This window comes from Vicia villosa, unplaced genomic scaffold (assembly GCF_029867415.1).
Source record: "Vicia villosa cultivar HV-30 ecotype Madison, WI unplaced genomic scaffold, Vvil1.0 ctg.002327F_1_1, whole genome shotgun sequence".
Taxonomy (NCBI): domain Eukaryota; kingdom Viridiplantae; phylum Streptophyta; class Magnoliopsida; order Fabales; family Fabaceae; genus Vicia; species Vicia villosa.
Window position 1 is genome coordinate 244,703 of NW_026705897.1, and position 72,089 is coordinate 316,791.

General features: G+C 37.5%; 5 protein-coding genes across 5 annotated transcripts; 2 read left to right on the forward strand and 3 right to left on the reverse strand.

The window, feature by feature from the left end:
* The first annotated feature begins 13,903 nt into the window (after positions 1-13,903).
* Positions 13,904-15,830, forward strand: LOC131638563 (uncharacterized). The gene is made up of 3 exons (XM_058909127.1): positions 13,904-13,973; positions 14,029-15,388; positions 15,782-15,830. The coding sequence occupies exons 1-3, from the start codon at positions 13,904-13,906 to the stop codon at positions 15,828-15,830; spliced, it is 1,479 nt and encodes a 492-aa protein (XP_058765110.1).
* Positions 15,831-35,308: 19,478 nt separating this feature from the next.
* Positions 35,309-40,554, reverse strand: LOC131638540 (photosystem II stability/assembly factor HCF136, chloroplastic-like). Its single transcript, XM_058909100.1, has 9 exons — positions 40,142-40,554; positions 38,649-38,884; positions 38,386-38,516; positions 37,880-38,012; positions 37,056-37,178; positions 36,785-36,859; positions 36,453-36,568; positions 35,817-35,904; positions 35,309-35,611 (listed from the first exon to the last, which is right to left on the reverse strand). The coding sequence occupies exons 1-8, from the start codon at positions 40,437-40,439 to the stop codon at positions 35,838-35,840; spliced, it is 1,179 nt and encodes a 392-aa protein (XP_058765083.1). The 5' UTR covers positions 40,440-40,554; the 3' UTR covers positions 35,309-35,611; positions 35,817-35,837.
* Positions 40,555-48,727: 8,173 nt separating this feature from the next.
* LOC131638564 (probable E3 ubiquitin-protein ligase ARI8) lies at positions 48,728-50,191 on the forward strand. The gene has a single exon (XM_058909128.1). The coding sequence runs from the start codon at positions 48,728-48,730 to the stop codon at positions 50,189-50,191; it is 1,464 nt and encodes a 487-aa protein (XP_058765111.1).
* Positions 50,192-50,671: 480 nt separating this feature from the next.
* On the reverse strand, positions 50,672-52,278 carry LOC131638542 (lignin-forming anionic peroxidase-like). The gene is made up of 3 exons (XM_058909102.1): positions 51,784-52,278; positions 51,541-51,706; positions 50,672-51,443 (listed from the first exon to the last, which is right to left on the reverse strand). The coding sequence occupies exons 1-3, from the start codon at positions 52,192-52,194 to the stop codon at positions 51,046-51,048; spliced, it is 975 nt and encodes a 324-aa protein (XP_058765085.1). The 5' UTR covers positions 52,195-52,278; the 3' UTR covers positions 50,672-51,045.
* Positions 52,279-61,481: 9,203 nt separating this feature from the next.
* LOC131638545 (lignin-forming anionic peroxidase-like) lies at positions 61,482-62,753 on the reverse strand. The gene is made up of 3 exons (XM_058909105.1): positions 62,333-62,753; positions 62,093-62,258; positions 61,482-62,006 (listed from the first exon to the last, which is right to left on the reverse strand). Exons 1-3 carry the CDS (start codon positions 62,735-62,737, stop codon positions 61,609-61,611), a joined length of 969 nt encoding a protein of 322 aa, XP_058765088.1. The 5' UTR covers positions 62,738-62,753; the 3' UTR covers positions 61,482-61,608.
* Positions 62,754-72,089: the final 9,336 nt, after the last annotated feature.

Here is a 72,089-nt window from a genome sequence, read left to right on the forward strand (position 1 = left end):
CACACACACACACACACACACACACACACACACACACACACACACACACACACACACACACACACACACACACACACACACACACACACACACACACACACACACACACACACACACACACACACACACACACACACACACACACACACACACACACACACACACACACACACACACACACACACACACACACACACACACACACACACACACACACACACACACACACACACACACACACACACACACACACACACACACACACACACACACACACACACACACACACACACACACACACACACACACACACACACACACACACACACACACACACACACACACACACACACACACACACATATAGCCTATCTTTTTTCTAAAAAATATGCTATTTATATGACTGCTTAATAGAGTACTATTAACATTTGAGATTTGATATCAAATTACACTTTAACACCTTAGTGTCATTTAATCATATATAAATAAAACATGGGTTTGTTATATTCATTTGGTTATAAGCATTATCTATGAGTTAAAGTTAACAGTTATACATCATTATTTTATATAAATAAAAAACAAAATATCATATAATAAAATAGGAAGAACAATAATTGTGTGCGAATTTAGCCATTGAAATAATTAACAAAAAATATGAAGAAATTTTGCATAAAAAATAAAAGATTTCTTTTTATAAAAAGAGTCCAAGTAAAAATGAAAAACTTTATCGAACTCATGGCCTCTGATTAAGTTATAAGAGACCCTCATTATCTCATCCAAGTGCTCTTGAGTAAAAATGAAAAACTTTATCGTATAATATATATATATATATATATATATATATATAGAAAGAGAGAGAGAGAGAGAGAGAGAGAGAGAGAGAGAGAGAGAGAGAGAGAGAGAGAGAGAGAGAGAGAGAGATGACGTATCTGATGAGAATGACATTTTGTGTGAGAACATGAGAATAAATCTGAACCATTAGATTTTAAAATAAATTGTAGAGATTACGTGTCATTCTTTTTTTCTCTCTCTCCTCCATCATTTATTTTAATAATGCAAGAGAGAGAAAAAAGAATGAGACATAATCTCCCCCATTAATAATCTAACGGTTCAGATTCATTTCCATGTTCTCACACAAAAATGTCATTCTCATATGATACGTCACACACACACACACCAAGATACGCCGGTTAATACCAAATTACCCTTCTATTTATCCAACACCTATACAAATTGTTGGTTTTGTTGTCTTTATACACTTGTACTATCATTTTATTAGGCTTAAATAATTTTTTGGTCTCTGTAAGTTAGCAAGTTTTTGTTTTCCGTCTCTATATCTTTATTTCTTGGATAAAGTCCTTAAATGTTGAATTTCATTTGGTTTTAGTCCCTTAAATTAAAATCTGCAGGAAAATCTGCAATTTTCATGCAAATTCTAATTGGACGAAAACCAAAAACACGCCGATTTGCAGGGACCAAAAGACAATTAAATTTACTATTAAAATAGTACAATTCCAAATTAATATATAACTCCATATTCTACACCTTCTCATTTATCACTTTTGTTTCTCTCTTTTCACTACCTCTCTTCTACGTTTTAGTTTTTCTCTGTCTTTTCGCTTTCCCCACTTCCTGATTCATCTTCTTCCATACAAAAATGCAACCATTAATCTCTTCATTCCATTTCATTATTATTTATTTGCTGATTATTTGCATATATGGACTATAATGAAATGGAACAAAAACTTCCAAACTTGAAATAAGACCATGCAAAATCGAAACCTCAACCTTTATGGTTTTTGTTCAATCAAAACTATGTTAGAAGAAAACCTTTAAGCTTTTTGTTCCATTTCATTAATATTTATTTTCCGACTTTACAAGTTATTTTTTTTGTGATCTAAAACGACTTTCGGCGAATTTGAAATCAAAACCATCATATTTGAAATCAAAAGCATCAGATTTAAAATCGAAACCCCCAGATCTGAAATCAACACTCATATTCTTCATACTTACAAGGTTATGCTTTCTATTCTTCATTTTTTGTGTTCACGGTCAAATCGTGAGCAATAAGTTGTGTTGCAATGTTGAAACTTTGATGTTGTGGTTTTTTGATTGTCGCACGCTCGCGAAAAATGAACAACAGAGTCGCCACTAACATATCTATCCTAAAAGGAAAGGAACGTCAACAAACCTAAAATGAATAAGAACAAGGTCTTACGACCAGAGAACTAGGTATGGGAGTCGGTTACGCAAGGGGAAGGTACTAGCACCCCTCACGTCCATCGTACTCGATGGTATCCACCCGTGTTTGTTTCTATCTAAAAGGTGTGTGCTATTACTACTTACTAATGCAATGCATGATTAATCCTAAGGTGTTTTAATAATTATTGTGCTCGCTAGAGTTGCCTCTATGCCTACGTATCCTCTTATGAAGAATCAGAGCACCGTAGTTCTGCTCAAGATTTTCTATGTTTTTTATTGTTTGTTGTGTGTTTTTTAGTTTGGAGGAGTTAACTTTCGCGCTCTTGCATAAGGGGACGACCTACGATGCGATCGAGCGGAAATAACAATGTCCTTAATAATGCCTACAAGGCAAAAGAAAAGAGAGAAGTTTGTCGAGCGTTTCGAGTTAATCCCTTAAACAAGTGAGGTTCGAGCGACTCTTGGTTTGTGTTTTTTATGGTTGGGAACTTCCACTCAAGTGATCCCCTTAAACAAGAGGGACGAGAGCTTCCATTCCCTTCTTATTGTTTTTAACCTTTATTAATGTTTTTGGTATTTTGTTTGATTTTGTAGTTATTATGCAAATGGGGAATTAATCGATCATTAGTCAAATGTGTTAAAAGTTGTAAAGAACAAGAATATATAATACCCTAATCTAATCATATATTGATCTATAAGTCCTAAAATCTAAGGGAACATGCAAATTGAAAGCATTATAGGTCTAAAAGTAGTCTAAAAACAAGTAAAGCAATCATACAAAAACTACACAAAATGTCATAAGAATGAAATAAAAAGAATGAGAAACTACCTAAAAGAACTAATATATTTTTATGTGTTTTTTAATGAAGGAGAATTCAATTAAACGTCAAAATTAAACTAACCTAAAACCTAATTAAGAAGCTAATATTTTTTATAGCATTTTTTAAGTCAACTATTACCTAAAATTCCAACAAGATTTTAATGGTTTTATTGTTTTTTAGCCTAAAAAAGTAATGGAAAAAACAAAGTGAAAACTATTAAATCTAGAAGTCAAAAATAGTAGGACAGGGGGTGCTGAATTGAAATGGTGGTGGTCCAAGAAACTCAGGCGCAGGGCCCAAAGGGATTGGCCCAATCAGAGTTTTTTTTGTGTTTTTCAGCGAAAATAAAAAGTGTAACATGGGCCAAGGGGGTGTGCTAACATCAATTTCGTGCTAGGGCCCAAGGAATTCAACATTCAGATTATTTGTTAATTAATCACAAATTTAATTAATAAATAAAAATAAAAAAAACAAAAGGAAATAGGAATTAGGGTTGCAATGTTGTGACCTTTGGGATTCTCATGTTGAATCATCATGAGGAGCATCCACATTGGGTAAAGAGAAACAAGCAAGTGAAAGAGACACCATATATTTACCTAAAACTTTAAGTGATAGGTGTATGAATCCTCTCACTTATAAAGTGTTCAACCTCCATTTTTCAAGAAATATGAGACTAATAACTCACTCGTGCACAAAAATGTCCCCCTCAAATGTGAGCCATCCAATATGCTTCCCTCAAGCGAAAACTCTTTCACCCAAATACACTTGTACCACAGTTGTGGGCACTACATCGAGACACGCCGCCTGACAACTACCATGTCAGAAAGACTTTTGATATAAGGAGCCGGTCCTTTAATTGAACCATCGACTCTTATACCACTATTGGGTCATCATGGAGAACATCCACATTTGATCAAGAGCAACACATAAGTGAAAGAGACACCACATATTCATCTAAAACTTTAAGGTGATAGATGTATGTGTCATCTCACTTTCAAAGTGTTCAACCTCAATTTTTTTAAACAATATAGAACTAACAACTCACATTTATGCACAACATCTCCCTCGTATTTTTCTTGTATACAATATGTATTTTGTGGAAAAAAAACTACTTTTTTTCTTCATTATTTCACTTTGAGTAAATTTTGTAACTTGCTCATATATCAATATAATATTATTTTATATTCTAGTTTTTTTATCCTAACTCCACAAATTTTAACTCTTTCATTATAAAATTTTGTTGTAAATTGATCAATTTAACTCTGATGATATATTTTAGAATTTAACAGTGTAATATTACATGTACATTCAATTAAAATCTTTAAATTTATTAAATTATGTCAGTATTTTAAAAATAAAAACGCAATTTAATAGGATAGATATTGATTGATAATGTAAAAATTACACTGACAATATATATTCAAAATACACATCAGTATAAAAATTACAATGTCGGTCCATATTCCATTTTCTCTTATATAGGGAAGCTTTTGTTTTTTATTACCTTTATTTTTTTAAATGTAGAATCATAGTCTCTCACCAAATATTTTAACGCCTATCGACTATTTTAATCTATGCATCATAATTTTTCACCTATAATTCTAAAGTTAGTTTAACATGTGTCATTGATTCCCACGTGTCTAGTTAGAGAGAGAAGCTCCTCCTTCTCTCTAGAATTTTGACTTATCGTGTTCCCTCTCTTTTACTCTTTTAGGGTTAAAAGCGCCGCTTTGGCCACCATCCCCAGTTTTCTGGTCTCATCTCCAAACAAGTTTTGGTTTTTACTTTCTCTTCTCGCTTTGAGAAGCTGTTTTCTTTTTGTCTCCTAATCCGTTTTCTCTGTTGTGTGTGGATTGGTCTGTTGTTCTTGAAAGATGGAGAAATGGAGGGATTTTGAGCTGTCGAAGGAGGAGGAGGGCATTACGGCGGAGGTTGAAGAGGCGTGTGAAGATGAGGTTTTCCACAGAACCCTAGCTGCCAGGTTATGGACTGACAGCCCTTTCAACTCTCGGGCTTTCACAAGCATAATGCTTGGAGCGTGGAAACTTAAGAACCCAGTGGAAGTACAGGAACTCAACAAAAATTTATTCCTCTTCCGCTTTGCCACAAAAAGGGATCTCGAAGGGGTGTTGAAGAACGGACCATTGAGCTTTGACAGAAACATTCTGGTGTTGGCGAGAGTGTCAGGAGAGGAACAACCATCGGAGCTTAACATGCATTATGGTTCTTTCTGGGTTAGAGTGTATGAACTCCCGCTAATGCTCAGATCTGAGGCCATGGCAAAGAAGCTTGGAGGTATACTTGGAGAATTTGAGGAGTTGGATCAAAAAGAGGCGCACAGGAACGGGAGATTTCTGAGGATCAAGGTGAAGATAGATCTTTAGAAAGCTTTAAAGAGAGGAACTGTTGTCCGATTTAAAGAGAAAAATATAAGGGTGCACTTCAAATATGAAAGACTTCCCACTTTCTACTTTGTGTGTGGAAGAATAGGCCACCAAATGAAGGATTGTGAGGAGGCAGGAGACCTAAGTGACGAAGGATATGAGAACCTGGAAGAACAAGATTTGTCCTATGGTGCGTGGTTGAGGGCTTCGCCATTGCCCAGAATCCAAGAGGAACAAAAGAGGAAAGAATCAAATTCTAGCTCGTGCAGCAAGAGCCTATTCAACATATCATCGAGCCAAAGCAGGTGCGAGGTGAAAGGAAAGGAGAAATAAGGGGATGAGGGTGAAGTCACGCAGAAGAAAAAAACCGATGCTCTGATTGAATGTGAAAAGGATGTTGACCCAAAACAACCAGAACTTCCCCCAAAGCGCAACACTCTAGAAATTGAGGCTACGGCTGAGTCGTTCAGAGCGGTGGACATATCTAACGCTGGTCAGAGTTCTAAGAAATATCAGAAGGAAGGACAAGCAAAAAAGAAGAAGTGGACACGACGGCAAGGCACAAGGAGAAACTTGCAATTTGAAAAGAAGAAGATAGAGGTGGAGATGGGGAAGAGAAATCTTGTGGATGTAATGATTATTGATGGCACTTTAGAAGAACATGGAATCCTAGAGAAGAAATTGAAAGGCACAGAAGAGCAATAAATATCCGGTTCAAAACTACCAGAGGTGGTGTTGGAAAGCCAACACCGCCTAGACCAATGAAAATCCTAAGCTGGAACTGCAGGGGTTTGGGGAGCCCCCGTGCAGTTCGAGCCTTGCTAAGGCTCTTAAAGTTGGAGAACCCTGATGTGCTTTTCTTAATGGAGAAAAAATTAAAGAAGGAGGAAATGAATAGTATCAAATTTAGAAGTGGTTTCAATGGGTGCTTCATTGTAGACTGTAAAGGAAGGGGTAAGGAAAGAGCTGGCGGTTTGGTCCTTATGTGGAAGGATCGGATCCACCTGGATGTTTCTTCTTTTTCTGAGAACCATATAGGAGGGGTGATTGAAGATGAAGTGGAGAATCAAGGGTGGTACTTGTTTGGAGTCTATGGCTTTCCTGAGGAGCAGAAAAAACGTCTGACTTGGGAGTTAATTCATTCCCGAGTGAGTAGTGGTGGAGATCGTGCTCTGGTTTTGGGTGATCTCAATGATATAACTTCTGATCAGGAAAAACTAGGAGGCAATAACAAATCTTTTTCTCAATTATCTCTTGGCAGGCAAACTCTGGAATTATGTGGACTATCTGATCTTGGCTTCCAGGGCCACCCATTTACATGGACTAATGGCAAAAGAGGGAGTGAAAACATCCAATGCAGATTAGATAGGGCTCTTGCTTCTCAACAGATGCAAAACAGGTTTGCTCCTATCAAAGTTCTTCATCTACCCAGATATGGATCGGATCATGCAGTTGTGAGGATAGATTTGGAGGCGGACTTAGGGGTTAACAATAGGAGAAGGAAGCATATTTTCAGATTTGAAGAGGCTTGGTGTCGAGACCCAACTTGTGAAGCTGCTGTGAGAGAAATCTGGGACAACCAACCAGGAAATAGTGTTTCTAAGATAGTTGGACTCAAAAATCTTGATGAGGTTTTCAAAAGGTTCAGAATTAGTGCTGTGCAACAAGAACTGAAAAGAATTGAGATGTTGCTGAAGGAGGAATCTAATTGGGAGAATAGTGAGGAGGCTATAGCTAAGCACAAAGCCCTTGAAGCTCAAAGGAATGACCTGCTTCAGGTGGAAGAAATCATATGGAGGCAAAGGAGTAGAGTGGATTGGCTCCAATATGGGGACAAGAATTCTAAGTTTTTCCACAAGAAGGCTGATCATAGGAGGCAAACAAACTTCATATATAAACTCAAAGATGAGTCTGGTCATTGGTGGAGAGGAGAAGACAATGTTGAAAAACTAATGGTGGGCTATTTTTCAAACATGTTCTCATCATCCATGCCTGAAAATATAGAGGAAGTTTGTACTGTGGTTAAAGGGAAGCTGACAGATGCTCATATACATTGGTGTGAAGAGGACTTTTCGGCTTGTGAGGTCCAGGAGGCTCTTTTCCAGATGAATCATTCAAAAGCACCTGGTCCTGATGGACTTCCAGCCCTCTTTTTCCAAAAATATTGGCAGCTGGTGGGCCAAGATGTGAGCAATTTGGTTTTAGATATTCTCAACCGCGAGAGAGATCCTAGAGATATCAATAATACTCACATTGCCCTTATTCCAGAGTGCAAAAATCCTTCCTCTCCCAAGGATTTTAGACCCATTAGCCTGTGCAATGTAGTGATGAAAATGGTGTCAAAGACTATTGCTAACCGTATTAAGAAGCTGTTGCCAGACATTGTGGATGAGGAGCAGAGTGGATTTATTAGTGGAAGGCTTATAACTGACAATGCACTTGTTGCCATGGAATGCTTCCATTGGCTGAATAAGAAGAAAAGTGGGAAGAAAGGGATGATGGCCTTAAAGTTGGACATGTCCAAAGCCTATGATCGTCTGGAGTGGCCTTTTGTGACTAAAGTTTTATCCTCTATGGGTTTCCCTAGCAAGTTAGTCAATTTAATCCATAGATGTATCTCTAGTGTCTCCTACAAAGTGCTCATAAATGGGCAACCCAACAACGATTTTTCTCCTGAGAGAGGTCTCCGCCAAGGAGATCCACTCTCCCCTTATCTTTTTATTCTGTGTGTTGATGTTCTTTCAGGTATGCTTAGAAAGGAAGCTGTTGATAAGAGGATCCATGGTATTCAGGTTGCGAGGCAGGCCCCAGTTATCTCTCACCTCTTTTTTGCGGCCGATAGCTTGCTATTCTCTAGAGCCACAAGCCAGGAAGCTGATAGTATTATGTCCATTCTAAAAGCCTACCAAACTTCATCTGGGCAAGTAGTTAATCTTGATAAGTCTGAGGTATCCTTTAGCCAAAATGTTCGTGAAGAAGACAAATAAACGATCCGGACAAGGATGGGAGTTAAGGCTGTGTCAAACCACAAGCGATACCTTGGCCTGCCAGTCTTTTTTGGCAGATCTAAGTGTCATACCCCAAATTTGTCCTACCCTACTCATATGGCTTATGGTTCATGTACATACATTACTTAGGTCATAACTCACATTCATGCATTCATATCATTGGTACTATTCAAAAGGCTAGCAAAGAAAGAGCTCTATTGCAAAGAAGTTTGATCAGAGAACAAGGAAGACTGAGGTGTAATCGTGTGGCTCTATGTTCATTGAAGTCCTCCTAGATTGGGGTGTCTCTCTGCTTCAAATCAGGACATTGGTTGAAGAGTGCAAGCCTGCAAAATCATCTAGTTCGTTAAATCAGGGTTTCTTTGACCAAAGTCAACCAGTTGACTTTCTGGTCATTATTTAATCAGAAATGGCTTCTATGTGTGGAAAACTTCTCACACCGGCTGTGTGGATGTGTTTGTTTGACTGGGTGTGAGTGGAAGAGATTTAATCGGGAATTCCATCAATAGTCGAAAAATCGGGACTGTTGACTTTTGGGTCAAAGTCGGGAAAATTACTCGAATATTGACTTTTGGTGGAAAATCGGTCAAGAAAAGTCGAAGAATGGATAAAATCGGGAGTTTGATAGAAAGCTTCCAAAAATGGAAAAAAGACAAAAATGGAAACTTTTCAACACTTAGAAAAATTTTTGATCCTTTGAATCGTGATGAGCAGTCCACTTCAGCACTGATTTACACATGTCAAATGGCATTTTTTGGGAAAAGTTCCAACATCAAAGTTGTCCCTCTCATGGAGGAGAACAACTTTGTAGTTGGAAGTTTTTTCATTTAAGGCTTGTATCAAGAGATATTAAGGTGAGAAGTTTCTGAAAACTCATTTGAATCAAGTCATATTTCAGGTCATAAGCCAGGTCATGACCAGACATTTCATCAAGCACGTGGCATGCCAAATCTCAAGCCAATTTTATAGCTCTACAAAAATGCCATGGAAGCAAACTTGGCATCATTCTAATCTTTTCCATGCGCTCTATCCAACAAAGCAAGAATCATGGCCATTGAACAAGTATTGAATGAATGGCAAGCCCTCAAAGTCGTGCCCTCACCCTGACCAAGTCAAGCATCTGGCCAAGACAGAAATCCAGGTCACGCGCATGCATATCACCAAACGCATGGTGTGCCAACTTCAAGTGCATTTTTCTTCTCCCATGGGTCATCGTTTTGAATAAGTTTGATCTCTTATTACTCCTTGCCATGTCCCCTATCCATTGAATCCAATTTCATTAATTTTGAGCACGCATTGAGCTGGCAAGAGACGTCCGAAGTCATGCACTTGGAGAGTGTATATTTGCACTAGCATCTGGGGCACAAAACCAAGGCACGCACGGGGTGGAGGCAATCATACATTGCCATCTTTGAGTGTGATTTTAAGTGAGTTACAAGCCTTATTCCAAGAGTCCAACGACACTACAATTCCTCAGTTCCATCTCCTCTTTACATTGACACCATGATTAGATTAATTAACGGATCGGAGAAGGAATTGCGCGTTTCTAAAGTTGGTGACACGGCCTAAGTTGAGCAAAGAGGACATTGTAGGCACTTTATCCCTGGCATAAGGGTTAAAAATGCTGCAGCATATGTGCAGTGCCTATTGCCCATCAATCCTTACATTACCTCATATGGCCATGCAAAGGCTGCATGCATAAGGCATATATTCAGTTTACTGCAATTGCACATAACTTGTACATTAAGGGTTCAAGTCCCACATCGAAGAACAAACTATGCTGCAAGAGGCTCATCCACAAGTCCCACACTTATGGGAACCTCACCACTCCTTCCACATTTGCCCTATAAAAGCATATACAACCCTCACTTTGTTCTCTCACGATTCACTCACTGTCTCACTCACACTTCACTTCCATTTTCAGAATTCACTCTTCTCTTCTCCCCCTCATTTTCTCTCATCCGTTCTCACCATCTCCACCACCCCTAACCACCCTAACCAACTTCAACCAACCCCTAACCACCCCAACCAACCTCAACCAACTTCTCCGGCCACCCTAACCGATTGAAACCAACTTTTCCGGCCACCACACTTCACCGGCTTCAGCTATGATCATCATCTCCATGTGGCTTCACTGATTCCCGCCTTTCGCGTGAAGTCATCATCATCAAGGCTGTGCTTCTGGTTCGTATTGCTATTCGGCTCAAGTCCTTGAAGCAAGATCTACACCACCAGTTCTCTCTGCTCGTCTCCATCAGATAACCAACTCCGGCTAGCATCATCATCAACTTACAACCGTCATCGCGAAGCTCATCTTCATCAAGATTAAGGAGTGAAAGGTAGCAGAATTCCTCGTGCTGATTCAAGATTTTGCTTCAGGTAAGTGATCCTGTTTTCTCCTCCTCGTATTAGCAGCATGAGTAGGATTCATATAGCATAGCTAATAACGTGTTTGTACGTATCCGTTGGTCCTTGAAAGCGTTGATTCAGGTGCTTGTTTGCCTCATGTTGTTGTGTGCTTTAATGGCATTTTATTGTTCAGAAGAAGGTAGGGAGTCTATTGATGCGTACAGCGCAATGTTTGGTGATGCTTTTAGAAGCTAGGGCTTTAAAAAACGCTCTCGGTTAGAATGTTAGAGACTGAATTAGTGGAAACTGAGGTCGGATCCGTAATCAGTAAAAGAAACCGAGCGGGATAGCGTCGGAGTTTTTGATTTCTGGAAACCTGTGTTCGCCTCCGCCGCGCGCTTGACCGGAGAAGACGGCCGGAAGCAGTTCTCCGGCGTCTGTGCTATTTGTTCGTTTTAACTCAGACGAGGCACGTGTCAGTATGCCAGTGGTCCGTCTCCCATGAGTTTGTGGTTTTGTCCTTATTCATATCATTGGGTGTTGCGTTGTCAAGTTGTGATTGGCTAGTTTCCTTATTTTGTTTTAGTGACTTAAGTGATATATGACCAATTGATACAGGTTCCATTTACAAGTCACGTTACACTCTAATTTCACATGCTGCATGATAAAAGAGCAAATGAAATAAGAATAAATGATTGGAATAGATAGTGGTTGGGCCACAAATTACATAGGCCTGCAACATTTCCTGAGGCGCGCCCCTGTTTTACTAATACACCATTTGTTACTGGATTGGGCCTGCACGCCCTTACTTCCCCATCCCTGCTCGAGCCCAGTTCTTGGCTGATGAAGATTTCTAGTTCATTTTGAAAACTGCCGTTGCACCCCCCTTTGCCATAATAAATAAATAAAATTGAGTTTCTCTAACTCTTTTTGGCACATTGATTCACTTCTTTTCTTAAATAAAAATAACAAAAAACTTTTTCATCCAATTAGATGTTTTAGAAACTTTATTTTCTTTTAATCAAATTTTAATTGGTATTTTCTTTGAGTTTTAATTGGTTGATAAGTCATAATAAATAAATGGTTTCTTTGTTAATTCAAAATAGCTTTAGAGTGTGAATAAAAATGCAATTGTTTGTGTACATATTTTCATAAACAATTTAGAGTTTATTACTTTTATTTTTGTGAATATTTTCTTATATTGTGAATGTTTAGTTTCTTCCTCATTTCCTTGTAGAAATAATTCATAACATAGATTAGGAAATAGACTAATTCCCTTTCATTCTTTTTCTTTACAACTTTTAAAATACTTAATAAAAACCGATGAAGATCATACCGTTGCTATATTTCATGGTAGGAAAGAAATGATTGAGGCGTAGGCTTCGATGTATGTTCTTTCCTACTTAGCGGAGAAGAAATGATTGAGGTGTGAAGCCTCGATGTATTTCTTAGCCGCTATTTAGAGAAACGATTGTGGCGTAGGCCTCGATGTGCGTTCTCTAAATATTCACAAGGGAACTCCTTTTTATTTCTACTAAACGGAAAAGAAATGATTGGAATGTAGATTTCGATGTATTTCTTAACCGTCATTTAGAGAATCGATTGTGGTGTAGACCTCGACGTGCATTCTCTAAATACTCAAAAAACAAAAACTCTTTTTGGTATGATCTAAGTCACAAATTAAAATCCCCATAAAAAACACCAACCAAAAACACTTCAAAAAACACTAATAAATGGTCAGATTTAAAGCAAAAGTAAGGAAGTGATGCGAGACCTTGTAGTGGGTCCTCGTCATCATGGAATTACCCCTAAAAGACACAAACCAATCTCTCTTTTTCTTCTTTTCTTAAGGGCAAGTTATCTCCGCTCCATTGCATCCTAGGTTGTCCCCTTGCGCAAGAGCGTGAGCGTTAACGCCGCCCAACTAAAAAACACAAAAACAAACAGAAAATCGTGAGCCGAGCTACGGTAACTCTGATTCCTGAAAAGGATACGTAGGCAGCGGGGTAGGGCCCGTGCGAGTACAATTCTTTCTTTTCCCTACATTTTGCATTCATTTCGCATTTAGACCTAGACATTAGATACACCCTTTAGATAGAAACAAACATAGGTGGATACCATCGAGTACGATGGGCGCGAGGGGTGCTAATACCTTCCCCTCGCGTAACCGACTCCCGTACCTTGATTCTCTGGTCGCAAGACCTTGTTCCTTCCTTTGTGAGGTTTTCTGATATTCCTTTCCCTTATGGGAAAAATATATTGGTGGCGACTCTGTTCATTTTTCGCGAGCGTGCGACAGCTGGCGACTCTGCTGGGGATGTTGCTAGACCTGTTGCTGGTCCATCCATAGCGAGTCGATCCTAGCCTGCGTTTGTTTGTTTATTTACTGGGTGCTTATTTGTTTTCATGTCTATACCTTGTATATATGTTTGCATGTTTATTTTTTCTGCTTGCATATCATGTTTATTTCTGTTTGCACATCATGCATATGGATTATATTCTGTGTTCCTTGGGGTCTTCTGTTCTGTTTTGCAGGTTGGGTGGGATGTTCTATGAGGTAAAAGGCCCAATACCCAGGCCAGAGTGACACATAGGATACCTAGGATAGAGTGGATAGTCATGACGCCGATGAGATGTCAGGTCTTGTCTAGTGCGATCATGAGACCCACGCCCAGTCGAGGTCCAAATGGGGTATCATTGTTGGCATGTAGATGCAACAACATTGGTGCCTCAGGAGGACTGATAACGCTGGTTGCCATTTTGACCTACCCTGACCTAGACTACACCCGTGAGTGGGGAGGGATATACATGACAGGTACCGTTGGTGACTATTTGGTTCTGTGGGTGACTAGTTGGTTCTGGTTGTTGACTATTTGGTTCCGTTGATGATTATGGTTCTTCTGGTTCTCTGATCTATGCCGGACCTTTGATCCTATGATATCTTCTTGCTCAGAACTATTGCCTTGGTCCCTCTATGTCGTGGGGACCCAATCTGCATCATTTTCATCATAGCATGTTTACATTTCAAAAAAAAAAAAAAAAGAAGAAAAAAAAAAGAAAAGAAAGAAAAGAAAAAAGTTAATTCTCATTTGCATGTCATTTTTTCAGGGTATCCAGAAAATATCAATCTCTGTCAAGAATGGATAACAACGTGACCGTCAATCAAGGGGCTACGAGGCGCACACACACTTATACTTTCCATCGCGAGGGTATGGTTCAATTGGGACAAATTGGGTGAATTGGTCACTGGTCATAATGAAACAGTGTTCAGTGACAACTATGGCAACATATTATCTCTTCTGTACTCGCGTGTCGACGAATGGGCCTTATCTACTCTTCTTCAGTTCTACGACCCAGATATCCGTTGTTTCACATTCTCAGATTATCAGCTAGCTCCCACTCTCGAAGAGTACTCTTGCCTCCTCAACATCAAGATTCAACACAGAGTGCCTTTTGTTTGTGTCCCAGAGAAACCTAGGTTGGATTACATTGCCAACGCTCTTTATTTGAGCTTGGGAGATGTTCATGATAACTGGAAGAAGAAGGGTGATACACATGGCTTCTACATGAGTTTCCTGGTTGAAAAAGCTCAAGAATTTGCCGACAAAGGGATATGGGAGGCTTTCAATGCTATTTTGGCCGCTCTAATCTATGGAATTGTGATGTTTCCCAACATTCACAAGTTCGTTGACTTGGCTGCTATTTGTCTTTTTATGGACAAGAATCCAATACCCACCCTATTGGCTGACACATATTATTCTATTCACTCTCGGCATGGTAAAAGGGGGGCTATTCGAGGTTGCTTGCCGCTGTTATATAAATGGTTCAAATCTCACTTGCCTGCTAGTGGTCCGTTTGTTACCTCTACTCAGAAATGGTCTCAGAGAATCATGGGACTTACTGCAAACGACATCGTATGGTATCAATTCCGAACAGGCATATCTGAAGTCATTATCAGGTGCGGAAACTTTGGTAACGTCCCGCTCATTGGGACAAGAGGATGTATTAACTACAACCCAGTTCTAGCTCTTCGTCAGTTGGGCTATACCATGAAGAGTGGGCCCTCGGATAGGGAGATTTACCAATCCGTATACTTTGAGAAGGGAGCCGACCCTATAGCGCTTGAGGAAATCAGGAAGGCCTGGAATAACATTCATATAGGTGAGAGATCCACTCTGGGAGCCAAGAATGCCATTGCTATGGAGCCCTATACCGATTGGGTTAAGAAGAGAGTCAAGACACTTTTGTTACCATTCCCGGAAGTTCCTCTCTTGTATGCACAACCTCCGAAGATATCAGAGACTATGGTATCAAGAGAACGTTTTGACCAGGTCCGCGTCGCCAATTTGAGACTGAAAGAGAAAGATAGGGATATGGATTTGAAGCGCTATTTCCTCAAACAGACAAAGAATGAACTGGCCCGTGAACTTAAAACTCTCAAAGGAGAGTCTTCTCAAGCCAGGAAGAGAGTTAGAACTGAAAAGGACGGGAAAGCTGTTGTTGCTTCTACTGAAGACCCTCAAAAGGTTATAGAAAAGGCTATAAAGGAAGAAAAAGAGAAGCTCAGACGAGAGTATCAAGAAGACCTGAAAGCCCACAAGCTCCGACTCGAGAAAGAAACCAAGTATGAGTTGAGGACCATGAAGAAGAAACTGGAAGAAGAGACCACTCAGAGAATAGCACTTGAGACCCAACTGAAAGGAAGTCACCTCCGCACCGCCCGACTAGCTGAAGAGAATGTCAAGCTCAGAGACCAAATGATGAGTGAAGCAAATGCACTTGAGAAGACCTATATCCCAGAATGCAAAGGGTGTGACGAACTTAGGGATTGCTGCAAGAATCTAGACACACAGTTATTTCGAAAGGATGAAGTGATCCAAAGCCTTGTCAAAGGAAGAGATCGGGAGGCTACTAAGAAGCTATTTGACGAAACAAAGAAGTGGAGTGATGCCCATTTCAGACAAGGAGGGCCTTTGTTCTACATTGAGATGAATTGATAATTGAATTTCGTTTGTAGATCACCACCAGATTTGTTGGATGGGGTCTCTATTGCTCTTTGTATTTGAACATTGTTATTTGTGTTTGAACCCACTCGCCTTAGGGGGCTATTATGAATGAAATGAATTGCTTTCAGTTTTCACTAAATATCTCTCTCGTCACGTTGTTATTTGTTCTTGATTATCAATCTTACTTTGGATACCCTGAAAATGACACAACACATCATATGCACACATGCACTCATACATTCACATTATCATATTGCATTTTTCAGGTTATTGCACAAGAAACTAATTGGGGTCCTTTACAACAACAGATTTCTTTCCCGACGACGAAGCTGACTTTCTTACATCCTTACCGCACCAGGAGTAACGAGAGAATCATGGAACAATTTGAACAGAATCAAGCCGCCCTCCGTAGGGATATGGATGTTATGGGGGAAAGAATGGCCCAACTTATGGAGACTCTCCATGCCGTCGTTCAAGGACAGGATGAACTCAGAAAGAGCGTCGCTAGTTTGGTCAAAGATACCCCTACCAATTCTGCTGACGGAGGGGTGAAAACTAAAGAAACTCCTGTTAATGAGACACTGAAAGTAGTGGACGACCACCATGAGGTTATTGATCTTGAACATGATCTTACTGCTGAGTTGACTGAGACTGCTAAGATGTACCAAGCTCTCGAAGAACGCCTTAAGGCTGTTGAAGTTGCTAAAACTTCAAGTTTTAACACTGCTGTTATGTGCTTGGTACCTGGGATTGTTATTCCCCCGAAGTTCAAGGTGCCAGATTTTGATAAGTACAAGGGAGTTACCTGCCCAGAGACTCACATTCGTTCCTACTGCCGTAAGATGGCCGCTCACGCTGAGAACGAACCTCTGCTTATGCACTTCTTCCAGGATAGTCTCACTGGAGCCCCGTTAGAGTGGTATATGAAACTCGAGAGGTCTAATGTCAGCACTTGGGGAGAACTCGTTGATGCCTTCTTGAAACAATACCACTACAATACTGCTATGGCTCCTAGCCGTGCCCAACTGCAGAATATGTCACAGAAATCTGAAGAGTCCTTTAAGGAATACGCCCAGAGATGGCGTGAACTTGCTGCTCGAGTTCAACCTCCCTTATTGGACCGAGAATTGATTGATCTGTTTATGGGGACTCTGAAAGGGCCGTATCTTCAGCACATGGTTAGTAATACTTCTCCTTCTTTTTCGGATGTGGTCATCATTGGTGAGAGGGTTGAGAACTGTGTCAAAGCTGGTACCATTCAAGGTGTTACTAATCCTAGCAACTCAAGTGGTAATGGTAAGAAGCCGTATTCTGGGTTTGTGAAGAAGAAAGAAGGTGAAACTAGCACCGCTTCTGTTGACCAAGGCCGAGCTCCTGCATATTCTGCTGTTCCACCTCCTTATTATCCGATGCCTTATGCTGTTCCTAGCCCATATGTCCCTCAGGCATATGCTGCTGCTCTTCCACAACCATGGATGGCACCCCAACAGCCTTTCGTACCACAACAACAGGCTGCTGCTCCTCAGAATCGTCAACAGAACCCTAGGCCTCAAGGTCAGAAGGGCCCACAAAGAACAAGATTCCAAGATAGGCGTATCAATCCGGTTCCGATGTCGTATGCTCAGCTTCTCCCTCAGTTGCTTGCTGGTCAGTTGGTACAACTCCGTGAACTTGGACCTCCACCTAGTCCTCTCCCTCCTGGTTATGATGTTAATGCTCGATGTGAATTTCATTCAGGGGCTCCAGGCCACACTATTGAAAAGTGTAGAGCATTCAAATTGAAGGTTCAGGATCTCCTTGACGACAAGCTTATCTCGTTCGCCCCTACTGGTCCTAATGTGCAGAATAATCCTATGCCTCCTCATGCTGGTACGACCAATGCTATTGAGTTATGTGAGGATCAGATCCTGGTTAATGATGTTAATGAGGTTAGGATGCCGCTAGCAGTTGTCAGAGAGCATCTTATGCAACAAAAGGTTTTGTGTGAACTACATGACTACTGTTTGCAATGTTCTTCTAATCCTGAGGAATGCACTAGGTTGAGAGAGGAAATCCAGAAACTAATGGATGAAGGTGTTCTTAGAGTGGAAAGGGTTGTTCCTGTCGAAAATGTGGCTACTTTAGAGATCCCTTACTACCCTGCTGAGATATCAAAGACTCAGGGCACTTCTTTGGTCATTCATGCTCCGAGTACTCCTTTGGTCGTTCAAGCTCCGAGGACTCCATTGGTTATTCAGGTTCCAAATGTTCCTTCGACTCCTTCAGCCTCGTCTATTGTTCCCTCTCCTGTGAATGATTCTAAGGCTGTTCCTTGGAGTTATAATGCCGTGTATATTCGAGGGAAGAAATATGATTGTCCTCCAGTGGGTAATTCGAGCATCACCAATATTACTGGCACTAGTGGCATTACCCGTAGTGGTCGGATCTTTGCTGCCCCTCCTCCACTTCCTAAAGAGACCAATAAAGAGGCTAGTACACAAGCAAAAGGAAAGCAAGTTGCTGTTGATCCTCCTGTGACACGTAATGCACAAGATGCCGAGCAACTCTTGAAAATCATTAAGAAAAGTGATTACAAAGTGATTGACCAACTTGATCAGACTCAAGCCAAGATCTCCATCTTGTCTCTCTTGGTACATTCTGAAGCTCATCGTGATGCTCTGATGAAAGTTCTGGCTTCCGCTCACGTAACTCAAGACATTACCGTGCCTCAGTTTGAAGGGGTTGTGACCAACATTGCTGCTGGTAATTGTTTGGGTTTTTCTGATGATGAGCTTCCACCTGAGGGTAGAGCACACAACAAAGCGTTGCATATCTCCGTCAAGTGTCTGGATGCTGTGTTGTCTCGAGTTCTGATTGATACTGGTTCTTCTCTTAATGTGATGCCCAAGACTACTTTGTTTAAGCTGAGTATGGATGGGATTATGATGAGACCATGCACTATGAGTGTTAGGGCGTTTGATGGCTCCAGAAGGTCCGTAGAAGGGGAAATTGATCTGCCTGTTTTGATTGGCCCTCACATGTTCTATATTGCCTTCTATGTCATGGATATAAGTCCTTCATACACTTTCCTCTTGGGTCGTCCTTGGATCCATGCTGCTGGGGCTGTGACATCTACCCTCCATCAGTGTTTGAAATTTGTTGTGAATGACAAGATTGTTGTGATCACTGGTGAAGAGGATTTGATTGTCAATAATCTGGCGTCGTACCGTTATGTTGAAGTGGAGGGAGAGATACAAGAGACACCTTTTCAGGCCTTAGAGATTGTGTCGGTTGATAAACTCCCCGTGGTTGAAAATAAGAAGGAACTCGGAGCACCCCTCTCGTCTCTGAATGATGCTAAGGCCTTCTTAGAAGCTGGTACTCCCCATAGTGCCTGGGGCAAGCTGATTGATGTTCATGAGAAGCGAGACAAGTATGGCCTTGGGTATCAACCATCTTCCTCTACCCAACTCAGCATAATTCCTGGAAAGAAGGCGATTCCCCCCATTTCTCAAGTGTTCGTCAGTGCAAGCACCAGTTCTGGAAGTCAGGTTCTCGCCGTGGAGGATGATGATGAAGAGGATCTCTCCAGATTCGTTTTCCACGCTGCGCCTGGGCAGGAGCTCAACAATTGGACTATCTTGGACATCCCCAGAGTCACTTTTATGGAGATGTAATTTTCTTGTTTCGATAGGTCATATGCTTCGCCCTAAGCATTTTGACCGCTTGTATAAAGAAGGGCCCCCATGTTGTTTCGATTTGTTTAATATTGAATGAAAATCATATTTTCGCATGCAATTACTGTTCCATTTCTTTCATTTTTGTTTTTACTTTAAAAAAACTTTTTCAAAAATGGCAAAGCTTTTTCTTTTTCCTTTCTCTTTATGTGTTGCATTCTAAGGCATAAATCATCCATCGTGCAGATCCGGCTCGAATTCCATCAAAAATGATAATGTTACAGTTCCACGTCTTAATATCCTTGAGAATCCAATTGACCAAGCTGATGAGGACAGTGGGGAAGATTGTGAAGTCCCTGAGGAATTGGCAAGACTTTTGAGACAAGAGGAGAAATCTATTCAGCCACATCAAGAAGTCATAGAAATCATCAACCTCGGTTCAGAAGAAGCAAAGAGAGAAGTCAAGATAGGTGCCGCTTTGGAAAGTGATGTAAAGAGAAGGTTGATTGAGTTGCTCCGAGAGTATGTTGATATCTTCGCCTGGTCATATGAAGACATGCCTGGTTTAGACACGGATATAGTTATGCACAGGCTACCTCTCAAACCAGAATGTCCGCCTGTAAAACAAAAACCACGAAGAACTCGACCTGATATGGCTTTGAAAATCAAGGAAGAAGTTGAAAAACAGTTGAAAGCTGGTTTCTTATCTGTGTGTGAGTATCCTCCTTGGATTGCAAACATAGTACCTGTCCCTAAGAAGGACGGAAAGGTACGTATGTGTGTTGACTACCGAGATTTGAATAGGGCAAGTCCGAAGGACGATTTCCCTCTGCCTCATATTGATGTGCTAGTCGACAACACTGCTCAGTATTCGGTGTTCTCTTTTATGGACGGTTTTTCTGGCTATAATCAAATAAAAATGGCTCCTGAAGATATGACTAAGACTACTTTTACCACTCCGTGGGGTACGTACTGTTATAAGGTGATGCCTTTTGGTCTTAAGAATGCTGGTGCAACATATCAACGGGCTATGGTGACCCTTTTTCATGATATGATCCATAAGGAGATTGAGGTGTACGTCGATGATATGATTGCAAAATCCCAAACGGAGGAGGAACATTTGGTATACCTTGAGAAACTGTTTGCTCGTTTGCGAAAATTCAAGTTGAGGCTTAATCCAAATAAGTGCACTTTTGGAGTGCGATCTGGAAAGTTACTTGGATTCATTGTGAGTCAACGAGGGATTGAGGTCGACCCTGACAAAGTAAGAGCAATACAGAATATGCCAGCACCAAAGAACGAAAAAGAGGTCCGAGGGTTCCTTGGGAGATTGAATTACATAGCCAGGTTCATTTCTCATCTCACTGACACCTGTGAACCCATCTTCAAACTGCTGCGCAAAAATCAAGATATCCGTTGGGATGATCATTGTCAAGAAGCCTTCGAAAAGATCAAGCAGTACCTCCAAGAGCCACCAATTCTCATGCCTCCGGTTCCTGGGAGGCCGCTGCTTATGTACTTAACTGTGCTTGAAGGATCTATGGGGTGTGTGCTGGGCCAACATGACGAGTCTGGTCGAAAAGAGTGCGCCATTTATTACCTGAGCAAAAAGTTTACCGATTGTGAATCCCGCTACTCACTACTCGAGAAAACTTGCTGTGCTTTGGTATGGGCTGCTCGCCGACTGAGGCAGTATATGTTGACTCACACTACTCTATTGATCTCCAAAATGGACCCGATAAAGTACATCTTTGAAAAACCGGCTCTTACAGGAAGACTAGCTCGATGGCAAATGCTTTTATCAGAATATGACATCCAGTATGTCACACAAAAGGCCATCAAAGGAAGTGTCCTTGCAGATCATCTTGTTCATCAGCCATTAGAAGAGTATCAGTCGATGAAGTTTGACTTTCCTGATGAAGATATCATGAAATTAGATGATAATGAAGGACCCGAACCAGGAGAGCGATGGACTCTCACGTTCGATGGTGCATCAAATGCTATGGGCCATGGTATTGGGGCAGTTTTGACTTCTCCTCGTCAAACTCACATCCCTTTCACAGCTAGAATATGCTTTGATTGCACAAACAATGTCGCAGAATACGAAGCTTGCATAATGGGTCTCGAAGCGGCCATTGATATGAGGATCAAGATCCTTGAGGTGTATGGGGATTCTGCCTTGGTTATACATCAAGTGAGAGGTGATTGGGAGACACGACACCCCAATTTAGTCCCTTATAAGGACTATGTCTTGGAGTTGTTGCCTGCTTTCGAGGAAATCACTTTCAATCATATCCCCCGAGAGGAGAATCAATTGGCAGATGCCTTGGCTACTTTGGCAGCTATGTTCAGAGTTAGTTCCCCAAAAGAGGTGCCGGACATAAGGATCCTCCGTTACAAAGAACCCGCCCATGCGTTCCCTGCTCATTGTCTCACTACTGAAGATGTGCATGATGAAAAGCCATGGTATTATGACATCAAAAGGTATGTTGAGAAGCAAGAGTATCCCGAAGATGCTACGATTGGTGATAAGCGAACGCTTCGAAGGTTAGCATCCAAATTCTTCTTGTCAGGAGACGTCCTGTACAAAAGAAACTATGATTCAGTTTTGCTCAGATGCGTGGATAGACACGAAGCAGAATTGATCATGCGGGAAATTCATGAAGGATCTTTTGGAACTCATTCCAGTGGACATTCCATGGCCAAAAAGATCTTGCGAGCAGGATATTATTGGATGACGATCGAGAGTGATTGTTATGTGTATGTGAAGAAATGTCACAAATGCCAAGTGTACGCTGACAGAATTCATGTTCCTCCAACTCCTCTGAATGTCCTAACGTCACCTTGGCCCTTTGCCATGTGGGGTATCGACATGATTGGACGAATTGAGCCACAAGCTTCAAACGGACACAGATTTATTCTTGTTGCTATCGACTACTTCACCAAATGGGTTGAAGCTGCTTCTTACAAGAACGTGACCAAGCAAGTCGTTACTCGCTTCATCAAGAAAGAGATCATATGCCGATATGGGGTTCCAAACAAGATCATCACGGATAACGGGTCCAATCTTAATAACAAGATGATGGCAGAGTTGTGTGAAGAGTTCAAGATTGAACATCACAATTCATCACCCTATCGGCCAAAGATGAATGGCGCGGTCGAAGCTGCTAACAAGAATATAAAGAAGATTGTCCAGAAGATGGTTAGAACGTACAAAGATTGGCATGAGATGTTGCCATTTGCTTTGCATGGCTATAGAACTTCTGTTCGTACTTCAACTGGGGCAACTCCCTTCTCTCTCGTCTACGGCATGGAGGCCGTACTACCTGTCGAAGTGGAAATTCCTTCGTTGAGAGTCTTGATGGACGCCAAACTCGATGAAACAGAATGGGTTCAAACGAGGCTTGATCATCTCAATCTAATTGAGGAAAAACGCTTATCTGCTATCTGCCATGGCCAGTTGTACCAAAAGAGGATCAAGAAAGCATATGACAAGAAGATTCGGCCTCGAGAATTCCACACAGGTGACCTAGTCGTAAGGAAGATCTTGCCAATTCACACTGATCCAAGGGGCAAATGGACTCCCAACTATGAGGGACCATACATTGTGAAGAAAGCATTTTCAGGTGGTGCTTTAATCCTAACAAAGATGGATGGGGAAGACGTCCCGCTTCCAGTCAATTCAGACTCAGTCAAAAAATACTACGCATAAAGGACCCGCTAGGTCGACGTACCTAGGCAAAAATAAGGGCATCCCGGCAAACCAAAAAGGTTTGGGCAAAAATTAGGGATTAAACAAAAAAGAAAAAAGAGAATAACCCGCTAAGTTGAAAACCCGAAAGGGCGACTTAGGCAAAAAGGGGGGCATCCCGCTGGATTGAAAACCCGAAAGGGCGATCCAGGCAAAAGTTAGGGATCAAAAGCGAGAGGCTGCAGTCTGAATATCCTTCACAAAGACCACTATACGCCCTTGGCAGAACGGACGGATCAATCCAACCACTGCCCTTCTGAAGCAAAGCATTGAGAGGATCGAGGATATGGGAACTGTAGCAATATCAGTTTTAGTGGAAATCCGAGCATTTCTCTTTGCCATTTTACTCTTTGCATTTTATTTTCCTTTTCGCAACTACCTCATTTAGGAGTTGCTTCCTTGTACAGAAGCCTATTCACAGGCATTCCATCAATAAAATGATCTTTTGATGCAAAAGTTTTCTTTCTTTCTTTTTCGCATGCGAGATGTGATTTAATTCGTTATTAAACCTTGCATTGAAAGCGTGGGGGCAAATAATCACAAAATCAAAACGACACACGATGTTACATAAACATAAAAGTGCTCTGAGGGGCACCATTTGCATCCGAATGTTGTTTTCTGTGCAGGTTGCAGGTTCTAGCCATCATATTGACTCGTGACGTGTCACAAAGGTCATCATCACCCCGCACGAAAGTTCCAGAATATAATTCATCAGTACTGGTAAGCATGGAGCACATGAAAAGGTCCATATCCCCCTTCCATATGGCAGACGAAGAATGGTCTCTCAAAAAACTCGTGATTCCCCGAGCGGTATAGGATGTAAAGAAAGTCGAGCAAAGTCACCTCCTCCCTAATAGAGTTATGTTCTAATCCTCCACACAGTTGCCAATAATCTTTGGCACTATGAAGCTTCCAACGCCCACCCACAATGGCGTCTCAAGATCACAGGCAACGGACCCCAATGATCCTACTCTTCTGTTCCACCAGGGCCTTTATTTGGCACTCTTTGCATATAGAATCCATGGCATACAGCATTGCATCCTCAAAAGCGTAGCATATCCATTACAATGGATCATTACGCCGTAAAAACTCAAACATGCATACAAAGCATAAGCCAGATAATAGGAGCCAATGTTGAATCAGAACAATGACCCATCCTCTCAAGTTGTTACCTGTACAAACTTTGCCTGATATCTGCTATCATACTACAAACACTTCCAACCACGGTGCCGGTGCGAGGTATCTTCAATCTCTGATGAGTGTCTGACACAATGTCTCCTTCCGTCCCTCGATGTCGATTCGATGTTGAGTCATAAGATCGCTACGAGATCTTATTCCTATCCAAAGTGTGGAAAATCGCACGAGATTTTCTTTCGACGTTGAGTCATAAGATCGCCACGAGATCTTATCCCTTTCCAAAGTGTGGAAAATCGCACGAGATTTTCTTTCGACGTTGAGTCATAAGATCGCCACGAGATCTTATCCCTTTCCAAAGTGTGGAAAATCGCACGAGATTCTCTTTCGACGTTGAGTCATAAGATCGCTACGAGATCTTATTCCTTTCCAAAGTGTGGAAAATCGCACGAGATTTTCTTTCGACGTTGAGTCATAAGATCGCTACGAGATCTTATTCCTTTCCAAAGTGTGGAAAATCGCACGAGATTTTCTTTCGACGTTGAGTCATAAGGTCGCCACGAGATCTCTTTCCTTTCCAAAGGGTGGAAAATCGCACGAGATTTTCTTTCGACGTTGAGTCATAAGGTCGCCACGAGATCTCATTCCTTTCCAAAGGGTGGAAAATCGCACGAGATTTTCTTTCGATGTTGAGTCATAAGATCGCCACGAGATCTTATTTCTTTTTCTTCTGTTGACAAGTTGATCGCCACGAGATCTTCTTTCGATGTTGAGTCACAGGTCGCCACGAGATCTTATTCCTTCCAGTCCTGATGTTGAGTCGTAAATCGCACGAGGTCTTTTTCTTTCGATAATTGTTTCATGCAACCATTCTCTTTGAAAAAATCCGTGTCGGCACCGCTACCACGTTACAAGCTATCTCCATTATCCACTGTAAATTCTTCCACCAGAAAAAACAAACCTCTCCTTCCCCAGCAGATATCAAAACAAAAATAACACTTACACCATCCTCTCTTCAGGACAAATTTCAGGTCTTTGGTATTTAATCTCCTTAAACCTTGAATGTTCGAAAAGCTGGCGCCAATCTCACCTTCAGGTTCAAGACGATTAAATAGGGGCAGCTGTCATACCCCAAATTTGTCCTACCCTACTCATATGGCTTATGGTTCATGTACATACATTACTTAGGTCATAACTCACATTCATGCATTCATATCATTGGTACTATTCAAAAGGCTAGCAAAGAAAGAGCTCTATTGCAAAGAAGTTTGATCAGAGAACAAGGAAGACTGAGGTGTAATCGTGTGGCTCTATGTTCATTGAAGTCCTCCTAGATTGGGGTGTCTCTCTGCTTCAAATCAGGACATTGGTTGAAGAGTGCAAGCCTGCAAAATCATCTAGTTCGTTAAATCAGGGTTTCTTTGACCAAAGTCAACCAGTTGACTTTCTGGTCATTATTTAATCAGAAATGGCTTCTATGTGTGGAAAACTTCTCACACCGGCTGTGTGGATGTGTTTGTTTGACTGGGTGTGAGTGGAAGAGATTTAATCGGGAATTCCATCAATAGTCGAAAAATCGGGACTGTTGACTTTTGGGTCAAAGTCGGGAAAATTACTCGAATATTGACTTTTGGTGGAAAATCGGTCAAGAAAAGTCGAAGAATGGATAAAATCGGGAGTTTGATAGAAAGCTTCCAAAAATGGAAAAAAGACAAAAATGGAAACTTTTCAACACTTAGAAAAATTTTTGATCCTTTGAATCGTGATGAGCAGTCCACTTCAGCACTGATTTACACATGTCAAATGGCATTTTTTGGGAAAAGTTCCAACATCAAAGTTGTCCCTCTCATGGAGGAGAACAACTTTGTAGTTGGAAGTTTTTTCATTTAAGGCTTGTATCAAGAGATATTAAGGTGAGAAGTTTCTGAAAACTCATTTGAATCAAGTCATATTTCAGGTCATAAGCCAGGTCATGACCAGACATTTCATCAAGCACGTGGCATGCCAAATCTCAAGCCAATTTTATAGCTCTACAAAAATGCCATGGAAGCAAACTTGGCATCATTCTAATCTTTTCCATGCGCTCTATCCAACAAAGCAAGAATCATGGCCATTGAACAAGTATTGAATGAATGGCAAGCCCTCAAAGTCATGCCCTCACCCTGACCAAGTCAAGCATCTGGCCAAGACAGAAATCCAGGTCACGCGCATGCATATCACCAAACGCATGGTGTGCCAACTTCAAGTGCATTTTTCTTCTCCCATGGGTCATCGTTTTGAATAAGTTTGATCTCTTATTACTCCTTGCCATGTCCCCTATCCATTGAATCCAATTTCATTAATTTTGAGCACGCATTGAGCTGGCAAGAGACGTCCGAAGTCATGCACTTGGAGAGTGTATATTTGCACTAGCATCTGGGGCACAAAACCAAGGCACGCACGGGGTGGAGGCAATCATACATTGCCATCTTTGAGTGTGATTTTAAGTGAGTTACAAGCCTTATTCCAAGAGTCCAACGACACTACAATTCCTCAGTTCCATCTCCTCTTTACATTGACACCATGATTAGATTAATTAACGGATCGGAGAAGGAATTGCGCGTTTCTAAAGTTGGTGACACGGCCTAAGTTGAGCAAAGAGGACATTGTAGGCACTTTATCCCTGGCATAAGGGTTAAAAATGCTGCAGCATATGTGCAGTGCCTATTGCCCATCAATCCTTACATTACCTCATATGGCCATGCAAAGGCTGCATGCATAAGGCATATATTCAGTTTACTGCAATTGCACATAACTTGTACATTAAGGGTTCAAGTCCCACATCGAAGAACAAACTATGCTGCAAGAGGCTCATCCACAAGTCCCACACTTATGGGAACCTCACCACTCCTTCCACATTTGCCCTATAAAAGCATATACAACCCTCACTTTGTTCTCTCACGATTCACTCACTGTCTCACTCACACTTCACTTCCATTTTCAGAATTCACTCTTCTCTTCTCCCCCTCATTTTCTCTCATCCGTTCTCACCATCTCCACCACCCCTAACCACCCTAACCAACTTCAACCAACCCCTAACCACCCCAACCAACCTCAACCAACTTCTCCGGCCACCCTAACCGATTGAAACCAACTTTTCCGGCCACCACACTTCACCGGCTTCAGCTATGATCATCATCTCCATGTGGCTTCACTGATTCCCGCCTTTCGCGTGAAGTCATCATCATCAAGGCTGTGCTTCTGGTTCGTATTGCTATTCGGCTCAAGTCCTTGAAGCAAGATCTACACCACCAGTTCTCTCTGCTCGTCTCCATCAGATAACCAACTCCGGCTAGCATCATCATCAACTTACAACCGTCATCGCGAAGCTCATCTTCATCAAGATTAAGGAGTGAAAGGTAGCAGAATTCCTCGTGCTGATTCAAGATTTTGCTTCAGGTAAGTGATCCTGTTTTCTCCTCCTCGTATTAGCAGCATGAGTAGGATTCATATAGCATAGCTAATAACGTGTTTGTACGTATCCGTTGGTCCTTGAAAGCGTTGATTCAGGTGCTTGTTTGCCTCATGTTGTTGTGTGCTTTAATGGCATTTTATTGTTCAGAAGAAGGTAGGGAGTCTATTGATGCGTACAGCGCAATGTTTGGTGATGCTTTTAGAAGCTAGGGCTTTAAAAAACGCTCTCGGTTAGAATGTTAGAGACTGAATTAGTGGAAACTGAGGTCGGATCCGTAATCAGTAAAAGAAACCGAGCGGGATAGCGTCGGAGTTTTTGATTTCTGGAAACCTGTGTTCGCCTCCGCCGCGCGCTTGACCGGAGAAGACGGCCGGAAGCAGTTCTCCGGCGTCTGTGCTATTTGTTCGTTTTAACTCAGACGAGGCACGTGTCAGTATGCCAGTGGTCCGTCTCCCATGAGTTTGTGGTTTTGTCCTTATTCATATCATTGGGTGTTGCGTTGTCAAGTTGTGATTGGCTAGTTTCCTTATTTTGTTTTAGTGACTTAAGTGATATATGACCAATTGATACAGGTTCCATTTACAAGTCACGTTACACTCTAATTTCACATGCTGCATGATAAAAGAGCAAATGAAATAAGAATAAATGATTGGAATAGATAGTGGTTGGGCCACAAATTACATAGGCCTGCAACATTTCCTGAGGCGCGCCCCTGTTTTACTAATACACCATTTGTTACTGGATTGGGCCTGCACGCCCTTACTTCCCCATCCCTGCTCGAGCCCAGTTCTTGGCTGATGAAGATTTCTAGTTCATTTTGAAAACTGCCGTTGCACCCCCCTTTGCCATAATAAATAAATAAAATTGAGTTTCTCTAACTCTTTTTGGCACATTGATTCACTTCTTTTCTTAAATAAAAATAACAAAAAACTTTTTCATCCAATTAGATGTTTTAGAAACTTTATTTTCTTTTAATCAAATTTTAATTGGTATTTTCTTTGAGTTTTAATTGGTTGATAAGTCATAATAAATAAATGGTTTCTTTGTTAATTCAAAATAGCTTTAGAGTGTGAATAAAAATGCAATTGTTTGTGTACATATTTTCATAAACAATTTAGAGTTTATTACTTTTATTTTTGTGAATATTTTCTTATATTGTGAATGTTTAGTTTCTTCCTCATTTCCTTGTAGAAATAATTCATAACATAGATTAGGAAATAGACTAATTCCCTTTCATTCTTTTTCTTTACAACTTTTAAAATACTTAATAAAAACCGATGAAGATCATACCGTTGCTATATTTCATGGTAGGAAAGAAATGATTGAGGCGTAGGCTTCGATGTATGTTCTTTCCTACTTAGCGGAGAAGAAATGATTGAGGTGTGAAGCCTCGATGTATTTCTTAGCCGCTATTTAGAGAAACGATTGTGGCGTAGGCCTCGATGTGCGTTCTCTAAATATTCACAAGGGAACTCCTTTTTATTTCTACTAAACGGAAAAGAAATGATTGGAATGTAGATTTCGATGTATTTCTTAACCGTCATTTAGAGAATCGATTGTGGTGTAGACCTCGATGTGCATTCTCTAAATACTCAAAAAACAAAAACTCTTTTTGGTATGATCTAAGTCACAAATTAAAATCCCCATAAAAAACACCAACCAAAAACACTTCAAAAAACACTAATAAATGGTCAGATTTAAAGCAAAAGTAAGGAAGTGATGCGAGACCTTGTAGTGGGTCCTCGTCATCATGGAATTACCCCTAAAAGACACAAACCAATCTCTCTTTTTCTTCTTTTCTTAAGGGCAAGTTATCTCCGCTCCATTGCATCCTAGGCTGTCCCCTTGCGCAAGAGCGTGAGCGTTAACGCCGCCCAACTAAAAAACACAAAAACAAACAGAAAATCGTGAGCCGAGCTACGGTAACTCTGATTCCTGAAAAGGATACGTAGGCAGCGGGGTAGGGCCCGTGCGAGTACAATTCTTTCTTTTCCCTACATTTTGCATTCATTTCGCATTTAGACCTAGACATTACATACACCCTTTAGATAGAAACAAACATAGGTGGATACCATCGAGTACGATGGGCGCGAGGGGTGCTAATACCTTCCCCTCGCGTAACCGACTCCCGTACCTTGATTCTCTGGTCGCAAGACCTTGTTCCTTCCTTTGTGAGGTTTTCTGATATTCCTTTCCCTTATGGGAAAAATATATTGGTGGCGACTCTGTTCATTTTTCGCGAGCGTGCGACACTAAGAAGGAGATTTTCTCACTTGTAGTAGAGAGAGTTTGGAAGAAAATCAAGGGGTGGAAGGAACAGTTTCTATCTAGGGCAGGCAAAGAAGTTCTTATCAAAGCAGTGGCCCAGGCTATCCCCACTTATGTGATGAGTTGCTACAGGTTACCAGAAGCCATATGCAAGGAGATTGAAAATTTGCTGGCTAGATTTTGGTGGGGAGCTAGAAATGGGGAGAGGAAAGTCCACTGGGTGAGCTGGGAGAAACTGTCTAAGGCCAAAGGCAGTGGAGGGATGGGATTCAGAGGTATAAGCGACTTCAACAAGAGTCTTCTAGGAAAACAATATTGGAGATTGCTTAACTGTGAAGATTCTCTGGTTGGTAGAGTCATGAAGGGGAGGTACTATCCTAGAACAACAGTTGACAAAAGTAATATTGGTTATGCTCCAAGCTACGCGTGGAAAAGCATTATTAGTGCCCAGGAGTTAGTTCAGAAGGGGGCTCGATGGATAATAGGCAATGGTCAGCATGTCAATATCTTTGAGGATGGTTGGCTGCCTCTTAACCACAACTTCAGAGTAAAATCACAGAGGAGAATTCTGGATGAAGACTGCAAGGTGGCAACTCTCATTGATGAGGATCTGAGGATGTGTAACAGAGATTTTATCTTCCAACATTTTGATCATGATGAAGCAATACAAATTGTCAGTTTACCTTTGTCAAGATGCCTTATGAGGGACAAACAAATTTGGCACTATGAGAAAAGTGGAGAGTATTCAGTGAGATCGGCTTATCATCTTTCTCAGCAGCTTCGAGAGTCTAAAGCCCCTGGCCCCTTTACTCCTCCTTGCAAGAAATTATGGCAGTCCATTTGGAAGGCTCCTGTGCATGTTAGAGTTCAAAATTTCCTTTGGAGAGCTGCAAAGAACATCTTGCCAACCAAACACAATCTGCTGAAGAAAGGTATTCAGTTAGACTATACCTGCCTTTTTTGCAATAAGGATGTAGAAACTGTTAAGCATTTATTCATGGATTGCGACTTTGCTAGGACAACTTTGTTCTCCTCTGTTCTGAGCTATAGAATTCCTTGTGGTCTGGATTTCAATGACTGGTTGCTTAGAATTCTAACTTGTGGTGATTCTCTGAGTTCTCAATTAATCTGTAATACTGTCTATAAGATATGGCTGGGGAGAAATCAGAAAATGTATCAAGCTAAGAATGCATCTCCAATCAAGGTTGTTGAGGAGGCCTTGGAGAGTGTTTTAGAATTCAATAAATGGAATCCTGTTAAGAAAAGTGTGGATAGGTTGGGGCCACTGCCTGATTTAAGCAAGATGCAAGTCCATTCTGTTCATGTGGATGCTAGCTTCTCTGAGGAAGGATTCTTGTCCATGGGTTGCATAATAACAGATCACAATCAGGTTTTCTCTTTGGCCGCGTGTAGAAGAGAGGAGGTCCAAGTGGAGGTGGCTGTATGAGAAGCTATGGCAGTGAGGTGGGGCTTGTCCTTGGCAAAAGAGCTGAACCTCAAAAAGCTTGTGGTCAAGTCTGATGCAAAGTCTGTAGTGGATTGTGTTAATGGTCTCTCTAGGAATGCAACATTGGAGCCAGTGATAGTGGATATTAGGGAAAGCTTAAGCTCTTTCATGTTAGCTTCCTTATTGTTTCACAGCCGTATTTGTAATTCTCAGGCCCATAACTTAGCTAGATTAGCTCACTTTGTTGGCTCTAGAACTTGGGTCGATGAGTTCCCTAATCAGGACATTTCTTCTGTTGTATCGCATGCTTATTTGCTCTAATGAAATAGCTTTCATTTAAAAAAAAAAAGTTTAACATGTGTCATAATAAATGTGATATGTCATATGCAAGATAATTTTTTTTGATATCCATAAGTTTAATTGAATACCAATATCCTTAAGAAAAATGCTAAATATCACGACAATGGTTTTCCCGATCACAAATGACGTGGCACCTATTTATTTTATTTACTTTTGATTTCCACCGCTTAATTTTTCTGATAATGACCACTTCATTTCTCACAACTCTCATGGTCATGGAGGTTACCTTTACATAGTTGATAAAATAACTAGTTAGATTTCTGCAAAGAAGATGGAGTTGGGTTTACACACTAGGGCATCAAGAGATGAATCTGAAACAAAATTTGAGATTTGTAATAGCAATTAGCCACCATAAAAACCACCTAACATTTTTTAAACTTCCAAACATTCTTTTTAAAACTTTTTTTGGATTAGAATTGGGAGAAATTTCATTTTCCTTTATCTCTTCCAGATTATGATTACCTCCATCACCATTTTCTTTAGTTAAATTAAAAGTCAGAAAATTCAAAACTCTGAATATCCAACAGATTCCTTCTATACCATGTTTTTACTAAAAAAAACTTATTTCAAAATTGTATCCTTCTATACCATGTTTTTACTAAAAAAACTTATTTCAAAATTGTAAATTAAAGTTGCAAACTTTTATTTTAAGGGCGATACATTTAATCCCAGTTTATTCAGAAACAGATATCGAGGAGAAGCTAAGGAGATTGGAGCAAGTCAAACAATAAATTTATTTGTGTTCTATAATACAACAACAACAACAACGATAATAATAATAATAATAATAATAATAATAATAATAATAATAATAATAATAATAATAATAATAATAATAATAATAATAATAATAATAATAATAATAATAATAATAATTCAACTTTTGATAAAAGTATATCAACATTGCTATTTAGTACGATGAATTTTTTTCGTTAAATTCACGAATCATCTGTGTATCAAATCAATGGATGTAACTTCCGGCTTTTGTGGGATACATGGGTAATGGTAGCATAGAAAATGGTCAAAGTAATGCCACATCACTCGTATATCTTTCGTTTAGTCACATAAAGCATATCATACTAAATTATAATCCTATAACTTCTTCCCACCAAAATTTCCCATCAAATTTTTTTCACTAATTAATAATATAAAAAATTTATAATAATCAATTAATTATAATTAAATAAATAATAATAATAATAATTATTAATATTAATATTATTATTTATCAATCCACCTCTTCAAGTAACCCCATGTTATTTTCCATTACATAATAATAATTTAAAAAATACATACAAATAAATTTATCTCTAAAAGTGATGTTAAATACAAATACTCCATAGAGTTTAAAAGATACATACAAATAAATTTATTTATCTTCTATCATTTAAAAAATTTGTGAATTTTCTATTTTAATTTCACAATTCTACTTATTTTCTATTTTAATTATTAAATTGGTGTTATAAATAGTTAATCTATTGTTTTCTTTATTAATTTTATGTTGATTTATTTTAAATACTTAAATTATAATATAAAACATCAAAACAATTAACTTATTTTTTAAATCACATATGTAACTTATATCGACATTATTTATACAAATATATTTTAAATTATTTTTTAAAATTATAATAATTATCATTAACATTCAAATAACCGTGCATCGCACGGGTGTACGGCTAGTTTCAAAGTATATTTTAAAAAACAACAAAACTAGCTTTCGTGAATTCGTGAGTAATTTATCTCGCAAGATATAGCATCACTTTTTTTTTGGTACAATGGAGGGCCTAAGCCAGAAAAAAAGAAAGAAACTAAATCGGATCTAAGAAAAAACTACTGATTCCTAACGAATCCGCCGCAATAATCGGCCAAAGGAACTCTGGAGCCATGTTACAAACCAAATCAAACTTCTCCATACAACCTCTATTAGCTAAAGCATCTGCACACATGTTAGTATTTCTATGGGCATACGAGATGACCACTAGCTCATGAGACGCAATATGGTCCTTAATCTGACGCAGCAAGGGAACACAATCCAAATGCCCGATTACACCATCTTCAATAGCTTTAATTACTACCATTGAGTCGATATTGAGTTCCACCTTCTTATAGCCCATGGAAAGAGTGAGCTTCAAACCCTCTAGGACTCCCCAGAACTCAGCCTTAATCTCATTGCACGTTCCCAGATATTTAATGAATCTTCCTCTCCAAGCTCCATGTGAATCTCTGATAATGCCACCGCACCCAGCTTCATGCCCGCTTTTACTAGCTCTGTCTGTATTAAGTTTCTACATTCCACAAGTCGGCGGTCTCCACCCGGTGAAAATATTATTCCCTTGATCTCCCAAACCCACCTTTGAAGACATAATGGCATCACTGTACTCTTGCTTCTTTTTAAGAATATAACAAATCTGATCATGTGGTCTAGCAAAAGTATCATCATGTTCTTCAAGGTTTTTCCAATACCATAACGTGTGACAAGTATAGATCCAAAGCTCACACCATCCTTTGTTCCTCGGTAATTAAGATATAGCATCACTCTATTCTTAATAAAAATAAAAATAAATTTAAAATTATTTAAAAAAATAAAGTGACATTAAATGATAGATACCTATATAATTTTTACTCACTACAATGATTTTGTTTAATAAAATTCAACCAATAGTTTTACTAAGTATTTTATTTGTCCCCACTCCCCCTCATTCAATATGTTGAATATTTTCAACACTAATTAATCCACCTCACATTCAACACTCCATTCAACACCTCATTACAAATTTACAATCATTCAACTATTTAATAATTTTTTTAACAACCTCAGTGTAAATGGTCTTAAACACTCACTCTTTTATTAGTTACTCACTCTTTTATTAATTGAAATTGAAATATGTGTGAGTCCTACCACTTTATGTGGAACCTATTTTCAAAATGATAAACTCACACATGTTTATTATTGTTAACAGTTCTCTAAATGTAAATGTAAATCAATTTGTGTCGATATTAGTTTATGAAATGTGAGTAAATAAGTGTATTAGACCATCTCCAATGGTGCAACTCATTTGTGAGTTCTTTATGGGTCCCACCAGCCATATCATCTTAAAATAATTTATTTAATATTTATTTTATTGGTGTAATTTAAATGGGTCCCACAACTTTACCTCATAAATTAATTTGATTGGGTACCACAATTTTTTACTAGTTGCATTGCAATGCAACTCTACTATGACATGGTAAATTGATTCAATTTTTAATTATTATATTGATGTCTAGTTGGAGAACTCATTGAAAAATACTATCATTGGAGATGCTCTTAGTGTGATCGTTTCGTTGCCATGTTATTCACGTTTTATTCATGTTTAATGTTGTGTCTATATGTTAATTTGTGCATTTTAATTTGATCACTCTCTTTTCATTGTCCGTGTAGACGCAAGTTCTACCATAAGCCACGTGTTACTTAGAGTCTTGAAGTTAATTTGGAATCATCTTAGCTTTCTCTGTTATTTTTGAATTACTGGTTGTTGAAGCTAAGCACTCGGCTTCAACATTACAACATATATATAGCACTTTGCATTTAAATGTAATAGTAGTATGGCAATTACAATGTTAAATTGGCATAATATATTCATAGTAGTGAAGAATGTTTCACATCTTCTCACATTTTTCAGCATCACGTCAAGGAACTGATTTGATTCAAGAGCTCTCTTCACCGTAATGAATAGTACTAAGCATGGATATTTAATCTGCTACAAAATTGCAATTGAGTTGACAAACCTGAAAATTCCATATTTCAATAATAAATTAACACCATAAGATCACCTTAAACCAATATTCTAACTTGGACTTTCACCCTACTTTTGATTTAATTGTATGAGATGAATCCTACCAATTATTAAACTATACACAGTTACATGATGCAGCTGGAACTAGTACATTAAAAGATGGCTTGTGTTAGCTAGAAATAGGAAACTGTTATTACCTTGTTGAATTGAAGCTCTATCTATCCAAGGTAGCGAAGCAAGACACCATCATTTCCCAATACAAATCCCTTTTTCTCATCAATGAACCTGCAGCAAGTAGATCATTAATCATTTACAAGATTTTATCATAGAAGTTTTACAAACTCAACTCTAACCTTCACGCTCCTGTGAACTTAATTTATATTGTGGAAAGTTTTTCATCCGTGCTAAACATAACAGGTAAAGTATTATTTTCTATAATTGCATCTGATAGGTTTATGGTGCATGTTTATAGGAAGGGGAAAGAAGAAAAGGAAAGTAGTGGTATTGGGCCAAAAGAGCGAGGCATGTGTGTATAAAAGGAGAAAGGGACAGATGGGAACAGATGTGGAAGATATCTTAACCCTCATCAGTCACACACTATTGTATAATTTATATTCTACAAAATATTATTGGTCGATTCTTTTTGCATCTTTTGCAAATAGGAAAGGAGTATCACAAGCACATATGGAACAATATAAGTGGAGGATATATGAACACGAGGAACTTGGTTTGGTTGGGGCATGAGCTCTATCAAGTAATTTGTAATTTCGAAGTGTACACTCGTAATTAAGAACAATTATATAAAACTGGAGTCTAGTAATAGTTGTACTCACTTTACTGCGTATAAGTTTGCAGCAATATTGTCAGCAGCTTTGTCACGAATCCAAGACTTGCCACCGTTATTAGTTCTCAAGAGAACACCGCTCCCACCTGCTGCCCAAGCCTCATCCTGTATGCATAATTTTGCAAATTTTATATATAAAGTTGTTTTCACCATTTTCCGCAAAATTTGAAACTAATAATATTGAAAGAACTGCAGAGGAAATAGTCATATTGCGAATGCTTAATTTATTTTAAGACTGATACAAGCAAGAATTTGTTCATTCAACAAAGAAGCAGTGTAATTTAGCAAATTGGAATCACTATGAATGCAGTAAAACTTTACCGTTGAACGATATCCAACATCAAGAATGCCAAACCCCCGGCTTTGAACAGGAACTTCCTCAAATTCTTCAGTTATCTGTAACAATAAAATACCTTTCGTTAACAAAACTAATATTGAATAAAAGACAAGCAAAAATTATCCAGAAAGACTTGAAATGAGTGAAAAGGAAGACCACATAAGAAAAAGAAGATTATCTAGAAGAAAAGGAGTGAAAAGGAAGACTGCTAGTATCATATTGGTACACTAGAATGAAATTATCAGTATTAAGTACCCCCGTGCCCTTGCTGAGATACAGACCACCTCCACGGACAAGAAGCCACAGGCCTCCATCAGCTCTCCATCCCATGTTTTGGATTCTTCTAGCAACTGCTCTGTTATGTGGCTGCCAGTACGCCTGAAAATTACATAAACATGTAGTTAAGCACTATTACTATTAGTGAAGAAGAAATATCAACCAAACATCTATGGCTAAATGGAAAACTCATCTACCACAAGGAAAATACTTGTACATTAAAGACATATATTACAACAAGTACAGGCTAAGGCATTATGATGCATTGAGGAAGAAAGTATATATTTCAACAGTGCAAAAAGGAAAAGTGAGGATCTCTTATATTTTTGTCTGTTGGTAGACTTTTTTTCTTCAGGAGGTCTATCCTATGACATCATATTTAGATAAAAACAAACAAAAATATTTTCTTAAAGTGGTGGGTATACAGGAAAATTCCTGGGTCTGCATCATGCTAAAATATAGTTCATATCGACTCCTTATCAAAGAGATTCAATGTTAATAATACTCCCAAGAAAATTTTTAATGCATCAAACTATTATGTTTTATTTTAAAATAATGATGTAATAGTATTCTGTATTCCTGTATATTTAAATAGGCCACAGTTAGCAACTTTCATTAGTTTGGCAACTGCATATAAACTGTAGTACTGTACTACCAGCTCAGTTTATAGGAATTGCTGCTACAAATTTTCCTATTGATGAGTTAAATTTAGTTAAATGCTTAAAAATAATCGAAACTCCAATCTAAAAGTAAAGCTACCAAGCAAATAAAAGCAAAAGGCGTCATTGAAGTAAAAGCCTCACCTGACCAGGCTCCCAGGTCAAGTAGAAGTTGCCACGACTTGAGACTGCAACATACCTTCCATCGGGAGATCGATTGACAGTATTGAAAGTTCCAGTGTAATAACTTGCACCACTAATACCACTAGAAACTGTTCTGAAGAGGCAACATAGCTAGATAAATGTCTTGATGTATAAAACCAAAATACAATATTTGCAGTATTGAAAATTGTGAAAGATAGACCGTCTAAGGAGATTTTGTAACATATAGATAAAAAGTTGAATTTATTCTTTAATAGCATCATAAAAACCATCCAATTTCCAAAAGTATTAACGCTGGACTTTCCGTATTTCTAATCTCCAGCATAGAATAGAGTTTTCTTCAATCAAAATGTTGGCTAAGTTCACTTCCTAATTTAAAATAGTTGCATTTCTTAAGTAGTATTATGCATTCATCCATACACATACATTCTGCATTCTCAGACAGTTACATCAAACAAAGTTTGGTTTTTTGTCTCTCGGAAACTCACCTATTAAGCGTAGCCGAAACTGATTCCTGAACAGCAGCCTTCCAATTGTATCCTCTATTTGCAGTAACATATATTGCACCTTCATCAGTCACCATCTCCGCACCCTTGTCATCAGTCGCCTTTATGTATACCTACATATTTAACAACTTATGTGAGCATTTGATTTATGTGATTTATGTTTAGATTTTTGAATCTGAAAGCAGGTTTGATGCAAAATTAGTGTAAATTTACTACTGTATTGTATTTGGATGATGCATGTATACCATATCGCCTGGAAGCTCAGCACTGAGTGGTATCCTTTCCCAACTATCTCCAGCATCAGAAGTGTAGAGCAGAATTGCAGGTTTTCCCACTATCCATCCTTCTTTCCCTTTGAAGCTGATAGAATTAAACCTATAGTTAAAATCTTCATCTTCTGCAGATGGAATAGATCGTGGAGCCCAAGTGTTTCCTCCATCTTTAGTCTCCAAAAGGGTTTGTCTCGTCCCCAGGAGAAAACCTAGCACACCAACACCGTTTCCATTTTACAATACAACTTCAAACAACAAAAACAGACCAAGTATACAAGCATTTCATAAACGTGATTTTGAAAAGATCAAATTATGTAAAATTCAATTTCGTTATAATCAAGTTTAAAATAAAGTGATTGTATGTATGTTTGCATCCTTCTACGTTAGAAACAAAATTGATGGAAAAATTAGTGCAATCTTTCCAATCCAATACAAAAACTAGTTTTATCATTCTAGGTTCTTTTTGGATAAAAAATTATAGTATGTCTGATTTGGCTTTTGGAAGAGACAAAATCAATTCTATAGGTATAGAATTGATTCTGGAGTGATTTTGAAGTGTTTAGTTCTTCTAAAGTAGAATCAGTGTTGTTGATGGCGGAGAGCCAAAATCCCGCCATACCGGCCGCTTTGCGGCATCATTATTGCGGATTATGGCGGAAAAACCCACAATAGCAGCCAATATTTACCATTACGCTGAGCACAAAAACTGCCATGTATATCCGCTATAGTGAGTGGAATTGATTATGCTTTCAGAATTGATCCTACTTAAACTAGAATTAGTAGCTTATAAGTTTAAACGTAATTTTTACACTGAAATTTGTTGTTCACCTCACTTTTACATAAATGTATCCAAACATAAATCAATTATGCTAAACTCAATTCTACCAAACTCAACTCAATCAAAATCACTTCTACCAAACTCAATTCTATGAAAATCAATTATGTTCCTCACCAATCCAAACACACATATTGAACATTTATAGCACAAGTGAGATTGCCATTTAAGAACTTAAGTATATACTATTTCTATAACAAAAATAAATTAAAGTCAAATTATATCATATAAGATATCCATAATAACTTATGAAAATAAGCTAAAAAGAGCGAATGGATATGTCGTGTTGTTTACATAAGCTCTTCCCTAAGTTAACTCAGTCTAACAATACATGCATAATCAACTATGTAGCACCGACACCTCTGAAAAAATGTGTGTCCGTGTCGGTATCACACACTTGCACCGACACTTGTGATTACCTATAATTTATTTATTTTTTCAAATAATTACAAGTGTCCTCGTGTCAGTGCCAGCGTCTTTTTCGGAGTGTCCGTGCTTCATAGATAATCAATATTAAGTAACAATAATCAAACTCATAATGCATTTAAACTAAAATCACTTTTAAATGAAATAATCAACTCTGAAGTTAAACCAAACACAAAAAAAGTAAAAAGAATGAAACAAGAATTACCATGGTTAGGGTCTTCAGGCACAAAAGCGATATCCAGAAGGACAACACCAGGATCGATAGGTAGATAAACTCTTTCCCACTCCGAAAGAGTTTCTTCAGCTTTCACCAACTGAGAAGGTACCAACACCGATATAGCCGTGGTTTCCGCGATGAACTGTCTCCTCGTTCTGGAGAGTTCGGAGGAAGCTTTGACGACGAAGCTTCGAGTTCGAGAATGAATAGATTTAGAAGGTAATTGAGATAATAACGGTCTGCATAGAGTAGATGAATCGGTGAATGTGAATTGCAGAGTCGCCATTGGAACGAACTCGAATTGTGTTTCTAGCTATCTGTGTGTTTGTGTATCTATCTGCCTTATCCCGAATCACAATAACGGTTTCGCGGGTGATTTCGCTTCATCAGATTGTGTGGATCATAACCTTCCAACGTTTTCGATTTTTTATTTTTTATTACTAGTTAAATATTTGACCTTTAATCATTTTTTTAAAGAAAATCTCTTTTGCAATAAAAAAAGTAACAATAAAAAAACAGTAGATAGATAAAACAAACAATATAGATTTTTTTTATCCAAATAATCCACTTTTTCAAATTAGAAAGGCTAAGTTCACTCTCTCTCTTGTCTGTTTGTACAGGTTAGTACTTGTACTCAAATCACCTAAAATACCATAATTCAATAATTTTTAATGCGGTTTAAAGATGCTTCCACAGATTTCTTCTTAGTCGACCATGTCGAAGCGACACCATCACTAAAACCTATAATAGTCTATTTCACACTCACTTAACATCATGCAAATGTTAATCATTCTCCAACTAAAAAATGATAATGTACCAAACACATTATAATTCGTATTGTTTTAATTGAAATATTTATCCATGTAAAGGACTTCAACCACATTCATAAATCCCTAATTTTTCCTTAAATCTCACAATATTGATGACCCATATATTTTCACATTGTATCTCATTCCAATCGCAATGTTGGTAATACCATCCCCATATCCGATTAGTGATAGAAACACTCCAAGTATTCTCTGACACACGTCGATACCTTGCCATTATATACATAGTTCTAATCTCTATTGAATTTACTTTTCCTTTACCACTTGTACCTGGTACTAAGGGCAAGATCAACAACAGCTACACCACTCATCAGACATCACCATGAGACAAACTAATCCATTCCAAGTACTGCAACCATTTTTAAAACAAAGTTCATTCCGTTAGCTTTCCAGGGCTTCAAACGAAACTCGAATCAGACGTCCAGAACTCCAGTTATGAATTTTTGAAGTTTTCAGAAAACTATCTGCTTTAGTGGTAACCGATTATATCTAGGGGCGTACCCGGTTACCACATCACACCATCGCGTCCATACCTTAGAAGGACGGTGTAACCGGTTACAACCAGGAGCGTACCCGGTTACGTCCTCACGTCAACGTCTCCCAGACCCCAAAAATCATTGTGTAACCGGTTACGGTCAGGAGCGTACCCAGTTACACTTGTTGCAGAACCAAAAATCTGCAACTTTTTTATCATCTCAAAACCCCATTCTCCTCGAGTTTTGACTCTGACTCGCAATCCACAACTATCCCACAACACCAATCAACATTCAATAATCACTTATATGATTCTAACAACAAATTTACAGCAGTTCATCCCTCTATCACTACTCAAAACATTGAAATCACACACAATGGTAACTCAACACTGACAACTCCACGATCAACATGCAGTGTTGAACGCATTGCAACCATCTGAGCTTCATCTTCTAAGGGTTATCCTATTTGCTTAACATGTATCTCCCGCCATAAGAATCATCATCGACTCATCAAAAAAATCGTAATCACTTTGTTTAACTTCCAACAGTTCACCCCAAGGATAACCTCAAATTAATCCAACATCTCGCTCTAACGACAAGTCGCAGTTATTCTCGAAAATACATTAGGACTTACACACAGCGGCCACACATTTAGTCATAAAATCGCCCTCCTGATCGCAACTTAGTATGTCTATAGATTCGTGACTGCAAGTGCACAGTCGTATCGCGTAGCTTTAAAGATTATCGAACCCAAAGGACTAAAAATCAACCTACTGTTATCTAATGTTGCGGTGTATATCTAAGGCTAATGATGTTGGTTAACGAAATACGGGGAGCAAAGTAATTTAAGAGAGTCTAAAATTAATTATGGGGAAACACCGGTATGTAATTATCTAACTTCAGGGATTCGGTAACTTGTTGGCATTTTTTTCCTAATGACACAAATCCTTTTTTCAGTGAAATTTACTTATTTAAAAATCTTTATCTCACACTTTCGTGTTTATTGACTCCGACTACAAAATTGAACCTAAATGAGCGCTCTCGCTGTATCATTTAAAACTCCAAAAATACTTTTTGAAAAAAAATAAAATTCAGTTAATCTTAAAGCGCTCTCGCTGTATTCAAAACTAACGTTTCATTCTCACTGTCCAGTTAAAATTGCAAACTCTCGTTCTTATTAATTTTAACCTCTATATTGCTTTTACTCTCGTAATAAACAGTTATAATATTTAAATTAAGAATCGAACCAGAAAACAGATTTGATTGTAAAAAGATATTTATGCCAATTCGTTACTGAATTCCTTCGCTTAAGATGACATACCGGTATTAATACGTTTAGCCAGACATGATATTAATAACAAATCCAGAATAATAATGATAAACAGACATAAACTCAAACATGTTATCAGATATGGAAATTAATGGCAAAAACATATAAATATAAAAACCTGGAAATTAAATTGAAGATTGAAATATGCTTTGAGTATCAGACGCAAATCCTCCACAGACCGATAGGCTTTTGCTTCTTTATCTCTCGGAAAACAAACCAATTGTAGAAGAAATAAATTAACTGAATAGTAAACCTAGATCTAATTCTGGAAGTTTAAAACCAAACTAAGGGGCTTTTGATTTCCGGTGTAGAAACCAAAAGCTGAAACAGGAATGGAAATTGAAAAGAAAACTGGAAAATAAAATGCTTAAATTCTAATCAAATTTCTGGGTAAAAACGGTGGACGAAGGGAACCTAATCAAGTTGGTTTCTTCTTCTTATATAGTTGTAAGATGCAGTTGCTGAAGAGAGAATTTAGGGGAGAGTGGGTTTCAGTGTGTTGAGTCGCAATGCTGAAGAATAGCGAGTTGCTGAAGAAGCGGAGCAGTTTGAAACGGTAAAATTTTAAACTGAAAAACGCAAGTGGCGGGGACCACTTGCGTGAGGGACGCACGTCCCTGTAGTGACAAGGAAAGTGGGCGTGGGTGTCCCTTTGGTGAGGGACGGGTGTCCCCACCACTTTCTTTCTCTTCCTTTTTCACGTGAAGCATGTGGGACGAGTGTCCCCTTGGTGAGGGACGGGTGTCCCCACCACTTTATATATATATATATATATATATATATATATTTTAATTTTTTTTCTTCTTCTATTTTCTTCTTCAATATTGGGCTTCTAATTACGGTCCTTTTATTTCCTTCACTTTCCGGTAATTTCTCGCAAAATGCTATGCTTTTCACTCAAACTCGAAATAAATTAAATACCTGCGATAAGATAAGAATACCAGCATAATACTAAAATAAAACAATATAATTAATATATAATAAAGACATAATTTATGTTAATTTAGTCAAATAATACGATATATTTTCGTGTTATCACCTCCAATCCTAAAGATACGCATAACACAAACACTTGATCATTCCCTCTCAAGGACACTTCGACATGACCACTAGATATAATTCACGAATCTGTACCTCCTTCGAAATCGAAAAACAACGTAGTCTCACCAACTTATGCAATCCACGACAAACTGAACCAACTGTTCTCACATGACCCATCTCAGAATAGCATAAGCTTCTTCGCCACTTGCTTTAATCCCACTCCTGCAAACAAATTATTAGAACAACATGAAAGCACCGACAGTGTTTCACACACTTGTCCCGTACTAAGAAACAACACATCGGCAGTATTCAATTGTCACATTACTCTACTGACTCGACAACTTGGTCGGACGAACCGACCTGCTCTGATACCACTAATGTAACAACCCATTTTACCCTGTCGAATAATAAAATTAGAGTATAAAAAAATCTTATCATCACAATGGGATGTCACATTTTTTTCGTAAAATTAACACCGCTCATATATAAAATAGATACATAACACTTCCAAAATTAGGATGAACTGATAACAACCAAATAGTCTTCAAAACATCTTTTATTTAGCATCGAAAAAAACATTTATGATTCAAATAAGACAACAAAACAACTTGGTTCAACAACAGATATCATCAAAGTTAAACAAGTACTTCAATAATCAGTGGCGGAGCCAGGTTTAATATTTAGAGGGGGCCACAAATATAAATAGTATACACAACATGATTTTAAATTACAGTACGTAATCGCAATTATAGCCGCAATATGACTAATCTAATAGTCTTTGCAACCGCATTAGACCATAATTGAATTGTGTATTAAAAGAATGCCTCTCGCTATAATCTCATTGAAATACAAAATTTCATAATCTCAAAATTCAACTTACTTTCTATGTAATGAAAATTTGTAACATCAAATATTTTTAAAGAATATATTTCAAACACCTCTCAACTAAAATCCATAGAGCAACCGCCGCAATACGCAATATAATAACCATAATAATTGCAATTGTAATACTCACAATTGCATCCACGATCACATGACAATTTAAAAATGAGATAGAAATAAATTCATATTACCTTAAAAAAATGTAAATATTAAAATGGTAACCATTATAATTGAGCTTAAATATTAAAATGGTGATATTAATAGAAATAAATACATATTACCATTAATATTCTGAATTATAATCGTAGAGGTATAAGCTTTTGAATTTAAACTGATAAATTTCAGATTCAATTTTAATATTCACATTATCTTAAAAAAATGTAATATTAAAATGGTTAAAAAAAATTATTATAATCGTAGAGGTATAAGCTTTTGAATTTAAGCTGATAAATTTAAGATCAAATTTTAATATTCACATTACCTTAAAAAAATGTAAACATTAAAATGGTTATGCTAAGAGTAGGACCGTGGTTTTTAAAGTTGCAAAGCAGTCTTTAATCACTTAGCCATTCAGTTCCTAGTCTATATATGTACAAATACTATATATAAATATCATAATAATTAAAATGTTGGGGTGGCCATGGCCACCTCCTGTCCCAACGTGGCTCCGCCATTGTCAATAATCGAATAAAATTCAACGATAAATCAAAATAGCATTCACCCCCCCCCCCCGAGTGTTACGTATCAGAGCGACGACACCGACTCGAACTACCGAAGATAATTAGCCTTCATTCCTTATTACATGAACGTTACCAACATATGGGTAACATTCAAACAGAAGAGATGAGATATCATACAATATAAAGAAATGCCTAATAATAAATATAGGAGATATAGTTCATGCATAATTCGCCACTTCATAAAACATTAGCAAATTTAGTCAACCGACGGTACATCATCATTCATTAATAACCAAATCAATATCGTATCATCATTATGAAAATGCAATATAACCGACACTGTGCAAATGCATGTGGTACCAACAAGACATAAGCCCCCTTCACAAATTACCAGTTATTAGAGGCATCAACAAGGCATAAGCCTTCTTCGCTGTTTGCACTCAATCCATACAATGGGCTTGAGGCCATCTTAATTTGCCAATCCAAGCCATCGTAAAAATGCAATGTATGTGACTCAATAATGCAACATCATAAAATGCAACACAACGACAACAATTATGCAACCACAAGGCGTAAGCCTTCAACAATGCCAATCCAGGCCAACAACAACATCGTCATACTGCAATATAATTATGCAATAATAGGGCATCAACCCTCAACATTATGCCATTCCAGGCCAGCAACAACAATAGCAACAACAACATCATCATACAATATATTATGCAATTTATCCACACTTCATTCAAAAATATCATCACTTCAATCACAACAACATCATAATAAAACGACAAGACATACACCTTCAACATTGATTTTTGTCTTTTCAGGTCAACAACAACAACATCGTAATATAGTCTACACATTATAGGATCATCATCCCAACACATCCTCATCAATTATCACCAAAATCATTGCATTAATTACATACAGCACTGACACACAAGATATAAATTATCAACAGAAAATTATTAATTTAAAAACCCAAAATCATTATTAGATTAAAGATATTATTTTTAGCTTCCAAACAGTCCAAACAGTCCAAACAGCGCGTCAAACGGAAACCCGAGTCAAAAGTTATGGCTTTTTAAAGTTTTATAAAAATCTGTCAGCAGTAGTGTAACAGGGTACGTCCAGAAGCGTAACCGATTACATTTGTTGCAGAGGCCAAAAACCTTCAATTTTTCTGCTACGATTTTTGTCCCTCAAAACCCCCAAAACCCATATTTTACATATCAGAAAATCATTATAGGTCACAATTTTTCAAGTCTAACACCAGCATCATATAATCATTCATATATAAACACCAATTCCACCAATTTCACCGAAATCATACATAAACCATAACATCATAAACACATTCAAAAACCCAATTATTCACACAAACATGGATATACAATTATGTAACTTAATTTCTACCATACCTATCATAATACAAACCCTTATAGTGTAAGAACCCCACCCTTACCTTGGATTTGACGGTTTTAAGCTTTCTACTAGAGAATCCTTTGCCCTAGACTCCTAGTGCTCTTTCTCCTCTTCTCTCTTCTACGATTGTTCAGTTGTTACGTTTTGTCTTCTCTTTTCTCTTCTCAATTCTATTATATTCCAACACTGACCCTAAGACCCCTAAATCATAATTCCAACCTTGTCCCTCTTCATTTAAAATAATTATTTTAAATAAAATAAAATATAATAACTATTCTATTATTCTAATAGTAACAAAATAAATACTGATTTCTCACTACACCTCTATGCCACTATGTTTTCGGTCATACACCCCTAATACCTCAACTTATATCATATCTAAGGTACTAACCTCTCACTAAACCACAACAACATATTCCTACATTCACGAAATACACCAAAAACACCACATCGCAAAATTATTTAATTTATAAACAATTTAAATTAAAACGGGGTGTTACACACGAGCAGAAAGGCGACTCGCGAGGATCATACACTAAACCCGATCAATATGTCAAAAACAAAAAACTCCTCGACGTGGTTTACAATGCCCCAAACAATGAGATGGTACATACTCAAAATTGTCTCCTCGACGTGGTTTACAATGCCTCCAACAACGAGCTTGTGCGTACTCAGACCCTTGTGATACTAGAAACTTTTCTTGGCCAAGTGAAATTGTCGACTAAAACCTTGGCAATACATATCGTCCGTACGTTCGCAAACTCACAAACAATAGACACCCACGACGAGCAACGTCTATGATGACACGAGCTCACCACTACGGGCTCGAATGCAACTTGCTTCGTGTTGTGCCCATCGATCCTCCTCGATGCACGAGTTGACACTAAGTCATTACTCCTATGTCTACGACCAACGACTTAGGGGTCTCCTGTTCTTGACTAGGCCTAGAGCTGGCCCACTGTCGAGCAGGGGACAATTCACATCCGTGTCGAGGATGACCCAATACACTGGCCTAATCTGCTAGGGCAGTGGAGAGAACATTTCCCACGTACTCCTCACCCGAGGACACATCATCAACTGCCTCCCGTGTCTTGCGTGGCAAGGAAGACGATTTCGCCTCCCGCAACGGACACTCCGCCCATGCCTCCGAAGATCACGGGGCATTTGGCCCAAGATGGTGAGCACATGTTGCTCACCCTCCACGTGCACGTGTGAATCCTGACAATCATTCATTATGGGCTTGGACTTTCGCCCATAATGGAGACCATTAGTCCTGCGTTGGAGGCTCACTATAAATACCCTCCTCTGATCGATGGAGAGTCAAACATTCACTTTTCTAACCTAAACCTTGTACCTCTATAATCCATATTGACTTTGGCATCGAGTATCCGCAGATACACCCCTCATCCGTTGATTACATCCAGTCTACGACGTCCGCCGACCATGTTTCACTTTCTTAATATGATAAGATCAAATATAATACATCAAATAAATATAAATAATTTTAATCTCTAATTGAATGAAATTATAAAATTGTATCAATCATTTAGAAACTTTAAGAAGATATATATATTTTCAATATCAATTCATTTTAAAATGTTTTGATAAAAATAAATAGAATCACATATTCCAATAAGTTGTTTAAATAAAGTTATGATACGATAAAATATCACTTGATAAATTAAGAGATTGAAATATATTAATATATAACTAAAATATAATATTTATATATTCCCTAGCCTATAAGATCGTATCTTACATACAAAAAATCTCAAATATTGCCTATATATTGAATCATAAGTAGTATTAGGTATCTACTTAAACTAAATCCAAGAGTTTATACATCAAATCACTAATGCTAATCATTATTAGGGTTTAAGCAGTGGTTGTCCTCCTCCTTGGAATCCTCTACAATGACAACATTAACTGACTTCCCCAACATTGAAGACGAAGAAGGCGAATTATTAACTAGCCTTGAAACTTTAGAACAACCTCGTTTCACAGTTTTGAGTGAGTCTCATATAAAGTGTCTTCAAGATGATGAAATCAAAGAAGCCATGTTGGTTCTCACCATATCAAGACCTGTTGCATGCCTTCTACTCACTTACTACAAATGGAACTTGAGCGATGTTTGTGAATCATGGTTAGATAACCATGAAAAAGTTCTAAAAACCATAGGGTTATCAGAAGAACCGGGAAAAGTAGAATTAGGGTTTCCAAATTCAGAATGTAATATCTGTTTTGAAACCTTTTCTAATGATGAGATTAGGTCATCATGGTGTGGTCATCCGTTTTGCATTGATTGTTGGAATCAGTATATTGATACAAATATCAACAATCACAACTGCTTCAAACTCAAATGCCCTCAACCTTCTTGTGATGCAGCTATAGATGAAGACATGATTCAACAATTAGCAAGTGAGTCTAGAAAGCTTCAATATGATTATTTTTTGCTTAGGTCTTATGTGGAAAACAACAATGATAAGGAATTGAAGTGGTGTCCTGCTCCAAATTGTTGTTATGCTATAAGTTATGAAACACTGTTTCATGATTCTAGTAGTTCTAGGTCTAGAATGAATTATGATGTTACATGCTTTTGTTGTCATGTTTTTTGTTGGAATTGTGGGGAAGAAGCTCATACACCTGTGGATTGTGAAACTGTTGCTAAATGGATGAAAAAGACTAGTTCTGAAATTAAACTCACTACTAGTGGTTGGATTGTGGCTAACACAAAACCATGCCCTAATTGTAAGATTCCCATTCAGAAAAACAAAGGGTGTAATCATATGATATGCAAATGTGACTTCGATTTTTGCTGGTTTTGTCTCCAAGGTCGATGTATATGTTATGCAACACAACTCGAACAAGTTCAGGTATTTGAAGATGTAAAACCTAATAACCACGCGAAAAATCAACTGGACAGGTATAGTTACTACCATCAAGGTTGGGCTAACAATGAAATTTCAAGAAAAAGGGCTCTTCAAAACTTGAATAAGATGAAGATGAGTAAATCATTGTATACGAGTAAGTATGGAACTTATTTAGAATTATTGTATACATTGAAACTCGTGGTTGAACTTCGAGGAATTCTCAAATGGAGTTATGTATATGGATACTATCTCCCTGAAGATGAAAGTGCTAAGATTGAGGTTTTTGATCACATCCAAGGAATAGCTCAAGTTATTTTGGATAAGCTTCATCAATGTGCTGATATTGGGTTCAGAAGGCTGGTGCAAAAACATGATACAGAAGATGAAAAGTTTCGACTGAATCTAGTATCTCTAACTGGGGTGACTGAAAGATATTTCATGAATTGGGTTAAAGATTTAGAGAATAGTCTTGATGTTGTTGTGCGTTTGAAAAACTATACTGGTTGACAATGGAGTCAATTGGTTTTTGATCCGGCGGTAGTGTTTCTGTTGGCTTGAGATCTAACTTGCTCTTCTTTTTGGTGTTGTTCTTTGAGGGTGATGCTTGTTTAGGAGTTTCTTTTTATGGCTTGTCAGTTTGTTGCCTCTACAATGGCATGCAAGTGTATTCCCTGTGAATTGCACTTTGATCCGTAGGCAGTTTTTTATTTTTAATTTGATAGATTTCGTAATCTTTAATAAGTAATTTATTTAAACTCTACGATTTTCTTTGATAATTTTAGTATAGTTATGTCCACTGTTTTAAATTGCAGACCGCATCAATATTGTGGCTGCTGTTGTTGTAGTATATGCATAATGCCGCATTAATTACAGTGTGATTGTAAATTATATTGAAAAATGTATCATAAAGGCTCAAACACACACCAGTCGGTTCCCAACCTCTGGTTCTACCCGAAGAAGGGCGAGATAGAAACTCCCCGAAGAAAAATTACACGCCAATTGACTCTTTAAGATAAAAACAACAGAGGATTTTTGCTAAGATTATAAAAGTTACAATTGGTTCGGGTCATTTTTCCAATAACCACTCACCTCTAAGCCAAAAACATAGAACTCCAAACAATGTTATCGATGTTCCACGTATCTTTTCTAAACACTATCCCATTCCTCACCAACCGAAAATTCCAACAAATGACCATCCATAAAACACCTTCATTTCCTTTCCTAACTTTTGAAATGAAAATCTTGAAATACATTCATAATAAAGCTATAATAGTACATAATGATTTAACACTTTACATTTGAATACACAAGAACAAAAATAAATAAAAGAATAGCAATTGATTGTTTGTGAATTTGTAGAATTAGTTGGGAGCACTGCAAATGCTTCTTATGATTCCGGCGGATCCGGTTAATGGTTGAATATCTCCCATCTTTATCATAGCAGCTGCAAAATCAGATTTGAAAGCTGTGGGATTTTGACTGTATTGAGAAACGATAGAATCGGTAGATCCTCCGCTGAAAAGAACTTGGTCAGATTGTAGAAGACCCTTCTTTTGAATTAAATTCTTAAAGTAGTTGTTGTCAAAAGAATTTGGTGTAACGAAGTCCAGTGCTGCTAACTTTTGATTGTTTGAAGTGGAACTGGTAGATGGACAACCACGTTGGCGAGTGCTAGCGAATCCAGCATCTATGTCACTAGCATTGTTGTATATCCTACCACGAAATGTAAAGCATTGAGCTTGTCCGATTGTGTGCGCACCTGAGTTAATTAAAATCAAATTGATCAATAAGTAAATGTTTGGTGATACATAGTGACAAATATAAAAATATGGAATTTTGAAAGAAATGAAATATACCAGATAGAGTAACCATGTCTTTAGCAGTAAGACCTTTATTTGTAAATTTTGATATAAGAGTTTGAAGATCGTCTGTAAATAATGGAAGGTCGGTATTGGCCAAACTTTTACTTGCTGTAGTAGAGTCTCTTCTTCCAAGTTTCACTGTCCATGATGGACCACCAACCTGCAAATATATGAAATTATTAATATACACATCAAAAGGAAGTAATATTAAGCATGCAATGCAAATTGTAAACTTACAGCGAAAGATGCATCACGTGCTGCTACAGCAACTATGTCTGCACAAGACACGACTCCGGGACATACTTTCTCTACCTGTGATTTTGCATTATCGATGACTTGAAATCCTCTTACTGAGTTAAGATTTGGAAGTGCAGTCTTTTCGCTCTGGATTGTGGTACTGTCATCGAGCAAAATTGATGCATCACAGCCCTGCACAAAGCAGTCATGAAAATGAAGGCGAATGAGAGATGCAGCCATACGACGCTCTTTAGAGACAGCAGTACGAATGGCAGTTCTAATGGTGGTTAGTGCATCGGGACATGTACTGTCGTAAAAAGTAGAAGACAAGTGTGCATCAGATATTGATATTGTGGCTAGCAGCACCAATGTAACAGCAAAACTAGTAGCAGAGATCATTGTATAAGCCATGTAACTTAAGTGTTGATGATTGAACTTGAGAAAATATATATGAATGAATGTTAGCAAGAATGAATTATATGAAATGAAGAGAGAATATCATGCATATATAGTTTGTTGTGTGTTGATAGAGAGAGAAACTCGGAGAGAATGTGTCATGGTCATTGATGTCCGCCGCGGTTTGCTAATTAGCTCCTCAACCTTTTCCATATTCACAATTGTGACCAATTCTCTTTTGGTTGGTTGCTTGATTGACAAATAGTATTTTTTTTTTCTTGCCAGTTCAGCACATCCATGCCATCTCTACTACTTTTCAATATTTTCCTTTGACTAGTATTTATTAATGCAATTCTATTATCAAGAGTCAAAATCTATTATTTATTATAAACACTATCCCTTACTTATAACAATTGACAACCTCCGTTTTCTTTTTCTGATGATTGATTCTGTCATATTTTCACGTTTATATCTATTGAAAAGTATTTCATGACAACCATACTTTCACATAACAGCTTGAGACGGATTTTTTATATTTTATTTTACAGAAAGTGATGCAATATGTAACACTCCTTTTAATATTTGTGGGAGTAATTCCTTTTTAAAGTGGACAAGTGTAACTTGTAATAAAAAATCAATATTTTCAGAGACTGTTTTTTTTTTTAAAGCAAGAATCTATTGAAAACGGAACCGAAGTTCTCCATGAACCTAAAAAAAAACCGAGCTCGAACTCGAGAAGAAAAATTACATGCCAATTGAACGTTACGATAAATAAAACAAAAGGTTTTTACTAAACTCGTAAAAATTACAATTGGGTTACATGATTTTTCCTATATTTAGCTCATCTTCAAACCAACGCTTTTACTCCCCACACGATATTCGAAATATTCCACGAGTCTCCTCTGAAAATAATCCCGTTTCTAATCAACCAAATATACCAACAAGAAGCCAACCGCACCACTCCCTCCTTTCCTCTCCTAACTTTCGAAAATTTGCTTAACGAAGTCCATTTCAAGAAACTTTCCTAAAAATTCTCCGCTTTATAATCAATCAAACCAATCCAAACGGCTATATCCTTCCAAACCAAATCCAAACAAAATTGACCAACTCTCTACTCCGAAATCTCCCCAACTCCATAAGCCGCTATTCCATCCACCCATTCCCGCTACGGAAACTTCCTGCAACTTTGAAACATAAAACAACACATGAAAGATATTCATAAGGATTCCCGCCTCCAACCACAACGAGCGCCAAAAAGATAAATTATATCTGTTGTCCACTGAAAATCAACAATCTCGGTTGAAGAAATCTTTCTTAATATAATATTCCAGAAGAAGGATATCAACCCACCAAGAAGAAAAGGATCCTTTCCCCGTGCACTTTTCTCCTTCGAAAATTCCTTATTTTCTCCGTCTATAAGCTAAAAATTCCGTGGCCACATCCATGAAGTTAGAATTGATATTTATGCCGATTGAAAGTTACTTTTATGGAAATTGATGCCAAGCCCCGAGATTAGCTCAAACCCCTTAGAACTGATTTGATGGCCCAAAGGTGATTCCAACTTCCGTCTCCAACCAAAAGTGTATCATCCGCAAACTGTAAAACATCTATGAAGCAATTTCTATTGAAATAGAAACCCGCGTAAACGCCATTCTCCATCGCCTTATTAATCAAAACTTTCAATTCTTCTGCCACAATAACAAAAAGAAGCGGAGAGATCGGATCTCCTTGTCTCAAACCCCTCTCGACTTTAAACTCCCTAGTCGTACCACCATTATAGGCTTTCTCAAAGTCTACCTTGAAAAGCAAGCAAATCTTTTTTTTCCTTGATCGCAAAATCCACCATCTCATTAGCCACTAACACTCCGTCTAGTAATTGCCTCCCGGGAACAAAAGTGCTTTGGCTAAAAGAAATGACCTTACCAACAACATTTTTTAGTCTCCCCGCCAACAATTTTGATAGAATCTTGTATATACACCCTACCAAGCATATAGGTCTATAGTCGTCTAAATCCAACAGATTATTGGATTTGGGAATCAAATCCAAGAAAGGCGACGTTATGGATTTAGAGAGAACCGCGGAGTGGAAATCTCTAAAGCAAGCCACCTAATCATGTTTAAGGAAAAACCAACATCTCTTTAAGAACAAAAGAGAATAACCGTCCGGACCCAGATTCTTTGATCCGTCACAACTCCAAATCGCCTCTTTAATCTCATCCTCTCCAAAAGGAAGTTCGAGATAACGCCTATCCTCCTCATTCAAACTCTTAAAACAATCTTCCTCTAACGTCGGTCTATTAAAATTATCCTCTTTGAACTTCTTTCCAAAATGGTCATACACTTCTTTTTTGACTTCGCTGACCGAGCTTAAAATCCCCCTTGAAGTTGAGATAGAACCTAAGTGATTCCGCCTCAAACTCTTCTTCATAACCGCGTGAAAGTATTTGTTGTTGACGTCACCATCGTTGAGACCCTTCACTCTAGCTCTTTGAATTAACATGTTTTCCTTGATTTTGAGATTACTCAAAAACTTCCTACTAGCCCTTCTCCTTTCTTCCTCCACCACTACAGTGCTCGTTCCAACCTCATCAAAAGCATTCATCTCCCTAACCCCTCTTCCATCTCTAAATAGTCTTCCCAAACACATGAATATTCCATCATTTGAGTTTAACCTTGAAAAGCCTCAACTTTTCCTTCATCAAAAAATCGCCTATGCCTTGAACGTCTAATTCTTTCCACTCTTTCTCTGTAAACAACAAAAAGTCCTTATTTTGGAACCATTCATTTTTTAATTTAAACGGCTTCAGACCCTAATCTTCCTTGCCCACCACTAGCCAAATAGGACAATGATAGGATATCTCACTTTGACCGATAAACTGCCCCACGACTCCCCACCTATCCACCACAATATCAGACAAAAGGAAACAGTCGATTCGACTTTTAGATTTACCATCACCACTATGCCAACTAAATTTTCTACCTTTGCACGGTATGTCCACCAATCCGATATCCTTAATGAAACTAGAAAATTCATTCCATTCTGTGTTATTACCATAACAAGACCTGCCAACTCTCTCCCCTATATTTTTTACCGCGTTAAAATCGCCTCCAATCACCCACTCACCATCCGTATTATTAGATTTTAGTGACATCAATTTATTCCATAGAATTCATTTCAGAGATACTGAACAAGTAGAATAAATGTTAAAAACGTAGTATGAGTTATCTTTCCATCTAACTTTTATCCCCAGATAACCAGAGCCTCTAAAACTACACAACACCTCTAAATCACCAACTTTTCACATAATAATAAGGCCACCCGACATACCTTCAGAATTTGAAATAGAGTAGTCGATGTCCTCTGTCCGCCAAAAACTTCTAGCTGTAGAAAGCGAATAGGCAGAAAGTTTTGTTTCCTGGATAAAAAAAATATCAGCTTTTCCCTTACCAATGATTTGATTAAATATCCTCCTCTTCACCAAGCTCCCACCCCCTCTAATATTAAGACTACCAATACTCATAATGTACCTTTTGATTACTCCTTCCCTCCTTCCTCATGAATCTTGCTACTTTCTTCCTAATCCATAATTTTCTTCTTATAATCTTTTTGCGGCTGCAATGAAACAATACCCAGGTCTTCTATAGCTTTCCACAAGATATCTCTCCCTCCATGTCGCATCGCTTCCACGGTTCTATTATTGCACCTGAAAACGTCGGATTCTCCCGAATATTCACCATGAAAAACCGTGACTTGACAAGGGTTCCATTTATTGGCCATCGAATCCGAAGCAGAAGATGGGCAAATAGAGTTAGAGAAAAAAGACCCCACATCCCCTTCTTTCCCCCCAAATTTCTTCTTGGGCCTTAAAAGAGGTTTTTTAGCACAGTTACAACATAACCCAGTACAAAAGAGGAGACTATACTCTCCAACCTATATATCACCTCCAATACGAGTATGATAGCCATAGAAGAAGAGACATTATGGTAGCGACAACAATGAACAGTTCAATTTTTTGGGTTAAACTACTGATATTTTATCACGAGAAATCAATTTTTTTTACTGAGTTACGCTCTGAACAATTATAGTAGAAACAATGCTATATAATCTATTTTGTAACTATGTAATTGTATTTCTAATAACTATCTTAGACATGCTTATATAGGATATATATTTAAATACCACAATGCAAATACTTTTATGTCTGCTATTATCTTAGACATGCTCATTTAATATGGTACTCGTATTAGGCTTCAATCTTAGGCCAGTTTAAAAACTTTATTAAATATTGAACATTAACGGGGACATGAAGTTATTGATCAAATTATTGAATGTTGACGAAAATATGAAGTTAATGATCAAATTATTGAATATTAATAGGAATATGAAGTTACTGATCAAAATATTGAGTATTAACGAGAATATAAAGTTACTGATCAAAATATTGAATAGGGTTAAAGGTCTTTTACCCCCTGCCATACAGGCGTGTATTGATCAAATTATTGAATGTTGACGAGAATATGAAGTTAATGATCAAATTATTGAATATTAATAGGAATATGAAGTCTGGTAATATATTTTGTGAGGTCTATTACAAAAAAAAATTTTAAGGGGGAAAAATCAAAACACACCTATATGGCAGGGGTAAAAGGCTTTTAATCCTATTGAATATTGACAGAAACACAAAATTACTGATCAAAATATTGAATATTAACGAGAACATGAAGTTACTGATCAAAATATTTAATATTAACGGGAATATGAGGTTAGTTGTCCAAATATTGAATAATATAAGCTACTAAACATGTGTATTAAAACCATCAAAATGAATCACAACTTTCAAAGATTTTTCACTATGACCATGTTATAAAGCCATCAAACTTATTATTATTTATACTATCAAGGAAGAAAAAAATGCTAAAGATGAAAGAACCAAATCCATACCACATTGAAATAAAGATGAGCCAAAAACCTCGGTTCAGCTTCTGCGTGACTAGAGGTGGAAATAGGCCAGGCCGATAACAGGGGCCTACAGGCTAATCTATATATGTTCAGGCTAGACCACACATTATTTTTAAATAGAAAAGGCCTAGGTTTTTTTATAAGCCTATTTCGTTAAAAAGACTAGGCCTCAGGCCATAAAAAAAACCTTTTAAACCTATCAGACTAGCCTATTTAAATAAATATGAATACTTTTTTCTTATCATTATGTTATATTTTGTACTTTGAATTAAAATACATTAATAAAACTTGGTTATCTCGAAGAACTTGTGAAAATAAGATGAAAACATCTGATAAACATTGTTCTCATAAGTTTTTTTTAGTTAGATAGTCTATTTAAACATTATTTTAATTGCTTATTTACATGTCTAAAACAAATAGGCTTTTATGTAGGCTAACAGGCTAACCAGACATTCGAAAAGGTCAAGCTCAGGCCTAAAAAACAAGCCTATGACAGGCTACAGGCCAGACTTAGACTTCAGTTTTTTTGATAGGCCAGACTTAGCTTTGGCAAAACCTATCTCGGCCCAGCCTATTTCCACTCATACGCGTGACTAAGAAATTCTTTCCAAATCTAAATAGTATAAATTGGGGAAAAAAGTCAAGGCTAAATGCTTCGTTAGTCATAAGTTACAATCAAATAAGAAAATTTCTTTGCCAACCTCCCAACCTTCTAGTTAACCTCTGGTGAAAAACCCAAACTACCCCTGACTTCGGAAATAAACTTCCGAACTGCATGAAAAAGGTGTTTTCGGAAGTTCATCTCCGAAAGCGCCTTTTTTTAAAAAAAATTGTCTTATTCCAGAAGTTCATTTCCGAAAACACCATTTCGGAAATGAACTTCCGAAACAATGCGCGTTCTGCAGATTAAGCAGAACACTCCCCCTACCCCATTCATTTACCCTAATCCAACATCAAACAACACCAAAGGCGAAATTTTGTTAAAAGACTTCCAAGGCAACATCAAAGGCTCCAACAAGCTTCCTATACTACATTAAAAAGCACTCCAACCTCTTCAATCGGTAAGCATTATGAGATTTAGATATATGCTTAAAATTGATATTAGGGTGTTTACAAATAGGAAAATATGTATTAGGTTAGGTTGGTACTGGTATTTAGGATGTTTAGAATGTGTAGACATAGGTTTAAAGTTTGATTTTGGGGTCTGCCATTGTAGGTTGCAGAAAAGCTCTGCGCAGGGGTGTTTCGGAAGTTCATTTCCGAAAACACCTCCATCCCAGTTTCGGAAATGAACTTCCGAACTGTATCAGAAGTGCATTTTTTTTTGTTTTTTCATTTGTCTCGCATATTAATCGATTTCGATTGTTTACAGGAACATGTCAGGCAACCAGCCAGCACGCATCAGACAGGGCAGGGAGTCCCAGACTGCGTCGGCTAGACGCGAGCGGGCGGCGGCGCAGCTGGCGTCGACACGCGGGCGGGGCCGGGGACGCCGTGTGCACGTTCCACAGGACTTGGTGGAGAGTTCATCTGCTTCAGGCTCTAGGAGTAGGCTGGCTCGGGTATCTTCTTCCCGCCAGCGAGAGGAGGAGGATGAGGATGAGGAGGAGGAGGAGGTCATACCGGATGTTGACCCTCCAGTCGGGGAGGAGGAGGAGCAGGAGGTGGATAGCTATCCGGGAGGGCCTTTTGACACTTCCCTGCTGATTCACTACCAGGATCACGTCGCTCGGCGGATCTGGGAGGGAGAGGTATTTTTTTTAACTTAGCCGTTTATTTGTCACCATTTTTTATAATTTTACCGTTTATTTATCGCTTATTTGTTTTTTTTGTAACAGGAGAGAGAGCCATTGAAAATGGTGAACCACTCCAGGAAGATTTTCGGTCTATTTAAACCAGCAGCTCAGTGGTTTAACGACCATGTGCGAGGTTCAGGGCTTTGCGGGCTCTGCATGACCGGGTACACCACCATCAGCACCGGCATGCAGGGGGCATTTGTGGAGCGCTGGCACAAAGAGACGTCTTCTTTCCACTTGCCGGTGGGGGAGTTGACGATCACCTTGCATGACGTCCAGTGTCTTCTCCACCTGCCTATTAGGGGGCCGCTGTTGGACCACTCCAGGATCCAGAGGGTCGAGGCCATTGAGTGGATGATGCACTATTTGGGCCTGCCGCACGAGGTTGCTCACTTTGAGTGCGTCAGGACTTGTGGGCCTCATGTCCGGTTCACTACACTGAGCATCTATTTTGAGTTCCACCCTGACGCGGCGGCCGAGGCCGAGCAGGAGCATAACGACCTATTCAGGGAGTACCACCGCGGCTGCGCTCTCCGGTGCTGGTACATGCATGTGGTAGGCGCTGCATGCTTTGTGGACAAGAGTGCCAGGTACGTCGACGTGGCCTACCTCCGCTATTTCATGGACCTGGATACCGTTCACCAGTGGAACTGGGGGTCAGCTACTCTGGCATATCTCTACCAGAAGCTGAATGAGGCCTCCAACTGGAGGACGAGGCAGTTGGTCGGATCCTGCACACTGCTTACGGTATGTTTTATTTTAATACATTATCATATTTATTTATTTATATATGTTTCGTATTTAATTTTAATACATTATCTTGTTTCTGTTTCAGAGCTGGATCATCTCCTACTTCTCCCGCATCCACGGCTTTCACATCGATCCTGCGTACGTGGACGCCATGCCCAAGGCCGCCAGATACGCTCTCCAGAGGGGGAACGATGCGGTGGGACCATACCGTCTGTACTTGGACCGCACGATGCACGACGACGTCACCTGGAGGCCGTTCGTCGACTACGCTCAGATTGTCCCCTTTGACGGCATTGCTCTATATTCAGGCTGGTTGGCATGCGGGACTGGCATCATGGTTTGATATCTCCCTGAGCGGTGCATGCGTCAGTTCGGATTCGTGCAGCGGATACCCAGGTCACCCTTTGAGGCTGCTCCCGACACTGTAACCCGAGTGCAGCTCACTGCCATATGGGAGCATTGGGAGGATCATGTGGTACCGCTGGAGTACCGCCTCACTCGGGTCACCCAGGACTGGCACAGTGAGGAGGGATACGTCACATGGTTCTACCGGGTGTCACATCCTCTTCTGAGACCCGACATTCCCGGCGCTCCTAGGCCAGCACACGAGGAGATCCTGGAGAACCAGCAGGCCGAGGATGATCACGCCATTGATCTCATGCCGATCTGCCAGCGGATATCGATGCTTGGGCGGGACGCGTTGGATCGAGGTATCGTTGATCAGGGCGGTCCAGAGGCAGTCGCCGTGATGGAGATGATCGTCACTGATGCGGGCCGTGCGGCGGGGTACAGGCGGCAGAGGAGGGCCCAGGGTGAGAGGGTTAGGCATACCCAGTAGTGGTCGGGTTTATTTATTTTTTGATTTCGGATTGTATATTCCGCACAGTATTATTATTATTTTCGGATTGTATATATTATTTTCATCGGATTAGTATTTTTTTTTTTGTTTATTTATCATATTAGTATTTTCAGTTTATCTATTGCTTATTTTATTTGGCGTTTGCGTTTAATTAAAATGCGAGACTGTTATGAAAAAACATAAAAAAAAAACACAGTTTCTGCATAATTCGGAAGTTCATTTCCGAAGACACTCCCCATGAGGTGTTTTCGGAAGTTCATCTCCGAAGGCACCCCCCATGGGGTGTTTTCGGAGATGCACTTCCGAATTAAGGAAATTTTTTAAAATAAAAAAGCGCTTCGAAAGTTCATTTCCGAAGCTGGGGTATTTTGGGATTTTCGCTGGGGGTGACCCCATAGGGAGGTGGCCAAAGAAAAAACCTCAAATAAAAGCATTAAAATTGCAAGCCATAAATTATATGACATATGCATTGCCTGTACATAAAAAGTGAACATATGCATTGCCTTGTCTATACAACTTGAATTTCTATAAAACTGAATATATGAATTCAATTATGTCAACTATAAATAGTGTTGTCAAAAACATTCAAACTATGAAAAATTGAGAACAAATTAAAAGCAAGTATTAATTTTAACATTTAAGTTCTAACCTTTTACTATAAATATAATCAAGTATTTGATGATTTTCATTCAAAATATCATCAGAGTACGTGTTCACCACTTTTGCTTCCCATATAAACTACATAAACCTGAAATATTTATGGACTCTCAAAACATTTCGTTTCATGGACTTAAGTTTTTGAAAAAAAATATTTATTTATTGTAACACTCTTTTATAACCCTCTAGATCTTCTTTTCTTATTTACAAAATATTGTAATTTTAACATTCAAAGTTGAGACTAAGGATATATAGAACAAGTATGAAAAGTTTAGTTGAACGAAAATCTTGAAATACATTCATAATGAAATTATAATAATACATAATGATTTAACACTTTACATTTGAATACACAAGAACAAAAATAAATAAAAGAATAGCAATTGATTGTTTGTGAATTTGTAGAATTAGTTGGGAGCACTGCAAATACTTCTTATGATTCCGGCGGATCCGGTTAATGGTTGAATATCTCCCATCTTTATCATAGCAGCTGCAAAATCAGACTTGAAAGCTGTGGGATTTTGACTGTATTGAGAAACAATAGAATCGGTAGATCCTCCGCTGAAAAGAACTTGGTCAGATTGTAGAAGACCCTTCTTTTGAATTAAATTCTTAAAGTAGTTGTTGTCAAAAGAATTTGGTGTAACCAAGTCCAGTGCTGCTAACTTTTGATTGTTTGAAGTGGAACTGGTAGATGGACAACCACGTTGGCGAGTGCTAGCGAATCCAGCATCTATGTCACTAGCATTGTTGTATATCCTACCACGAAATGTAAAGCATTGAGCTTGTCCGATTGTGTGCGCACCTGAGTTAGTTAAAATCCAATGGTTCAATGAGTAAATGTTTGGTCAAATATAAAAAAAATGGAAGTTTGAAAGAAATGAAATATACCAGATAGTGTAACCATCTCTTTGGCGGTAAGACCTTTATTTGTAAATTTAGATATAAGAGTTTGAAGATCGTCTGTAAATAATGGAAGGTCAGTATTGGCGAAACTTTTACTTGCTGTAGTAGAGTCTCTTCTTCCAAGTTTCACTGTCCATGATGGACCACCAACCTGCAAATATGAAATTATTAATATGTTTTTGGTGAGAGATTATTAATATGAACATCAAAAGATTGTAAACTTACAGCGAATGATGCATCACGTGCTGCTACAGCAACTATGTCTGCACAAGACACGACTCCGGGACATACTTTATCTACCTGTGATTTTGCATTATCGATGACTTGAAATCCTCTTACTGAGTTAAGATTTGGAAGTGCAGTCTTTTCGCTCTGGATTGTGGTACTGTCATCCAGCAAAATTGATGCATCACAGCCCTGCACAAAGCAGTCATGAAAATGAAGGCGAATGAGAGATGCAGCCATGCGACGCTCTTTAGAGACAGCAGTACGAATGGCAGTTCTAATGGTGGTTAGTGCATCGGGGCATGTAGTGTCGTAAAATGTAGAAGACAACTGTGCATCACATATTGTGGATAGCAGCACTAATGTAACAACAAAACTAGTAGCAGTGATAATTGTATAAGCCATGTAACTTAAGTGTTGATTGATGATTTGAAGTTGAGAAAAATATATATATATATATATATATATATATATATATATATATATATATATATATATATATATATATATATATATATATATATATATATATATATATATATATATATATATATATATATGAATGAATGTTGTTAGCAAGAATGAATTATATGAAATGAAGAGAGAATATCATGTATATATATAGTTTAATATTGTGTGTGAGAATGTGTCATGGTCACTGATGTGCGCGCGCGGTTTGCTAATTAGCTCCTCAACCTTTTCCATATTCACAATTGTGACCAATTCTCATTTGGTTTGTTTCTTGCCAGTTCAGCACATCCATGCCATCTCTTACGTGAACAAATACTTTTCAATATTTTCCTTTGAATAGTATTTATTAATGCAATTCTATTATCAAGAGTCAAAATCTATTATTTATTATAAACACTATCCCTTACTTATAACAATTGACAACCTCCGTTTTCTTTTTCTGATGATTGATTCTGTCATATTTTCACGTTTATATTTATTGAAAAGTATTTCATGACAACCATACTTTCACATAACAGCTTGAGACGGATTTTTTTTATATTTTATTTTAGAGAAAGTGATGTAATATGTAACGCTCCTACTTTTATTTGTGGTAATAATTTTTTGTTTTTAAAGTGGACGATTCTAGAGGAGTCAATTTAGAGGGCCAAAAAATTTGAGTCCTAGCCCACTTAATGAGGGGGCCTAAAAATATCTAAAACTAATGAGCCCCTAAACATATAGGCTCCAAAAATATAAGACCCTAAAATTTAGAAGGGGGCCTTAGGCCCCAAATAAAAAATTAATAAATTTTTTTTTGAATAAAATAATTTTGAAAAATAATATTTTCAAAATAAAAAAATGAATAAAAAATAACTTTTTTTACAAAATAACTTTTATTCATATAAATGATCTCTTTATATGGAAGATACTCTATATATTTAGATATATTTAGGTCAATTAGTGCATTATGAATAGATTACTTCTATTCTTATATATTCTCTTTTATTTTTTATAGTATAATAAAATTCATCCATTAAATTCATGGACATAGAGCTTTTCTAGAAACACTTAAATGTCCCAACGACTTCTCATGCATTTTCCAAACTAAATGTACGAAAGAAATAAATATGAAAAAGCATGAATAGCATATATAAAATTCTTAATTTTTACTATTACTTAAGATTAAGCAAGATCTTTATATATATACCAACTGCATTAAGAATGAAGGCATAACATCTTTTTATATATTATAGTTACATCAGAAAGAAAATAACAAAAGCTTTATTGATAAATTATCTATTTTGAATTTATCTCACTACCAGAGGTGGAGTTTCTGTGTATGGGGTGGAGTTTTCGCAATGAAAAACGGAAGAATTAGTGAAAAGTTACTGCAAAATGAAAATTTTAAAACAGAATAAGGCCCCCTCAGTTGGGCCCAAAAATAACACATTAACTGAGGGGCCTAAAATTATGGAGCCTAAAAGACTTCTCATTAGCAAGGGGCTTAATAAAATTGGGCTTTAGTGGGGCCAAAAAATAAGGGCTTTAAAAAATTGGGCTTATTTGACAGCTCTAGACGATTGTATCGTGTCATGTAATAAAAATCGAAGATTGATATGGTTTATAGAAATTATGAGAAAAATTTGTGTTAACGATTTCTCACAATGGTAGACTAAATATTATTATTGGTTTGTTACAATTATGGATAAAAATTCGTTAAACATAAAGAAAGTATTAGGATTTGATGGAGTTAACTATATGAAGATGGCAATCAAATGGAATATATCTCAAGCCTCTTATAAAGTTATTCAAGCAAGTGTCTACAAAAGAGAAAGCATCTTTTAAAGTCTTATGGTACTATGGACCCTCCTAAATTAGTAGTGAGTAAACCAATTGTAAAGCATAAGAGCTTTATCGTAAAAGCACATGGCTAAAGCACACACACACAAAAATATTTTTTCAAACTATTTTTACCAAAGAAAATACCTTCAAAAACATCTTAAAGTTATGCCATATGAATTGGGAACTGTCAATATAGCCGTGGACAAAACTTTGACTTATCTAATCGATTATCTCTTTTGTATAACCGACTAGCTCAGTTTAAAATTGAGTTCCAAGCGATTAGGATAGAGCCTTAATGATGTGCAACAACTAGACATCCTTTCCTTTCATATGTTGAACTTATAATCAATTATATTTCAAACTTTTAATCGAGTAGGAACATGCGCCAATCGATTAGATTATCATAAAATGCAGTTATTTGAAATTCCTTTTTGCCAACCTCTAGCCTATAAATAGAGGCCCCTTCTTTCATTTCATTTCATCCGAAATCTTGTATTGACACAACTCACTCTCTCATTCTCTCTCTAAAGTTTGTTTTTACTTTATCTCACTAATACTTTAGCTGTAATGCCTTTGTGAGAAAAGTATGTTTGTGAGTCACTACAAGAAAACATCGTTCTAGCATCGACCGAAAACTCTCTCTAAAAAGCTAAAAACCGAGGTTAGAAGACTATTGGGAAGGTTTAGCGTCAGAGTCGGGGCGAACATCCTAAAGGTAGAAGCAAAGCATAATGGCCACCCAATATTTTATTAAATTAATTAATAAAAAATACATATCAAATGCATATGTAGCCAAGGCCAAGGTCGACGCTAATATTAATTTCTTAATAAATATCTAAAACACCTAACTAGCGTCGGCTTGGACAGTCATATTAACAACGCTATTAGCGTGAGAGTCAGGGCCAATGCTCAATTGTTGCAGCTAAAACATGATTTTCTTGTAGTGAGTGAGAATAAGCATTCTGGAAGGGTAGAATTGTAAAATTTACTAAGGGTTTGTTTTATACCTTGGTTGAACAATATCCATTTAGGGAATTTTGTTTGGGTTAGAAGCTAAACCCATATAAGTTTTGGTTTAGGGATTGTGTGATCAAGCCCATGTTTAAGTTCGAGAATAACTCGTGGTAAAATCTCTTTAGGTTCTTGGCTAGCCTGTGGTAAAACCAAGATTAAGTTAAGGCTTAGTCTGTGGTAAAAACTTGGATAAGGTTCGATATTAGACTGATATTAAAATCTCTCTGGTTATTGGTTAGTCCATGTAAAACCAAGGTTTAAGGTTCATAAGCTCAACCCATGATAAAAGCTTGTAAGGTTTAAGAACTTGAAGAGTAACTACTCAAACATTCTTGTTTGTGGAGAGAAGACTAACCGCTTCAATCTACCAATTGGAAGAGAAGACTTAAATTTCCATATTCCAAAGTCTTGTATTGCTTGGTTGGAAGTCCTCATTGCATCGAAGGATACATAGGAGCAGGATCCAACATCTCGTCAGACCCAATAGATTTAGAAAACCAAAACCCTTATTTTCTTTTTCTCGCTTAGCAAGTATAAGATCACAGACAATTCGCACTAAATCTCATTCACATGACTAACTAAATGGGTCCCGTTGAGTACAATGATGTGAGGGGTGCTAATACCTTCCTCTTGCATTGCCGAGTCCCGAATCGCTCTTGGTTGCAAAAACCATTTTCCTTTTCTTTCATGGGTTTTATCAATATTTTCCCTTTCCTTTGAAATAAATAAAGATAAGTGGAGACTCTCTTGTATTTTGAGTGTTCCTTACGCTCGAGTATTATTTCGCATTGCGACATAGCTGTTTCTATATCGAAAGTTGTTAACATTTCTATTGCTAGGGAGAAACAATATAAGAAGTATGAAACTATTTTGGCATCTTCATCCGCATTATATTTTTTATTCATAGCAACACAAATGTTTTGTTCATATCTACTTCAGATCATTCCACGAATCTTTTCAATAAACGGTATGTTTTTGTCGTTGTTGATGCAAGTTTTACTTGTTGTTGTTGTTCTTCATAAATGGTTTTTGTTTTTTTTGTTGTTGATAAGTGTATGTTGTTGATGATAAATGTTTTTGTTGTTGATGTATGTTGTTGTTGAGATTATTATAATATATATAGATTGTTTGTTTCACTAACCCTTCATTGAACATGCATTCATTTTAAGTTGTTTAGAAAATAATAATTTGAAAATTAAGTTAAATTTGACATGCAACTTAGATCATTCAATATTTTTTCGAATTGCATGCATATCGTAATTCTTCTATCGCTCTTTAATACATAGAACTTGGTTTATTGTCCCAAATTCTTCAAAATAACGATTCGTTCTCTTTTAGTTTATATTGCAAAGTAAAAAATTTGTTGAGAAATTATGAATCTTCTTCATCGTTGTCATCATAATAATCATCATCATCAATTAAAATAATAATGATGATAGCGGTGATGATGATTCTGAAATAGTCATTATATTAATGCTTTGCAACATAAACTAGGAGTGAATCATTGATTTGAAGAACTCGGGGCATTGAACCAAATACTATGTGTTAAGTATCAAGTGATGAATTACGGTTTAAATAAAATTTGAAAAATAGTGGTTCGTTTAAGTTGTCTTTCAAAAATAATTTAATTTTTCAAATTATTATCTACTACATAAATTTTAATTGTTGTATATGTTTAGTAAGGTGTAGGGAAAAACAAGCAATCTGTATATTTTATAATAAATTTAGGGAACTCTCTAACCGTGGTGAAATGTTAATTTATATTTCAAATAAATTGCTACTGTTGGGTTTCAATACCATGACCTAAATATATATCACAATGGTTCTATTATACAACCGTTGTGCCAGCTTTCCACCACAGTCGCGCGACCGTGGTGATAAGCGTCATACACATAACCACATAGTGGTGGCAAAACGAGCCAGGCCCGTCGGCCATGCCGGTTTTTCCCACACTTATTTGCGGGGGGCGGGGGGGGGGCAATATTTTAGGCCCGCTCCCTTTAATGTGCCCTCCATGCCTTGCCCCATTTTCCGCGGGCTTTTGCGGGCATCAACTTTTTCATAAAATTTTACTATTTTTAGGTCTAAAAGGTTCAATTACTACGGGCTTTCTCCACCCCGCCCTCACTTTTTTGCGGGGCGGGGCAAGGTTTTGTAAGTTTAAGAGTGCGCCAGAGAGGGGGGATGAATTAGGACTTTGAAAATTTATCCGATTTTAGAAACAAGTTGTTCTTATTTTTCTGGTTTATGGTGATGTTATCAAGGATGTAAAGTACATAAAAAATAAACGACACGACGATGTATCCTAGTTCCCCTCACAATCCGAGAGTACTCCAGTCTCCATTCAACACGAAAGAGATTTCACTATTGTTAGATATTTGTACAAGCCTAAACCCAAGACTTCTCCTACGATCTTTTAACAAAACCACCAAGAACAATCCTCTTGAAATAATCAAGTTGAAATGAGAATAATCGTCTCAGTTTCAACTTCTTGCTTTCAACAATTCTGGACAACATGGAATACAAAACCAAGTAATCTTAATTCCAACAATTCTGGAAAATAGGATATGAATACAACAAGATTTTTGAGAATATGAGATTTGTAGAATAATTACCACTTTGAGTGATGTATCAATATAATTGATCTTCTCTTCCAAACAAACAATTTATAATGATAGAATATAGTGCTCAAGTGTTTGTAAATATTATATGAATTTTTCTAGACTAATATGGAAATGCATGTAGAAAAATTCTTTGTGAAAGTTTAAGAACACAAACACTTGTTTTGAAATTTAAATGATAACAATGATGTTAAATTGCTATTGAAGAGGTGATTTGTAATTTAAAATTTCATGTATTTATATGAACATAACACCTCAATGAAATATGGTAAAGTCATGGAAAAATAATATGAATAAATGTAAAATTAAAATGAAAAGGTTTCATGAAGAGTGCATGAAAAGGTGTTAAAAAGTTGTTATTTTTTTTCAAATTTGTACAAGACTTGTTAAGTCGGTTTTAACGGACACCTGACTTAACAAGTTCGCAGCAATTTTGAATTTCAAATAATTATTTAAATTTTAAACAGCATCAGATTTTGTTAAGTCAGTTAACCAGACCTGACTTAAAAAGTGCTGGCAGTTTTTTTTAAATATTTTAATTTATTATTATTTTTTATGTATTTGAATCAAGGATTTTTATGCATGGTAATTTGTCTAATTATTTGAACCAACCTAATGCAACATCTATTAATTTATCCAAGTAAATAAATTATATTTGAAAGTGATTTTGAACAGAAATGACCAATACAGGCAAGTGATTTTTTGGAGAATAATTGAGCACTAAATTTATCAACATAAATGCATGCTTGTACTTTTATCAATCAAGATCCACGCAAAGTCTTTAAAGTAAAAGTCTTGAATTATTTGATGCTAGCTTTCACACATGATGAGTTTTGAACACTTGAATTGATAAAATATATTTGAAGCTTTTTCCATACTTTTTGACATGATTATTTGACTTGTACTTTGTCCTCATTAAAACACAATGGATGAAGAGTCTTGACTTCACATTCTCCCCCTTTTTGATGATGACAAACAATTGAAAGTTGAAATGTTTGAATATCTTGATATGCATGAATCTCTTAGAACAAATTGGAATCTCTTATGTGAATTCTCCCCCTATCTTTGATAACTTCCCCTTTATCAAAGCTCTCCCTTGATTCATATAGAATTTGCATCTTTCATTTGGGCTGCAATAGTTAGAGACAAGCATACACATACACATATATATCTTCTCCCCCTTTGTCATTAGCAAAAAGGATGGGAAAAGACTTTTAAAAATATAGAGAAATTTATAAAAATAAAAACAATTTATACCTTTGAGTTTTACCTCATGATTGACTTCATCAAACATTCATCTTTGGTGAATACGATTTTGAAGCCTTTGTCCAAAGTTGACTTTTGCTTAGAAAATTTTGCTTTATTCTTTCAACATAAAGTACATCTTCAATTGGATGTGAAATTTAGTACTTCAACTTTGCCAATGCCAATGATTATTCCTTTAAGGTATTCCCCAAATGTGAAATAACCCTTGGTCTTTTAGAACTAGATATGAAAATTAGTTTATTTCTCCCATCAATTGCTTAGAACCACCATTCATCAAAAACATCCTAGATTTAAAGTGGTCCTTAAGACAACCTACAAAACAAATTAAGTTTGATTTGGTACCCAATGTTCTTTTGGTCCATCATAGTTAGTTCCCTTATTAACCCACACATATGTCCATTTTCTACACTAAAGTTTCTAACATAGCAAGCATTAGGTGTGTGGCGAATAATACCACGATAAAAACAAGTAGGTACAAAATTGCTTCTATATCTAGGAGTATAAAATTTCTTCTTAACAAAACATTTTCTTTTATGATAATAATGAACCTTTTATGCTTTATTCACTTTTTCCTTGTTGGATTGGTCACTTGCCTTAACAACGATAGTTTTACTAGTACTTTGTTTGTTAAACTTTGAATAACCAAGACCACTTTTATCATTAGAAAATCTTTGTTGGCTAAGGACTCCTCCCATGCTACATATGATTTCTTTGACCTTTTTTCTTTATTTCTCTTGAAATATTTATTCTTCTTTTCAAGTGTAGGGCATTCACTTTTGACATGTCCTTTTTTTTTCACATTCAAAGCATTTAACCTTCCTTGTTGGTGCTTCCCCTTTAATGATCTCCTTTTTCCTTTCTTTTCTTAGGAACTTTTCTAACTTCTTGATAAACTCATCATCTTCTTCACTAGTGTATTTTTCTTGATTTCTATCATGATGTTTGACTCTTGCCTTTAAGGCAATGTCTTTTGAATCTTTTACTTGAATTTCATGCAGTTCAAGTCTTCCGAGTTGCGTTTCATATTCTTGAAATTTTTCAAACAATGTTGCGTAAGTCATTCTTGATAGGTTTTTCTTCTCGGATATTGCCATCACTTTTGGTTGACATTCTCTGGTTAAGGATCTACGCACTTTTAGATTTTGTTCCTTGGTAGTGAATTTCTTTCCAAGTGCACTTAAACGATTTACTAAGTGAACAAATCTTTTTTGTAAGTCGAGAATGGATTCTTTGGATTGCATTCTAAATAACTCATATTCTTGACGCAATGTATTTAATTGAGACGTCTTAACTTCAACGGTTCTTTCATGAGTTTCTACTAATGAATCCAATATTTCTTTTGTCGTTGTGCATGCCAAAACACGAAAAAATTCATCCATGCTAAGTGCACCTTGAAGAAGATTGATTTCCTTTTTGTCAGCAAGAATTTTTTTTTATCGTTGTCAACCCATGAAATTTTAGATTTTGCCGATTCAACACAATCAACGATGGTTGTAGAGGCAAAGGGACCATCTTGAACAGCCTCCCATACTTCTTCTCCCAGTGCTTCTAAGTGAGCCTTCATCTGAATTTTTCAAAAGTTGAAGTATTCTCCACAAAATAATAGAGGTTTGTTGTTGATACCATCGTCTCTAAAAACTGGATTTTGATTTGCGAAAGCCATCAGGATCTTTTAGGAACAGGTTACCTATAACCCACTCTGATGACAATTGTAAGTTTAAGAGTGCGCCTAAGAGGGGTGAATTAGGACTTTGAATATTTATCCGGTTTTAGAAACAAGTTGTTCTTATTTTTTTGGTTTATGATGATGTTATGAAGGATGTAAAGTGCAGAAAAAATAAACGACACGACGATGTATCCTGGTTCCCCTCACAATCCGATAGTACGTCAGTCCCCTTTTAACACGAAAGAGATTTCACTATTGTTAGATATTTGTACATGCCTAAACCCAAGACTTTTCCTACAATCTTCTATCAAAACCACCAAGAACAATCCTCTTGGAATAATCAAGTTGAAATGAGAACAATCCTCTCACTTTCAACTTCTTCCAACAATCCTAGACAACATGGAATACAAAACCAAGTATTTCAACAATTCTGGAAAATATGATATGAATACAACAAGATTTTTGAGAATATGAAATTTGTAGAATAATTATCACTTTGAGTGATGTATCAATATAATTGATCTTCTCTTCCAAACTAACAATTTATAATGATAGAATATAGTGCTCAAGTGTTTGAAATATTATATGAATTTTTTTAGACTAATATGGAAATGCATGTATAAAAATTCTTTGTGAAAGTTCAAGAACACAAACACTTGTTTTGAAATTTAAATGATAACGATGATGTTAAATTGCTATTGAAGAGGCGATTTGTAATATGATATGAATACAACAAGATTTTTGAGAATATGAAATTTGTAGAATAATTATCACTTTGAGTGATGTATCAATATAATTGATCTTCTCTTCCAAACTAACAATTTATAATGATAGAATATAGTGCTGAAGTGTTTGAAATATTATATGAATTTTTTTAGACTAATATGGAAATGCA

Bases quoted from the DNA above. Each gene is read 5' to 3' on its own strand.
- LOC131638542 (XM_058909102.1), bottom strand. From the start codon at position 52,194: ATGGCTTATACAATGATCTCTGCTACTAGTTTTGCTGTTACATTGGTG. The intron at 51,707-51,783 runs GTAAGTTTACAA...ATATATTTGCAG, and splicing joins CACGTGATGCATCTTTCGCT to GTTGGTGGTCCATCATGGAC. The intron at 51,444-51,540 runs GTATATTTCATT...TAATTAACTCAG, and splicing joins AGACATGGTTACTCTATCTG to GTGCGCACACAATCGGACAA.
- LOC131638563 (XM_058909127.1), top strand. From the start codon at position 13,904: ATGGATAACAACGTGACCGTCAATCAAGGGGCTACGAGGCGCACACAC. The intron at 13,974-14,028 runs GTATGGTTCAAT...ATAATGAAACAG, and splicing joins TTATACTTTCCATCGCGAGG to TGTTCAGTGACAACTATGGC. The intron at 15,389-15,781 runs GTATGAGTTGAG...TTTCGTTTGTAG, and splicing joins CGACTCGAGAAAGAAACCAA to ATCACCACCAGATTTGTTGG.
- LOC131638564 (XM_058909128.1), top strand. From the start codon at position 48,728: ATGACAACATTAACTGACTTCCCCAACATTGAAGACGAAGAAGGCGAA.
- LOC131638545 (XM_058909105.1), bottom strand. From the start codon at position 62,737: ATGGCTTATACAATTATCACTGCTACTAGTTTTGTTGTTACATTAGTG. The intron at 62,259-62,332 runs GTAAGTTTACAA...TCATATTTGCAG, and splicing joins CACGTGATGCATCATTCGCT to GTTGGTGGTCCATCATGGAC. The intron at 62,007-62,092 runs GTATATTTCATT...TAACTAACTCAG, and splicing joins AGAGATGGTTACACTATCTG to GTGCGCACACAATCGGACAA.
- LOC131638540 (XM_058909100.1), bottom strand. From the start codon at position 40,439: ATGGCGACTCTGCAATTCACATTCACCGATTCATCTACTCTATGCAGA. The intron at 38,013-38,385 runs GTGAGTTTCCGA...TTGCCTCTTCAG, and splicing joins GTTTCGGCTACGCTTAATAG to AACAGTTTCTAGTGGTATTA. The intron at 36,860-37,055 runs GTACTTAATACT...TTATTGTTACAG, and splicing joins ATCTCAGCAAGGGCACGGGG to ATAACTGAAGAATTTGAGGA.